This window comes from Peromyscus eremicus, chromosome 2, assembly GCF_949786415.1.
Source record: "Peromyscus eremicus chromosome 2, PerEre_H2_v1, whole genome shotgun sequence".
In the NCBI taxonomy this organism is placed as follows: Eukaryota; Metazoa; Chordata; class Mammalia; order Rodentia; family Cricetidae; genus Peromyscus; species Peromyscus eremicus.
The window spans coordinates 118542292-118614380 of NC_081417.1; positions in this window are offsets into that span (position 1 = coordinate 118542292).

Sequence of the window (72089 nt, forward strand, 5' to 3'; positions counted from 1 at the left end):
CTTGAGGACTTTTATTTTCAGTTTTGAGGAGAAAATGAATTTGATACAAGAGACACCCAGAGTTGATAAGAGAAGGCTAGGGCTAGATGGAGGGACTGTATATCTGATAAGTTCAGACCAGGGAGGCTGAACACAGAGCTAAAGCAGAGGGGAGATCTAAGTAAAGGACCAGGCATCTCAGAGTGCCCCCAGAAGCATAAGGAAGTGTTCCAGGGCCTCTGATTGGCATATGATCTGATGTTGCTTGGACAAGTAATGTCAAAGTAGGCACCTGCAGGCTAGCAAGTAAGCATCTGATAAGTAAAGAGTGCTAGCAACCCTCCTGTATAGAAATGTCTGCATCCCCTGGGGAACAGGCATAAATAATGAGACCAATAAGGGGGGCTTTGGCTATTAGTAGTCAGAGATGAAGAGGGTATGTTCTGAACACAGAATAAACAAGTAAGTCAGACCAAAGTATTACTTAGAAAGTGTGCTGGGTGGCCTGAATTACAACAAGAAAGCTATAGAGAAAGTTACAGAGAATTCATCCATGAGCACCCAGGAGCTCAGCAGGAATCAATTGTAAGATCATACTAGGTAAAGGGAGAAACTTTGTAAGTTGAGTGAAACAGAAAATGCTATAGGCTGCTGTTCAACAAGGAGTTATCCTCCACCTTGACTCCATCCTTTCTACCCCACTTTCATCCTTTCCACCCCACCTTCTTTATTTAGCCTGTATCTAGAGTGTTGTGCTATGATAGTGTCTTTATTCATCAATATCTCTTAGCCAGGGGGGGGCCCTAGTGCAGGGTTTCCCACTGAAGGTAATGTTCCCAGATGGCTCACAAATTAAGCTGAATAACATGTAAGCCATTCTTCCCTGTTAGTGATCCCTTAGTGCTGAATGCATTTAACTTCACTGAAACTGTCCTTGAGTTGTTCCATCCTAAACGTGAATTGATTGGAGCAAAGGCATAGGCTAATAGTGAGGGTGGGGTGCCTTTCGAGTAGAGAAAGCTTTGGAGATAAAGCTTGGCTTTAGGCTCCCTTTTACATTTTTGAGCTGGGTGTAGCTGGTTCTTAGGTCATCCTACCCCTACTCATTTAGTCTTGTAGACGTGGGAATAAGAGGCTGTTTTCACCATCTATGTGGAATTACTTGGTAATGAACAAATGGTTCTGAGATAAAGTGAGTATAAAGTTAGCTATACAGCACTAATAGATCTACAGTATGTCATTTGATGCTTCAGTCAGGTCATCCTAGGAGCCTAAAGATTGTCAGAAATGATGACTCTCAGCTTCCTTTGGAAGAAATCAAGTCTTCCAGGGGAGAAGTAACTTACATCACACAACAAATGGAACAAAAATGAGTCTTATGAGGCCTGCTTCTCTGTTGCCTCTTCTGCCCATAGCTTCTTCTTTCTCCCTTCCTATGCTTCTGTGCACTGTCTATTACAGCCTGTGACCAAACTTACTCAGAACAGAACCCCCAAATGGCACACGCGGGGAGATCGTCCATTCCCAGAAAGCACACTTTTCAAGTGTGTTTATGGGTCTTGTGTGTGGGGTTTTTGTTTGTTTGTTTGTTTGTTTGTTTGTTTTGGTTTTTCGAGACAGGGTTTCTCTGTGTAGCTTTGAGTCTTTCCTGGATCTCACTCTGTAGACCAGGCTGGCCTCGAACTCACAAAGATCCACCTGGCTCTGCCTCCCGAGTGCTGGGATTAAAGGCGTGCACCACCACCACCCAGCGGGGTCTTGTGTTTTAGGTTTAGACTACAATTATGAAGGTGAAGTTTTCAAATTGCAGATGGGAGAATGGCCCATGCAGTGGAGATTCTGCCAGACTCTTCATTCTGTCCTAACAGCGCATTATTTGGTGTGACTATTGATTCTCTTTCTGACGTAGACTCAAACACTTCCTTTGATCTCCCATTAGAACGGAAGTTCCTCGGAGGCAGGGGTCTTGCCTGAAACCCCTTTGTAAGCCTCCCCAGTGTTGGCAGGGTTCAAGGCTCAGAGTATGACTCACCATTAAATGAAGTAGTGAGGTTGCCTCAATTCAATGTCACATTGACTTTCTGAAGAGCCTCCTACAGGCTTTTTCTGTCATCCCACTGCTCCCAACCCTCCTTCACATTGCCCTGCAACATCGTGGTAAATCTCAGAGGCCACTCCTCTGCTTCAGGTGTTCCTTTGGCTTCCCTTTGCCTGTTGGGGCTGAAAGTGCTCCTGAAGAGACTATAACTTCTTATTAACTTTCCAAGCATTTCTACGGAATTCTCTTTTTCATCCCTACCTTTCAACACACACACACACACACACACACACACACACACACACACACACACACACACACACACACCTCTGAATTTACTTTCTAGGCACACTGGATCGGTCTCTTGTGTCTAGTTCCTGTGTATAACAGGATCTTTTCCACCATTTTTCTCACTTGAGTCCTGCCTCTTCCTCTTGTGAATACTTCCTACCTGCCCTTCAAGTGCTTGGGGTCTCACAGGCCAGTCAGTGAACAGATGTCTCAAGGCCATAAGGCCTGTCTTTGATCCTATGGATTAGGAAGTAGAAGACCCTGGGAGAATTGAGCCCCTCTACACCAGATTGCTGATCCCAAGTTAATGCTAAGCTGAGCTCTGAGGATGACAGTATTTGTACTGGATCCACCCAAAATGCCATGAGGAACAGAAAGATCAGTGTGCTAGCAGTTGAGCATCGTGTGGTTGCAGAGTAGCTTGCATGCCACCTCAAAGTGCATGCTTCTCCACAGCTCCCAGCCATGCAACCTAATGTTCCTCACCCAGCAACACCTAACACACACACTTCCTAAAAATAAATGAGTAAACACTGATTGTTATCTCCCATTTAACTCTAATAAAAATATCACACATGATTTATTGTTTTTATTAATGAAAAGGAACAAAACATGATTTTATAAGAACCATTTGGACTGTGTATTTATTCATTTTATGTTTTTAACTTTCTTTTTATTTATTCTTTGTGTCTTTCACATCATGCGTCTCTATCACATTCATTTTCTGTCCCTTTGTATCTACCCTCTGCCTTTGCAGCCCCCCCCAAATAAATTAAAATAAAATTTAAGAGAAAAAAAAAGAAAAATCAATCTTGTCATGGAAGCTATAGTGTGACACAGTGAATCATGAAGTAAACTCTTTTACCCATATATCTTTACTTGCAAGTGTTCATTGCAAAGAGTCATTGGTCTGGTTCAAGGCATCTGGTTTCTGCTACACTATCAATACTGTGCCCTCAATGAGCCTCCTCTTGGATATCCTGTTGTTGCCCTGTGTGGTGGAGATCCTGAAGTTTTGGGTCTGTGGGTCAGGCCACTTCACATGCTCCAGCAGATCACAGATGGGGTGGATGTTGGGGTGGGCCAACTCATAACTCTGGTTCTGGACCAGGATAGTCCCCAGGTTGGTCAGTCCATCAGCTCTTCCTTGTCCTCACCGTCAGGGTGAGCTCTCCTGAATTGTCCTGGCAAGTTTCCCCCTTGCAGCAATGAGCAAGGGACAGGCCCAGTTCCCCAGCTTTCACATCCTCAGGGGCAGTTTTCCCACACCTACACCTTCAGGACCAGCTCCACTGTGTTGCCCAGGTGTGGCACTGGGGCCACTCTCCTGAGTGCTGTAGCTGATGAGGGGCAGGGACAGCATTCCCACTCTTATGACCTCAGGGCCAGCTCCCCCATCTGCCTCAGGCACTGATGGGCAGGGTGCAGGAATGGGGAGAGAGCATCTCGCCCCTGCCCTTGCTGCCATATGACAGATGAGTAATGGGGACAGCTCTCCCATGCTCACAGTTTCAGGGCTGGTTCACCCACACCTCTGCCAACAGGATTGGCTCTATTGTGCTGCCTAGGCAAGGTATTCTATTTTTAAATGAAATTCTATTTTTAAATGAAACACAGTACACAGAGCTTAGAAATTAGATACAAGAGAGAAAATAACCATTACCCTTCATTTGGATGAATTTCACTCAGTCTTTAGAGTGAAATTGTGTTTTGTAGTATTTCATTTTATATTAGTGCTATCAGGTGGACATATGAATATAAGCTCTGGTTTTATTTCCCTTATAAGCATTTATCAATCTTATTGAAATACCCCAGCAATAAGCATTGTAAGTGACTGAATATTAACCTATTAAATAAATGGGCTATTGATGAGGGTTGACCCATCCTCATTTCTGGAGCTTTTTCTTTAATTTAAGATTATCTTCTTTGCCAGAGTAAACTTCTGTCAATTATGTCTGAAAATTTATATATATATATATATATATATATATATATATATATATATATATATATATATGTAGCTAGAGTTTTCTTTCCTGGCCCACAGTCAGGACAAATCTTTGTCACCCGCCAGTCCCACAGCTGCTCAGACCCAACCAAGTAAACACAGAGACTTACATTGCTTACAAACTGTATGGCCATGGCAGGCTTCTTGCTAACTGTTCTTATATCTTAAATTAATCCATTTCTATAAATCTATACCTTGCCACATGGCTTGTGACTTACCGGCGTCTTCACATGCTGCTTGTCATGGCAGTGGCTGGCAGCTCCTGACTCAGCCTTCCACTTTCCAGAATTCTCCTCTCTCCTTATCCCGCCTATACTTCCTGCCTGACCACTGGCCAATCAGTGTTTTATTTATACAGAACGATATCCACAGCATATATATATATATATATATATATATATATATATATATATATATATATTCTCATGTTGGATATTATGGCATTAAGAAAGCTTTATACTTTATAAATTTACTTTATACTTTATTTTTTACTTTATAAATACTAGCTCTAACAAGACCATTCATTGTTCCCTTCGACCTGACCCCCTCACCAAGGTAGTTCACTCCTGCTCCTCTATGATGATTTTGAATACCTATATATACCAAGGACTGGGCACTGTGGATCACATAAAAATTTTGTCCTTCCCCAAGTTCTTTACTATAATAGATTTGTTTTTTGAGTTTGTGTGTATGCGTGTGTTTATGTATGTGTGTATATGACTGTGTGTGTTTGGGTGTGTCATGTGTCTGGGTGTGTATATGTATGGTATCTATATGTGGGTACCCACAGAGATCAGAAGAGGTCTTAGTCCCAGTGTGATGTCTTTATGAATCCTATATTCCCTGTTAACCCATTAACTAGCCTATTCTATGGTCCTCGTTTACAGCTTAAGATGCCCTTTAGCTCTGTATTGGATCTCAGCTGTCTCTACACATCTCACCCACCACCACCCCACCCCTTAGAAGGAGAGAGGCATTTGCTCTTCGAAGAGTTTACTGGCTCAAGCAGGATGGATTGGGTCCCCCTTTCTGCTAGGATGCCATGATTCCATTTACATATATGTGCCTCTATCCTTATACATGCATCTCTGAAACTGGTAAATGCATCTTTTCTATTGTTTCTCCAGTCATTAAGACAGTACCCAACACATAGTAAAGTGTAGAGTATCTGTTAAGTGAACCTGTCGATAGATTTGGCAAATGGGATAGCCCTGTAATATGCCATGGAAAGAGTAAAATATACGCAAATGTTGACAGATGGTGTCTCCTCTCATTTTAAAATGGCAAAGTATATTATTAGTAAAGCACAAAGAGGAAAGAGACTATCCGTGGGAGTGCTGTAAAGAAACTGGCTGTTAAAGATATGCAAAGACCTCAGTTGATTTATTCATCTGCTTACGGATAGGCAGCTTTTTATTCCATTGAAATTTGATCATCCTGTACAATTGCTGATGACATGCCAATGAGTTCCACGTTTTTCTGTCCATCCTTGCTGAATTCAGGACTCCATCTGCATCGTCAAACGTCTCTACTGGATAATATGCTGGCAGGTCAAGTTTCAGAACTCCCAAGCCAAATTTGTGATTGTCCACTCCAGTTCTTCTTTTACAACCTCCCCGTCTTAGTGAACGGCAACTCCAGTTGTCAGAGTGCTTAGCCAGAAGCCTTGGGTGGCCCTCCTCCTGTCATACCATGTATCTGACCCCCAAGCACACTCTGTCAGCTCTACCATCAAGTTACGTTCAGAAATTCAGAATCCAGCCACTCCTCATCACTCCGCCATTGTCTCGTTTCACCACGGCCTGGCCTGTCTGGGTTATAATAATCATAATCCATGATTGCTTAGCTTTCAACATTGGCCCATGTTTTAAACACAGAAGTCTAGGTATCTTTCAAATGTTCTTCCCAGCCTCTCTTAAAGTCCGTCTTGAAGTCCTTCTGTGCACATTATACTGTCTTTTCAGGTTCTCAACCTTCCAGTGTGCCTAGCTTTGTTGTCTCTAAAACATTTCTATTACCTACCGTTATGCTTTTATTTATTAAATTATTTATTCTCTTCACTCCATTGCAAGAAGTAAGGAGCAGGGAGTTGATGCCTTTCTTGTTTATAAGTATTTTGCCACTACACAAATGCCCAACAAATCATTTTTGAGACAGTAAACATAACTTTCTTTCATTTTCATTACCCTATTTTTGCCTCAAAACTACAGAGATGTGTATTGTAATTTGACAGATGGGGGAAGCAAGACTTCTAAGGGATATATTTCATGTATGTAGTTATAAGTTCATTTGTTGGGTGCTCAGTGTCAGTAATGGATATGCAAACTTGTTTCCATTTAATCCTTAAAGTAATCCTAAAAGATTATATATTATTATCCCCATTTTAACACAATGTGACTTAGACCGGTACAGTAGCTTGGTCAAGGGAATTGTAATTGAGTGAAAGCCTAGATGTGAACTCTAATCTGACTTCAAAGAGCTCGTTTCCAATCTATGATTATAGCCTGTAGTTTTTCAGCACACTGCCATGTGCCAGGTGCTGTGACTCTGTGAAGTCATGTGGCATTCTCATCCTAATTTCAAAGATAAGATCACTGAGGCTTAGCCGGGCGGTGGTGGCACACGCCTTTAATCCCAGCACTCGGGAGGCAGAGCCAGGCGGATCTCTGTGAGTTCGAGGCCTGCCTGGGCTACCAAGTGAGTTCAGGAAAGGCGCAAAGCTACACAGAGAAACCCTGTCTCGAAAAACCAAAAAAAAAAAAAAAAAAAAAATCACTGAGGCTGAGAGGTCATTGTTTCAGGTCAGACCCAGCTGACCTAGAAGTCTGTGTGCCCCATGCTAGCCTTCTTCTCCCTTAAAGAGCCAGGTCTTGAACCTAGGACTTTCTACTTATCTACCTTTGAGCATAAACTGCCTAGGTGAAATCGAAAGTTCAGGATGCTGCATCTCTGGCACAACCTTAACTTAATATTTTGTATTCTGGGCTCAGTAGGTGCTTGTGAAACATGAAGTCTGGGCTGACAAGGCAAAGTGATATGTCCGTTGAAACAACTGACAAACATTACATGATATAATTACTTTCCAACGACTGTACAGTCCTTTCCAGGTTAAGTCAGCCTCTTTGTAACTGTTCTTTTTCTTTCAAAGTACCTAGAAAGATGTATGTGTGTTTTGCTCAGTCTGTCCCCCTACCTCTAATGGCATTGCTTAGGTTCAGGAGTGGAGAGGGATAATTGAATCTATTTTTCAGACTTTCATCAGTGGACCCTAATTCTGGGCACACATTATTAGAATTGTGGTAACTGGACATTTCTTTAAAATAGAGGCTGTTGGGCTGAGAGAGGAAGAGTATTAAAAGACTTTACAATGTCAGTGGAGAAAATATAGAGGACACATTGATTCCTCACACTGTCCCTTCCCTCAGCCCAGAGCCCATTCACACTACCTTGCCAGGTTCAGGGTCTGGAGCCTGGCCTCATTGTCTGCATCTCTGCCATACTTTAGGCTAGGGATTTTCAAGGTGTGGTCCTGGACCAGGATCAGCACCACCAACATTACCTGTGCACTTTTGACACTTCCAATGTATCTCACAATACCCTTGGCCCACTCAATCAGAAACTAGCTCTCTGTTTTTGCAAGACCCCAGAGGATTCTCATGCATGATCAAGCTTGAGAATGCTGAATCAGGAGAAGGGATAGCTGTTTCTTTCCCTCTTCTCCTCATAGACCTGCAGGTGCTAGACACCATTGAAGCTCTCAATCCTACTCTTTAGCTGCAGCCACAGTTAAAGTAAACCGAGAGCATGGCGAGGAACCCGATCTTGACACAACTTCGTGCACAGCTTTGAGTTGAGTTCAGGCAACAATATGTTTAACTGTAGAACATACAGATAAGACACATTTATGGGTAATTGCCATCTGCTTTAAGAAAAATCTCATTACTAACCTTTCCCATTTTGATCATATCTTTAGTCTTATCTAATATAGTATAATAAGAACTGCTGTTTAATTGAGTACATTCTATTTGCTTTAAAATTGTTATTAAAAAAATCTATTTACTGCATTTGAAACAAATAGTACTACAATTCTTATTGAGGAGCGTAAATCTTCAGCCCCCTTGAGTACACCTAGCTCCACATTCTCATTCTTTTAACCCTTTCTTTTGCTCTGTAACCCCACATTTCTAAAGAACACACTTGTATTGCAGGCATTATCTCCTAGTGTCCTCTTACTGGGAGTAAACATGCAGTCCTCCTGTGCTTTCCTTTTCTTCCTGACCCTCAGAGTAGTCTGCCCTCCCCCTTCCTCTCTCCTCCTCTACCTATCTCTTCCAAGTGCTAGATTCCCTGGGTGAATTGGTAAACACATAGGTGGCATCCAACTGCCCAGGCATCCCAGTCTCAGACCCTGCAGTTGAAACCCTCTCCAAGATGCTCAGTCATAGCCAGATTTCCTCCAAGGTCAAAGGGCACATGGAAATCTCTTTGACTGTGGTTAGTCCTGCTGCTGTGTTAATGGAAGGCCCACTTGAACTAGATACACACCAAGGTTCACACAAACACCCCCAAAGAGATTTTCTGTCTTTTAAGTAACATTTTGTTTTAGTAATTTATCTATCAATTTATATTAGAACAGTTAACACTTTTGTTTTAGTAATTTATCATCTATCAATTTATATTAGAGCAGTTTTATATTTTTATTAAATTTTATAAATTATCATTTACGTTGATAGTTCATATTACAGAGATAGGCTTTTGTATTTGAAATAGAAGTTCAGTTCTACAGTTTATAAATCCTACTTGTTATTCTCTCTCTGGGTGTGCTAGGAAGGTCTTCAGTTCGAAATAGTGATGCTACCAATAATATTGTTTTAGAAACATGTAGCTTTCTGAGCTCTTACCATGTCCTAGGGATTATTCCAAATGAATTCCATGCATAAATTGCTTCTTTCTCTCAACTCCATGTTGGTTCATCATGCCATTTTTTGACAACAGTATACAGATGAGGAAGTTGAGATAGTTAAATAATTTGTACTAATTCCACAGTCAGCTATGCAGCACTTCCGTAAACACCGATTGTAATAACCCTTTATGTGTCCTGTGTAGTCCTTTAGAGACTCTGTTATCCTTAAGCCTTACACACTTTGGAAGTTTAGCTATAGTAGGTCCCTAGCCTCCCTAAATCCCTTATGTCACACAATCACATGCCACTTGCTACAGGCAGCTCCCTCGGAAACCCACAATGAAATCATACTGGGCATCACTCTGTTGTACCTCTCTGACAAATAATTCACACCTCTCCTGGTGCTGATCCTGCTTAGTCTTCCAAGGCCTGGGTCCTGGCTGAGTGAAGCTGGAGAGGGAATAGCCTAGTCTTTCGGCCTTGATCCTTTGGGCTTCTGACATCCCCTCTTTGTGTCCTGGGACATTCCTTTACTCAGTGTCCTGTTCACCACTTGTAGGATTCCCTCAAAGCTACACTGAACATGTGTGTAGATATTCATATTTATACCATGGATACTTTTTGGTTCTGAGGCAGGGGTTTCTGTGGTCATTTCCATACTGTCACAATCACGGTTTTTCTCAGAGATTCTTTGTACTAGAGTGATAAGTAGTCATTCAATGGCAGTGTATGGGTTTCTGTAGAGCTGGACCTGCCTAGATGTGTAGAATATGTGTCAATTTGTCTTTCTATATCATTTAAAAATTAAATTATTAACCTAGCTCACAAACAGTAGCGCAAATTTTAGATTTTTTTTTTAAATCACAGGAGAAATCTATGAATATGACTTACTTAAATACAGCAGAGTGCATGTGACACTACAGCCTGGTCTTTACCACTCCTTCCTCACTCAGTGTGGTTTGGATTCGGAGCTCCATTGTTTTCAGGGGAAAATGGTACTAAGGTAAGTAAAACAATTGGCTTAAGAGCAGAAATCTTGCAAGGGCCAACACTGAGGTTTGATCTCAAGTCTTTGGATTCAGAAGACAGTGATTTTATTGTCTCTTACTTACAAGTTATCCTCTTCCTTTTATAGACAAACCCCAAGGTATCTACCCTGAGGTTAAATAAATGACCTTATTTTTTTCTCAGCAGAAATCACCACTTAGGTTAGCACGAAGAGACAATTTTCGTGAGGTGAGGGTTGTCAAACACCTGAATGAGCTCTTGAGGTAGGTTATAAAATTTCCTCTTCCGTCATTCTCAAAAAGAATCAAGACAAGGGCTTTTAAAATTGACACCCGTTGCCAATGACCTCTCAAGGTGTCCTTAGGCACTGCAAACCTACAGGGCTAAAACAGCTCAAGACAATTGAAATCCGGAGTCAGTCTCCCTGACATGGGCTCCCGTGGCTGCTTGTTGTCTTGTTAATGAAACATTCAGACGACAAAACTAAGTGACTTTTTTTTCCCCGTGAGCTCATGCACCTCCTGACTCTGCTGTGCCATTATCATAGCATCCAGGTGGAAGGGATAGCTTGGGAAATTGGAAATAATCTTGGTTGTCTTTCCTCTGTTTGCTTCCTTCATCTTTTTTCTGTTTAATAAGCACAAAGTAAATACAGAACTGATTTTTTTTATTCTGAAATGTTATGAACATTAAGCTCTGAGTATTATCATGGGAATGCATTTCATTTGAACTCCAAGGAGCACTAATGTAATTTTTTTCAAGAGAGAAAAAACAAATCCAAGTTTTATAATGCTGTGACACTTTCTCTGAGCTGCAGTGGATCTAAAAGGCTTCCCCTTGGGCATGACCCATGTCTGAAAATCTATTCAGGCCCTTGGGGGTACAGGGATGACCTTGAAGTATCCTGAAAGCTAAAGCCTAAAGAAGTAGGCAGCATTCCAAAAGATTTGCAGCTGATTATGGGAGTTTCTATCATGAGTCAATCATTTGCTCTATACCATACCATCTGTGGGCTCTAGACATGAGTTTCCATGTTGCATTCACATACACAGCTAAAGATGTGTTCTCAGAATCCTGCTTTGCAGATAGCCAATTGCAATTCAGAGCAGGTGAATGACTTGTCCTGAGTCACCCAACAAGTAACTGAAAAGATTGGGCTTTGAACCAGGACTGTCTGGCTCCTATACTCAGGCTCTGGCCACCAGAACATGTTTCAGTGCTGTTGCTGTGGCCAGTAACCTTGCTGGCTCATTCCCATCTTGTGAATGTGGGCACTCTCACTCAGTCTTGGCTTACATTTGGTCAATCTTTCCTTTAACTTGGTGGCCAGGATTCTGTTTGCTTGGCTCTCAGTGGTTGCTCTGGCATAGCCCATCCTGGCCTCACCAATCAGTCATCTGCTGTGTTCAGTCTACCTTCCCAGTTGAAGAGTTTTCTGTCTGAGGGACAGGGAGAGGGATGTATACAGACAGGGGGATGTGTGACAGAGGAAGAGAGAGTGTTCTATGCAAGTCTCTCAGTTAATTTTTCTTAGAAGACTTCAGGAGACCTTCCAGAAAGGATGGTCCTAGAGATGAATACTATAGATGTTTATACTGACCTGAATTGTGTTTCCTCTGAATTCATGCTGGTGACTTAATCCAATATCTACGAACATGACTGTATTTGGAGATGGGGCCTTTAAAGTGATGATTAAGTAATGAGGCATTGTGGGTGAGCTCTGATCCAGTCTGATGGGTGGACGTCTAGATGCTGCAGGAAACATTGCAGTGGGGACATGTGAGGAAAAACAGATAAGAGCACAGCAGGATGGCAGGGGCTATCTGCATGCCAAGGAGAAACTGGCCCCTCTAACAACCTGGTCTTGAGGTGGACTACCAACCTTGAGATCTGTAAGAAAATATATGTCTGTGCTGAAGCCACGCAGTCGGTGGTCTTTCTTCATGGCAGACATAGCAAACAAGTATAATGTGTCCAAAGCCTTCTCTCCCTTTCTTGCTTAGGCTGCCTAAGCCCCTGAACAGTCCTCCCTTGACACCTGTCACTCATTTCTCTATCCCCCCTACTTCTGTGGAGCATTAGAGCATGGAGACTTGTTCTTCTGTTCCTCTCCTTAATGAACGGAGTAAAGTTTTCATATGAGTGCCTCAGCCACGGGTCACATGGAATACATACCAGTTTATAAATATTGATACTGACAGGGCACAAATAGCTCCTGGCCATTTATAAGAAATGTATGTGTTTCTGGCACATTCTCTATAATCTTTCCTTAAATAAGCTCGGAATTTCTACAATATTGACAGTAAATGTGTCATTTTTGTGTGTAATGTGATATAGAGCAGAGAGCTGTTTATAAGAATTGTAAGCACATCTGAGATTAATGACTTATATAATTTTATGCATTTTTATACATTTATGCTTTTAATCAAAGATTTGAAATTTGAAAGAACTATAAGAACTCAGTGAAAGTAGAAAAATGCCAAGGAGACAAGTGAGGAGAGATCAAATAGACTGCTAATTAAGTTAATATGCGTTCAGCCCTCAGAACAGCACTGGGCCCATGCACAGTGTAAGCGGTAGACTTAATTATTGCTTTGAGACGAAACTGAAACTCTCCAAAGCACAAAGACTCTTGGAAAATATTGAACAAAGATAGTAAAAGCTGGAAATGAGAAGAATAAAACTTTGTAAGCTACTTTGATAAAAATGCCCGATAAAATAGTGAAAAAAACTGTAACGTGGAAAACAAGTAAGAAATGTAGGCTTTAAAGGTGAGAGTCAGGACAGGAGACATTTCATAGTGAGTAACACAGACTCTACAGTGCTCAGCAGGATGTACACACACACACACACACACACACACACACACATACACACACACACGCATACACACACATGTACACACACATAGATTTGAGTGGCTATTATCAACTTAATATATATGACCAAATAATGGTAGGTGTTTTATGAGTTTTGGTTTACCTGTTTCTTTTCCAGCAGACAATGAGTTTCCTAGGGCAAGAGCTTAGATCATATCTCTCCCACTCTGGTATTTTCTGAGTCCACCATTTGATACTGAGTGACCATTCAGTAAACAGGTGATAAATGGGCCAGTGAAAAGATGAAGGGCAGGATGGATGACTGCAGTCACAGGTTAAGCAGGGAAGTGGGCAGGAGCTCACTGTGATGCCTCCAGTGGCTGCCACATATCTGGCGATATCTGAGCTGCCCACTCCCTTGTGTCCACTGATTGTTGTCTCGGCCTGACCTCTAAAATTAATAGCTAACACTTGTGCATCACAGCACACTCTATAAACACTTCCCTATCTGTCGGTGTATTGACTTTGAACTTAAAACATGCCTGAAGTGGTAGGCAAAGCAAGAGCTATTTTATCTCCTTGTACAAGTGGGCAACCTGAAGCTCAGAGAGTTGGCTTCTTGCTCAAGGTCACACACAGCATACCTTAGGCAGATTCAGGACCTAGACCCAAGTTATCTCCCTCCAAATCAGGCAATCTTTTCAGATTGCCATTGGCTGCAGGACAGAGGAGATTATAAATATATGCATTCAGAGGGGAGTCATAAAAGCCTTTCCTGGGAGCTGACAGTTGAATTTGGGTCATCCCATTTCATGTCCAAAGACCCAAGAACCTTGACCTCAGAAGATATAGATTCCCAGTCAAAGCTTGAAGACCAAGAACCAGGGTGTTAAGGCCCAGGGAAGGTCTGTATTCAGCTCAAAGGATCAAGCAGTCAGAGGTGAATTCATGCCCTCTATTCCTTGTTCTATTGATGCCCTTAACAGCTTTGGGTAACTTCCATGTGCACTGGGTATAGTCACCTGCTTTACTGAGCCAAATGCTGATCTCATCTGGAAATACATTTGTTGTGGTTTGAATGTGGGCTATCCTCCATAGACCTCTGGGTTAGAATACTTGATACCTATTTGGAAGTGCTGTTTGGAAAAACTGTGGAGTAACAGTGCCTCACTGGAGAAAGTGGGTCACTGGGCATGGGTCTTGAGGTTTTATAGCTCAGCCTTACTTTCTGCTCCCTGATTATAGATGTCATGTGACCAGGTGCCTTCTGCTCCTGCTCCAGTGACTCCTTGGCCATGATAGACTGTATCTCACTTTAGCTGTAAAATAACCATCCTTCCTTCAGTTGCTTCTTGTCACATGTGTGGTCACAGCAATGAGAAAACAACTAATGCATGCAGCCTTCCAGGATCTACAGAAGGGTGTTAAACTGAGGCACCCTGTGGCCAGTTGAGGTCAAACTTACAATTATCCATCTCACAAGATATTGTGGTCTGAGGGTTTATGTTCTCTCAAAAGTTCTATGTTGGGCATAAAAAGAAGGAAAATGAGAAAATGAATATTTATGTCTTAAAATGTTAATCTCTCAAAGGCAAAGTCATTTGGAAACAGTTAGATCCTAAGCAGTTAGATCCTAAGTGTGGAGGACTCAGTGCTCTTATAGAAGATGCTTAGAGAGCTGCCTGGCCCTTCCACCCCATGAGGACACAGTTAAAAGTTGGGCACTTGTAAATAGGAATCCCATCCTTACTGGACACCCAAGCTGGTCTCACCTGCATCTTAGAGTGTCTTAAAATTGTACTACTTTACTGTCATTGATAAGCACCCACTTCGAAGGCCCTAAGGCAAAAGGAAAGTTTCATTCTGACTACTCACCACTCATGGCTCTCTGTGGGGCAGCTTCCCTCACTTCCATCCCCTGATACTAGTTAACTTGCACACAAGTCTCTGTACTTCCTAGTACCTTCATATCTACTGAATCTTTATACCTACATATTTTAACTACTACAACCCTCTTCTGTGGGGAGAATGCCAATTCATTAATAATAGGTAAAGAAATTTGGATCAACCAGCACTTATGATCCAAAAAACACAGCCAGAAGAAGGCAAATATCTCACAGTCCTATTTGAAGGCCAGCAAGAGGGTCATTTCCTTAGAAACATTCACTGGTTCCTTGCTACCCCACAAAAACAATCTCCAGAACACTGCCCCATGAAGTATTTGCCAAGAACTGACCCACCATAGAGTTCTCACTGCTTTAAAGCAAAGGGGGAGGCATAGAATACTGAACTTTACATAAACTTTGTCTATTTTCAGCTACTATTCTTTCTTCTAAATATTTAACAAACTACATTTGGTAATAAATGTCACTTCTTTCATAAGATTATAATGCCAAAAGACAGTGTTTCTGTAAGGGCCCTTATTTAGGAAAATAATCCCTGACCCAGCATTTGGGTTTGGTTGTATTTCTTAAACTGGTGAGGTGGTCTGAAAGGCAAGGTTTTGTTCTGAGTTGAACTGAGTAAAACCATGGGAACTATAAGGTCTCCTCCTGTAGAACCTACCCAATCCCTGTCTTTTCCTATAACTCCTCCAATCCAGAAGCCCTTGGCTTAATCTCTTCATAACCCCAAAGCCTCTATACTAGACGATATCTTTGTGCCTTTCCTTATAGATCACTCTGCCTGGACAACACCTATTCACTCTTCAGGTATACCTTGAAGAGTCATCTTTTCATCTCCCTCTGCTCTGCAAGGCAGGGCTGACCAACCCTGTTTCCCCTGCATGCTGACCAATCTCGGTTGACACAGCTCCATGTCATAGTGGGCTTGCTTGCTTCTCTATTTTCCTTTCCCATGAGACCTTGTTTCCATAGGAACAGAGATACCCCCATGTCTTTTCCCTCCATTCCTATCTAATGTAAACCTAGTGAATGAGATGGTGGAGATATCCTCATGTTTTTTCTTTTCTTTTTTTTTTTTAATCCATTTCTATTTAATGTAAACTTAGTGAATGAGATGGTGGAGGAAGGACATATAAAGTGGATGCGAGGAATGAGGGAAAGAGACAAAAAAGGAAAATACAGAGACATCAAATTGAGATGGAAAAATAAACACAGAGGAAAAAATGAAACACAGAGATAGAAAAAAGTGCAGAGCTATGAATAGAAAGAAAAGGGGAAAGAAGGAAAGACAAAGAGAACAGGTGATGATTTGAATGAAAATGGCCCCATGTGCTCAGAGGAGGTATGGCCTTGTTGAAATAGGTGTGATCTTGTTGGAAGAAATGTGTCACTGCGGGTAGGTTTTGAGATGTCTAGTGCTTAAGCCAGGCCCAGTGTCACTCTGTCTTCCTGCTGCCTGCTGATCAGATGTGGAACTCTTGGCTCCTTCTCCAGCATCATTCTTGCCTGTGAGTTGCCATGCTTCCCACATGATGATAATGAACTAAACCTCTGAAACTGCAAGTCAGTCCCAGTTAAATGTTTTCCTCATTTAAGAGGTGTCATGGTCATGATGTCTCTTCATAGCAATGGAAACCCTAACTAAGATGGAACATAAACAAAGGAGAGCAAGAGAAAGAAAGGAGAGAGGGAGAGGCAGAGGAGGGAGTAAGGGAATATGAGGAGCAAAGGATCCCATGAGCATACAATTCCTAGAGCTAGGATTGTTCATGGTCTGGAGTGTTTCAAACCTGCCTTCTAGAGGAAAAACTCCTCCTTCATCATCTATCGCAGGATCTTATGCCCTCTAATGGCCTCCACAAATACCTGCATTCATGTGCATACACACATACATACAAACACACAGATACACACACACACATAACACACAAATAAAACCTTTTTTAAAAGAATGCCTTTGAATGCATTTCAAGGAAAACATCATCATCTGAACATCTAGGATGCCTACGGTTCTTCTCGAGAGCATTGCACATCCCTGGAATTAGTGAGGCACCCATCCTGTTTATTTACTTTTATTAATCCCATTTCTCCTCTATGGGGTACTTAGTTCTGAGGGTTTCAGTTACTAGAAGGTCATGTGGCTGGTAAGTGACTAAGTTTCCTCCTCATTCTGATACCCATGAACCAAGGTGTTCTTTTTGGCACAATAAAGATTTATGTCCTGTTACTATAACCCAAGGATGAGGCCACTGGCTGTATGGACCTCTGGCCTTGAAAACTGAAAATATAAATGGACAGTGATAGAACAGTTTATTGAGTGCCTATTGTGCCCCAGGTACTTTCATTCAGCCTTCCAGTAATGCCTAACAAAAGCTTGTGTGCTCACAATTGTTCTTCCCATCCACTGTGGAAGAAGCTCAGTTTCAGAGAAACTGAACAGCTTGCCTTGGGTCCACAAAGAACCTCTCCAAGTATTCATATGCTATAATACACATGAAAGGCGTTGTCTGCTTTGCTAGCAGAAAGATGCCCTTGTTTCCTTGTGTTTGTTTAAAGGTCCGCTGAGTGATGGACAGCATTTGGTTTAGCACATGGCCTATGCTTTGTCATTTATACTTCACCGTAGACCTTGGAAGGAAGCATTGTCAGACCATTCCTTGATTCATATACTCTAGGGCATAGATCAGCTTGGCTTCCAGGGATAGGCAAGTATAATAAACCAATATTCTGGGGCTGGCTGGAATTGAAAAATGTAGACCCATCTTAAGGACATTCAAATTTGACCCATTTCAATACACCTCCAAGTCTATTTGCAGGTCAGGTATATCCTCCTGCCTCAATTCCTTTTCCTAGCCCTGGGAGACAGGGTGCTGACTGTACCACGTGCAAGTCATCCTGTAGGGTCTAGCAACATCCTTCATATTCTTATTTTAAGACAGTAGAGTTGATCCTCCCAGATCTGATATTCCAAGCCCATCCATCCCACTTTCCTGCAGCTTTTAAAGCAGCTACATGCAGTGCTCATGTTATTACAAGACCCTTAATTGTTATTAATTGCCATTGGAGGTGATAATAATTAATGCACTGTAAAGAAATGCTAGCCCACCTTCCCAGTGTACATATTTAACCTGTGCTTGTCTGAAGAGATCCACAGATTCAATCCATGGTGCAGAAGAGAGGGGATATCTTCACTCTGATATCCTAGAAGCCTTGGTCTGTGCCTACCTTCCTGGGGAGCTCACTGCCATGGCCTGTGCTTCCTACAACTTCCTCTCTGCTTCTCTGGCTCCCCACTGCCAAGCTGCTTTGCTTGATCGGAACAGCAGGCTCATTTGATGGCATGCCAGCACAGACTTCAAACCCCAATTACCACTCTAGCAATGACAAATATGAAGGGGGAGAAGCAGCAATGATCATTTAATAAATTAATTATGAAGACAAATGGCCCCTCCATAAATCACCTTCCCTCATCATTGAAACACCCTGCTTATTCAGATACAGAAAGAACAGGGTTAAGTTTAAAATCCTGAAAGCCCAACATGTGAGTAGTGTTCAGGAGAGTTTGAGGGATCCCCATAGCCTGAGACTGGGGTCTGTGATAAGATTCCCTAAAATAAGAAGCAGCATTGGTTAATCTCTGCGTGGCTCTCAGCATTGAAAGATGCTACAAGAAAGAAACATGTGACTTCTGTATCCTGTGGAAACTTCTCATAAGCACCCCCAAAAGTTCTCTGACAACTTTCAGCGTGGATAATGCTCAAAGAGCAAAGGAGAGAGGAGAGTGGCTAAGCTATGCACTGAGTAATCACTGCCGAAGCTAGGTGGGTGTTCTGTTTTCTGCCTCATTGAACGGCTGTCCTTTGGCCCCTTTGAAAGTACACAAGGATGGTGATTGAGCAGCAAAACATTTAACTGCATCAGCCTTGGTTTCAGATGCTCCCTGTGTAAGTCCACAATGGACTAAACCACTCTGTGATGCCGGTTAAGTGATTTATCTTCTCTGGGTCTTAGTTCCCTCACCATAAACACAGATGATAGTACAGATATGTTGTAATGATGAAGTTAAACAATACGTGGTCAACACTACTCACACAAAATACTTCGTCTTATTTTTGGCTTGTTATTTCCCCACTTCCCATGGAAGAATCCCACCTCCTAGGTTAGATCTCACCCACAGACGTACAACTAATAGTGAAGTCTGGATACAAAATGTACCATGGTCTCACTCTGCTGACCATGTCTAACTTCTAAGGTTTCCCATGTGAGTGAGCATTGTTGAAGTCTGCAGGACTTACAGGGGAAAGATGCCTTGCACAGCCTTGTCTGTTTCATCCCAAAGGAGAGCCAGGAGCCCTCTCTCCCCATTCTTTGCTGGCTGTATTCTTCCAGGTAATAGGAAAATGTAATACCCCCCAACTATATAACTGAAAATGCAGGAGTCCTGTGTTTGAAATTGGTGATAACTTACGTGTTCACTTTTTCCCCTTTTCACTTCCTGAATACTAATACCTTCCTCCCTGCTTCTCCCATCTCCTGTCCTCTGCTGCTTCCCACATCTGGATCAGGTGCAGAACTGCTAAAGGCATTTAAGATTGTGTCTCTGCCCAAGATTGCTGGTAGCCTTCAGCTGGGTCTTGTTCAGCATTTATGTCTCCATGTGCAAGTAGCTTGGAGGAAAAGCATGTATAAGGCAGACCATGGCCAAACAACTGGCCAGTACAGTGAATGTCTACCTAACGAAGTTCTTAAGAGCCAAGTATGTGCCAGGTGATGAGCTTAGGGATGAAGTCATACAGAGGAGGATACATTGTAACTCTGGAAACTGGCTGTGATTGTGTGAGGTCAGTCACAAGCCATCTGCAGTGAGAACCCACTCATGACACAGCCCCTCTTCCTTGAGTAAATATTGTGTACGAGTGCAGTCCCAGCAGGAGGCATGGGGTGGTGCTACCAAACACCATCACCCTTCCACAGTAGAGCTAGAAGAGTTTTGCCTGCCCTTCTCCCCCATCAGAGCCTCCTCAGCCAAAACCTCATGGACAACTTTCACCACCTCCTGAGCAGAAATAAAAACTCCTGAGCAAGTTCAGAAATGTGAAATTCATGGGCAGGGTGGGGCCAGATGGTGAGGAGAACTCTTAAGGGATCCCACCATCCCACCTTGTCACTCCCCATAGAGAAACAGAATGGTTGATACAAAGGAAGACTTAGTTTTTCAAGCCATGTCTTTCCCCCTTCAGGACTCACACGCAGAGATGTGCCCCATCCACCCCCAGCAAATCTGTGTTACACATTCACACACTCAAGCACAGGACATATATCTCTTCTTGTATACACAGACTGAAGATCACACATGTTCTCTCTCCTTCATACATACAAGCACATTCTTAATCTGTAGTCTACATGATCCCACCCACACACATTCACCTACACCCATCTTAGGCCCAGAGAGGTGTGTTTGAGAAAATGGAACAGTCTGCAAATTGTCCTGTTGGGGAGAAGCAAGAAGCTCTGAGAACAAGAGTGCTACCTCTGTCACTGCTGATAATGCACACAGTGGGTGTGTCTGCCCAGCCAGCTGATAATGCACACGGTAGGTGTGTCTGCCCAGCCAGCTGATAATGCACACTGTAGGTGTGTCTGCCCAGCCAGCTGATAATGCACACTGTAGGTGTGTCTGCCCAGCCAGCTGATAATGCACACAGTAGGTGTGTCTGGCCAGTTGCTGAGTTTCTAGAGGAGCACCTGGTATTGCAGCTGTGGCTTCCTCCTCCCCTCTGGGTCTGCACTATCCTTTCTGCTTCCATTGCTGGCCCCCACAGGACAGCCACAAAACTGTGTGTCTCTGCATGCCATGTGCTATTCCACAAGAAACATACACAGCCTGGACCCTGTTGTTGCATAGATGATGGAAGCAAGGAAAGGGAAAACTGCCTAAGATGTCTAAAACTTTCCTTTCTGCAGAGCCTGGCTTTTGCAGGGACAAGTGTTAGGGGGCAGGGAGGGGCTGTACTGAACCCCACCCCCTCACTTACTTTGCTTACCCTAACTGAAAATCTACTTGGATTCCTCCTCTTGCCCTCAGTCTCACTCCCTGAGTCTGCTAACCCCTGTACTCATGAGGCATGAGGCATACCCCATTTGTGTGTGTGTGTGTGTGTGTGTGTGTGTGTGTGTGTGTGTGTGTGTGTATGAAAAGTAAGGCTCACCCAACCATTAGCAATTTTAACATTTTTTCAATATTAATCCCTTCCTAAGCTGCCTATTTGTTGAGTCTTGAAGTCAAGTCTGCATGGTAGGAAGCCATGTGTCTTGCCTAACTTAGCAATAAGGGCTGAGTTAGAGCCCCCTACTGCCACCCCCACCCCCGGCAAGGACTTTAGAAGACACTGAATTGGGTCATGTCTTGCTTTTTTTGTCAGCTTCACATAAAACGAGGCATATCTAGGAAGACGAAACCTCAGTTAAGGAAATTCCTCTGTCAGGTTGCCTGTAGACAAGTCTGTGGGGGGCACTTTCGTGATGTGTGGTTGATGTGAGAAGACCCAGTCCATTGTTGACAGGATATCTACACTGTCATCTCTGGGCCCTGGGTGGAAGAAAAGGACCTGGTGGGGACAACTCATCTTCCTCCTCTCCTGTAAGACTCCACTCAGCAATCCTTGTGGGACTGGGTCAATAAAGGGGTAGCCCTTAATGTCACATCTTTTTAGCCTTGAAACCTGGATTTAAGGCACCACTGATCTATTCATCACCACAGTAGAGGGTAACAAAGTAGAAAGGAAGCAGAGACAGACGTTCGGAGACTTATCCCCTTCTAGGCATTTTCTTTATCACCAAATCTCCCACACTCTGATGCTCTTGCTCTCTGGCCCTGGCTCAGGCTGAGCTCACACATTTTTGGGCAGGCACCTTTCTACTCTTGCTTCCATGAACCCCTCTCTTTCCCAAATATGAAATTGCTGTGAGTACAGCAGGATTATCCTTCCAGGCCATGAAATGAATTATGGGAGACTCTGTCTTAGTTCCCTAGTTCCTCCAAGTCTCTGAAGCTCTGTTTTTTTGTTTTGTTTTTTTTTTCTCACAAAATGGGTAACTTACAGGCTGTGGTTAGATTGACAGGGTAGATAATGGGCCTTGTAGAGCACTGGCTCCCACAATCCCCTAATGCATTCAGGAAAAATGAATTCACCCTCTCCATCCTCACCACATAGAACTTCCCCTGGCAAGTTTCTTAACTTGTTCTGTAGGATGCTCCATGAAGAAAGAGGCTCTGGGACTGCTCTTCATCACATTCCTATTGTAAGTGGTATTATCACTTAGGTACTAGGGAAACTTGCAGTAAAAGAAATCACTTCAACTCATTTTGTCCCATTATGGTTGACAACATCAGTAAATTGATAACAGCAAGCACTTACGTAGCATCTCCTATCTGTGCCACACATGCCCAGCAGTCTTTTTATCCACCATATCAGTTGCCCATGGTAACCATGATATGAAAATATTAAGCAGAACATGCCAAAAATAAACAATTCCCAAGTTTAAAATTGTGTGCCATTCTGACTAGGATGATGAAACCTATACCCTCCTACTCTGTTTGCCCAGGACATGATGACCTGGTATATCTATCCTGTATATGCTAATTCTTCCATTAATCATGTAGTAGCCATCTCTGTTATCACACTGTCTGTTATGATGTAACAGTTCTTGCATTCATGATACCTGTACATAGTAGCCTAAGGCTAAAATAGAATGCTTACATCATTCATATCATCCCATCTCATCATGAAGATGTTGAATCATCTCACATCATTATAAAAAGAGGAGGGCAGATGCAGGGCAATAGGATGTTAAGAGAGAGAGAAACTATATTCATATAACCTTTATTGCACTGTATTGTTTCCACTGTTCTATTTTATTATTGGTTTTTTCTTCTCTCATCTCTCCCTCTCCCTCTTCTTTTCCCCTTCTCTCTCTCTCTCTCTCTCTCTCTCTCTCTCTCTCTCTCTCTCTCTCTCTCTTTCTGGATAGAAGCCAGGACTTTACCCACTCTAACTAAGCACTCTACCACTGAATTTATGAATTAAATTTTTTTATAGGTACATAAGTTTAGAATAGAAAACAGTCTACACTTGGATTCAGGCACCCACTAAAGGCCTTGGGACATAGTCCCTACAGATCAGGGGAGAACTATGGATAATTATTTACCATCAAAGACAGTCATGTTATTATTCCTATAACTGTTGATAGCTGTTTTAGTTAGGGTTCCTATTAATTTAGTGAAATACTGTGGCCTAAAGCAACTTGGAGAAGAAAGGATTTAGTTCATCTTATAGATTGTAATCCACCATTCCAGGAAGCCAGAGCAGGAACTCAAGCAGGACAAGAACCTGGAAGCAGGAACTGAAGTAGAGGCCATGGAGGAACACAGATCCTTGGCTTGCTCCTCAAAGCTTGCTCAACCTACTTCCTTATACAATCCAGAACCATTTGCCCAGAGGTGGCACCAACCTCCATGAACTGGAGCCTCCCATATCAATCATGAACCAAGAAAATGCACCACAGGTTTGCCCATGGACCTGGAGGGAATACTCTCTTAATTAATTTTCTCTCTTCTCAGATGACTCTAGCCCATGTCAAGTTGGCATAAAAACTGGATATCACAGTAATCTACCAAATATTAATTCTAGAAAATCTAGAAACACTTCAGAAACTCTAAGACTCCCCTCCTGTCATTCTTAAGGCTTAGTGACTTGGCCACATCCCAGGGACCTGTCATTATTGTGCATTACCTGGGCTTCTATGAGATCATTGGACAACTGCATCTCTTTAGGTACTCCTTCTTCACAAGTACAAAAACCAGGGGCCCCATCCTCTCCCAACTAACCCCAAAGGCAGACTTCCCAGAAAGTCACCATTTCCTTTGGTGCCATCGTCTTCCCACTTGTATGCTTTCTAAGGGTGGGTAGGTGGATCTTTTCTTCCTTTTCCAGGGGGTGGAGGGGATATTTTCCTGAAGTGCTTGCTTCCATGGGAAAATCCTTCAAGAGTTCTGCTCGACATCTTCACTATTGCCACGATCCAAATGAGTCAAAGCTCTGGAAAGTGGGTTCTAGGTCAAATGAGAAGTTGTGCTAAGATGGAAACTACCAGATGTTGAGAAAGCTTGATCATTTGTACTGAGCTCTGTGCTGGGAAATGGAATACAGGCACCTGCATCTTTTGTTGAACAGGGTATCCTTCCACAGTAGAAGCAAGCACATATGACTCTTGAAAAGCCAGATTTCCACATTTCTTCCTTTGGGCAACTGTGAATCTGCTCTTCTGCTTGAGTAACAACACAAGTTCAAGCAACCTGAAAATATCATTTTACAGAACACCTGTGGTGGTATTGTGTTCCCCAAAATATTGTGTACCCTAATAAACTTATCTGGGGTCAGAGAACAGAACAGCCACTAGATATAGAGGCCAGAAAATGGTGGCGCACACACCTTTAATCCTATCACTTGGGAGGCAGAGATCCATCCGGATCTCTGTGAGTTTAAAGCCACACTGGAAACAGCCAGGCATGGTGATGCATGCCTTTAATCCCAAGAAGTGAGCCTTTTATCCCAGGAAGTGAGGACAGAAAGCAGAAAGGTATAGAAGACGTGAAAACCAGGAACTAGCCTGGTTAAGCTTTTAGGCTTTGGAGCAGCACAGTTCAGCTGAGAGGCATCCAGTCTGAGGAAACAGGATCAGCTGAGGAATTGGCAAGGTGAGGTAGCTGTGGCTTGTTCTGTTTCTCTGATCATTCAGCGTTCACCTCAATACCTGGCTCTGGGTTTATTTTTATTAATAAGAACTTTTGAGATTCCTGCTACAAACACCCACAGAGAATGAGGCCTAAGAGACCTCAGCTCTGGCTTGGCAAGCCAGTTCTCTCCCCAGTGACAGCAACCAAGACTTGCAAGTGGTAGCATGTTAAAATTGCATGTGAGCTTATAGGGCAAGAGGATTGTGATGAACTTAGTCAGGCATGTCAAGGACCAGTCTCAGTTTGGAATCCTTAGAAGACGAGTTCGAGGCAATTCATAAGGAAGTTGTCTGTGGGGAGGCTCTCAGGCCAAGATAAGAGAGGAGAGCAGGCTGAGAGGAAGGAAACTTAACGGAGGTATGGTGTCAGGTGAGAGTCAGCCTGGGCCACTGGAGCAAGGGTTGAGGAAAGGCTTCTGACCTCTGCAAGCCTAGGGACTGTGGGGACAATGCTGCTGACATGAAAACTTCCCAGACCAGCAATAGTGGCTCTTGTTTTGCAAGAGGCTGTGCTTAGGAAAAGGCTTCATGTGTGACCCGTTAGTGTCCAACACTTACAGTAGCTGGCAGGTGGGTGCACTAGCCCAAAAAAAGGAGTCTGGGCAGAGAACCAGGAACGACCCCTGGTGACACAGAATGAGAGAATGACAGCCCCCAGGCTGCTTAGTTTGCATCCTGAGGTATAACACAGACAGTTCATTATACAGGGGAAAAGTCTGACTCAGGGATATGAACTGAAGTCAAAAGTCCTCTACACACTGTTGTGTGCTTGAGACCTCTAAGATGCTGCTCGCCTGCTTACTCAGAGGAAGGTTGTCATTGTAATGCTACCAACACCCTGTTGCCAAAGGATTTGAGCACCTTTCCTGCCCCAGCCCTTTTACCCACCATCTCCTGTTGGGAACTGTGTACAGTACTCTGCCTTTCTCTTCCAACTAGCAATTATAACCCCCTTGTCAGTAGACCTGCATCAGGACATATGGAGTGATGAGTATCACAAATCACTTGTAGGGAGTCACATGGTCCATTCATTTTTATTTATTTATGTAGTTACTTGTTGATTTATTCTCAGTACCGTGGATTGAACCTAGGACCTCATCCATGTGAAGCAAGCACTCTTCAGCAGAGTTAAACACTCAGGCTATCCTTTTACTTTTCACTTTGAGACAGTGTCTTCTTCTTTTGATTCTCCTCCTGCCTCAGCCTCCAGAGCACCTGGGGTTTCAGGCTTGTGTCACCCAGCACAGATTCATGGTCCTGTTAGAAATGGTCTGGCGGATTTGAAGTCTTGGAGCATTGACTTATAGGTGCCCATAGATTATCTATAATGCCTGCTCCGCCATTATAGATCTCTTCTAAGCACTTATGGAACACTATGGATTTCCTGTAGAATCCCACAGATTGCCAATGATAATTGTGCCTCATTAAATAGTCATTCGTTCAACTCTCTATTGAGTATTTACTCCACACCACACCATGTTGTGGAGAAATTAGATGAACAAAACTGACAAGGTCACTGCCCTTATTCTAAGCCAAAGGAAGACAATCAATACACAAGAAGGTAATACATAAATAATTTTAGATTGTGGGAAAGGGTGCTGTAAATGAGGCAAAACACACACAGATCAAGGCAGGCTTCTGTGAGGAGACAACGTATGAGACAAGTTGTGAACTGGACCACAGAGTTGTCTAGAATCATGAGAAAGGAACCTTTCTCAAGAAACAGCAAATGGAGTCACCAAAGTGGCAATGGGCATGGCACAGTTCAGGAGCAGGAAGAACCTTAGGGCACCAGGGAAAGTGAGTATGTGGAGCAGATGAATGACGGATGGAAGAAAACAGAGCAAGCACTGGGGATGAAGAAATGAATGCCACATTGCCCTCCTGTCATCTTGAGGGCTCTGTGTGTGACAGTGACAAGTTCCCTTTCAGATCCTCTGTGGATGTTTTTGGTACTGTTTCAATGCCTTCCAAAGGCTGTCACCACAATAGTGTGCCATTGTACATTTCCTGTGGGAACATGGTGGTTTCTGGAGCTATTTAGCTGGTGAAAAACCTGAAGTCACTATGGCCCCAGCAATAAAATGAGCCCTTCTCCTGAGGCTCCTTAATTGCATACATAGTATCTCTAATGATAGCTTGGAGAATATTCTAAACCCAGGAGTATCCCAAAGAACACTTCCTCACTTAATCCCCCCTTTATTGATTAACATGAGGAATTAATCTCAATGCATGTATTTACTACAAATAATGGCCCCCCAAGTAGAAATATTCTCCAGCATGTTCATTGGCCCAAAACAATAGAGATGCATATTCAAAGGTTTTTAGTAAGATAGAGGTCCATTTGTCCCTTGGGAAGAAGTGTGACATCCACAGATCCAATTTGCTAGTTCTGCATGCTGTAGACCCAGGGTCCAGCCCCACACAGCTCCCTGGTCTGCCATCCAGACAGGGGTCCAGCCACCACTCATGTCCCAAGGGTAAAGTGAACAAAAAAGAATGAAAAGATAAGGGAGCCTCCTAGTTCTGTTTTTAGGAAATTTTCAGGAAAATGCCTCAGCATGCTTCTGCTTACCCTTTACCAGGACCCAGTCACATGCTGAAGTGCAGCCAGGTGGTTGGGATATATAATCTTTGTTCTTGTGACCACTAGCCTGGGGGTTGTTCTCTTACTAAGAAAGAGCAGGGAAACAGCTCATAAGAAACTGATGTTCTAGTCCCCTTATGGACACAAAGCATGTGACAACATTCCTCTTAGGAGAAATACCTGTGGATGGTAGCCCCAGGATTTTAAGATGCTGTAGAACTAATTTGAAAGGGGGTGGGGGATCAGCATAATCAACTTAAAATTTCTCCAAATGAGGGTATGAGAAGCAAGTGAAACCTAGCACCCATTGTCATAACCATCATGTGAAGACTGTGAAAGGCCTTGCTCCATAAACACCCTTAATGGGGTAGGTAAATGTGGCTTTTGTTGGGTGGAAAACCCACTCATTTTTCTTGTTTTCACAAGGTGGTGAAAGCTTTATTACAGACCCGTGTTACTAAATAGTGCTGCCAGCAGAAGGCATTTCTTTACAAGAGTGTGTTTTCTGTCAAAAACCTTCCTCCAAATAGCAATAAGAATTCTTATTTCTTTAGTGCAAACTATTAAGTGATAGACCATGAGCCAGACTCTGTTTCTCAGATGTTAGGATTCATTGTTTGTTTGTTTCATATGCTTTTTGTTTATTGTTTTTGTTTTGATTTTAAAATTTGTGGTAAGCATCTAAAGCTTAAGAAATTTCTCATTTTAAACAAAATCAATTATTGTTTCTCTTGGAAAATGGGCAGTTCTGGCACACAGGGCCTTGGTTTCCACATGGTCACTCCCAGCTGGACGCAGCTCAGCAGCAGCTGCCCCTTCAGATGGGCATATGTGTGCCAATTCATTACAGGTCCCACCTGGCCAGCTCCTCTCCTTTATGCTTGCCTCCAGGGCCCTGTAGGAAGCTGAGCCCGCCACTCCTAATTTGGAGTCACTAATGTTGAGGTATTTCTAAACTTCCCATCAGTTGGGACATTAAGTCTGCTCACACTTTACAAGATCAGAGGTATGGAATGACCCAAGACTGAAGAGCTAGTAGCTTCCCATCTGGACTTTGAGCCCAAGGCACTGCACCACCCCACTCTCCGGTGGGCCTCAACCCACATCTCCCTCTCCCTCCCATATACACAATCTGGGTTATATAATATCCATAAATTTATCTGTGAAAACTTCCAAATTTCCTGTAGCCCCTGAAATATTATTTCAGAATCCTTTTTATATTCGTTTTTTGAGGGGGAAATCGTGGGAGAGGGATGATAGTTCAGGGGAGGGTGCTGTCATCCATCATGACGACACCGCATGCATTTAAACAGCTTTGAGCACAGAAATTGGTTTCTCAATTGGCCCTAGCTAACCCATGGAGTGAGACGCCAAACTGCACTGTGGAAACAGCCCTTGAGGTGGGTGCACCTGACAGAGCTGCCCAGTGGGGCTCAAGGCCCTCCTGACCCTCCTACCCTATTTGGGCTCTTAGTGTCTTGTGGGAAAGGGCTTTCAGGAGACAAGGGTGACTGCATCCTTTCATTAAAGCAGTTCTGAAATAGAACAAAGGTATCTTCTTTTAAAACCGCACCTTTTTATTCTCAGCTCCATGTTGAGAGCTTTGAGCCAGATGAAAACAGTCTCACTACCTCCTGGGTGCATACTACACACTGCCCGGCTTCCTTTTCAAAGGACTTTTGGGAGCATATTTAACCACGCTGTTATCAACCTTGTCTGGACCATACTTTTGGACAAATATCACAGCATTTCCTTCATTCATTCAAATTGAAGCGACTGTCATGTGTTGGGCAGAAGGGTTAATATAGGTGTGTGGACTGCATCAAGGTACAGTCCTTGCACACCAACACTCTCAGCGTGGTACGGAAGATTCTTGTGTAAACAGGTCACCCATGTATTTATTCGATGGATGCACAAAATGTTTGAATGCATCCTGCAATCTCAGCTCCATCGTGGGTATGAGTTAATGTCTGTCGATACAGTTTTCATTCTAGTGAGAGAGTCTGCTCTCTTACCTTCCTATGCCCACAAACATGTTAGCTCAAAACAATGCAAATGTTTTCTCTTAATGTCCCCCAAATCTGAAATCCAAAATCACTTTCCCTGAGCTAAAATGGAGGTATTGGCCATCCTGCATTCTTTCTGAAGGCTCTGCAACCCATTTCCCCACCTTTCCCAACTTCTGTGAATACAGGATTGGTTTATGGCCACGTACTCCAGGCCGAAGAGCCCTCCTCTTCCCTGACTCCTGCTTCTGCCCCTCTCTCTTTGAGTCCCTCTGCCTCCCTCTTACAACAGCATTGCAATTACACTGGCCCTGCTAACAATAGTAAGGAATCGTCTTCCAGTTTCAGGAGTCTTCATAGGATCACATCTGTGAAAGGTTTGTCATTTGCTTTTTTTTTCTCATAGTTAAAAGTTTTGAGGATTCAGACAAAATGTGAACATGTTTGGAATCCTTATTCAGCCCACCGCAGACAGAAGAAATGCCTGAATCAATGCACTTGTGCAGAGAGAGAGGGAGAGAGAGAGGGAGAGAGAGAGAGAGAGAGAGAGAGAGAGAGAGAGAGAGAGAGAGAGAGAGAGAGAGAGAGAGACAGAGACAGAGACAGAGATTGGGGAAAGTTGTGTGAGTATAGAATGAGGGCACTGAATGTAAGGAGGTTACATTTTAGTTGAATGAAGTGAGAAAGTGAGAGGCAGGTGTTCCTGGAAGGTAGGTTCTCAAAGCTGTAAAATCTGTAAGATAGCAAGTACACAGACTCTGCAACATGGGTGAACTTGGAGTGCTGATAAAAATAGCAAGGATGCAGATGGGGCTGGGTCAGAGCACAGCAGTGATGAACACGGCCAAGTGTGGGATTCAAGGTTCGTCATGAGTGTGACAGGAAGATCCCAGGGTGTTTGCAATGGAGGAATTGTGTGATCTGATTAACATTTTAGAACTAATCTGGCTCCCATGAGAAACGACTAAAAGGGGCAAAAGTAGGAGCAGCAAGGCCTGTTGGGAGGCTGCTCTTTGTCCAGAGTAGAGATGATGAAGCTGGGCTAGATGATAAGAGTAGAGCGTGGAGATGCTCAAAGGTGAGCTTCATGCAGGAAAGGCTCCTTGACTTACTGCTAGAGTGGCTTTGGAGGCTGAGAGGAAAAGAAAGGATCAGGGTAGATCTGAGGTTTGGGATCTGAACAGCACTATGCATTAAATGTCCCCCAATACTACTTTAAGAACTTGGGTTCTGACCATCAAGGCTTTGCTGACCTCAGGCAAGTTACTGAATGGCTCCAGGTTTCTACTCCCTTTTCTGTACTGTGAGCGGACAGCAGAACATAACAGTCTTTGTTGAATGGCTACCTAGCTTGTAGGGAGAAAGGCATCAATATGGATGTGGGACTCCCATCAGTGCCTGGCTCAAGATGAATAATAATCAATGATTATTAATATCTATCTAAGGCTTTTGATTTATAAGCACAATAATTGGAACATGCTTTTAGTAATATATAGAAGTACATGGGAGTCTGGTCCAGTTCCACTGGTGGCTGGTGGGTCATACAAGCCTACTGCATACTCAGAATGCAAAAACATCTGTCAAGACTCTGGTCACTGAGTCCTCAGTCCAGCGGGGAGGGTCAGTCAACAGCAGCCAGGTGCAGCAAGTGGATAAGGGATGCAGAACCACAGAGAGTCCCCTGGAGGTGAACATTCCAGAGGAGAATTTGGGCCCAGTGCCCAGCATTTAATGAGAAACTAATAAATATGCTTTCCTTGTATCCATCTGAAAATAGTGCCAACTTAGGACCTGTCCAGAAGAATTCTATTTGTCCAGGGTATGCTATTTTTAAAGAAATGGGACTGTATTTCAAACAAATTGATCATAAATTTGAGGTATATGCTGAAATGACTAAACAAGATGTTTTAAGATATATTTCTTATTTATTCTTTGAGAATTCATAATCCTCACTATGTACTTTGATCTCTTCCATCCCCAGTCCTCCCTCCACCTCCTCTTTTACCATCTCCCATCACTCACGCCATCCCCCGCCCAAATCCTTATTTTTTTTCTTTAAAAAAAAAAAAGTTCATTAGGTCCAATTAGTACTGCCAGCATACACATGCGTATAAGACATCCACTGGAGCAGGGGCAGCCTACCAGGAGCCACATCCTTAAAGAAAACTGATTCTCCATTCTTCAGCAGCCATCAACTCCCAGTAACTCCTAAGCTAGGGATGGAGCCTCAAGAGCCCCTCTGCTGTAGGTATTGGAATTGTGACTGGCTTGATCTTGTGCAGAGACAAGATAACATCTATAATTTTTTTAAATGCAGAGTTTGGGCTTCGAATTTTTTTTACTGTTGTTTACACAATGCTTAAGTTTTTATAAGCATGCAGTTTGTTAAAATGGTACATCTTAGTGCTGGGGAGATGGCCTTGGTTATTAAAGTACCAGCATGACAAACAGAGTTCATTCCTCAAAACCCATGTAGTGATCCAGGTACAGTGGCACTCTGTATAATTCTAATGCTGGGGCTTGCTGGCCAGCTAGTCTTGCTTAGTTGATGAGTTCCAAGTTCACTGAGAGACTTGTCTCAAAAATTAAGGTAGGAGGGGCTAGAGAGATCATTCAGCCATTAAGAGCCCTTGTTGCTCTTAAAGAGGATCCCGGTTCAGTTCTTAGCACCCACATGGTGGTTCATAACAATTCGTAACTCAAGTTCCAGGGGATCTGATTCCCTCTTTTGATCTCTGTGGGCATCAGACATGCATGTGGTGCACATATATACATGCAGGCAAAACACTCAGACATAAAAATGAAGAAAATCTAAATATGATGTTTTTAACGTTTAAGGTAGAGAGCACTTGAAGAAGGCACAGTTCATTGACCTTTGGCCTTCATACATATGTGCACACATGCGTATGCTCTTGAACACATACATACACATACCCACAAATATGTACACACACATACAACACACTAGCACAAATTCTCACACATACACATACCAGTAATACATTTTATATATTGCCTACCTCTGAGAAGTTTCAAGGGGGTTCATGTTGCTTTGTTTAATCTCTACCAAAACCTAGTGGCTATCCTGGATCTCCAGGCAGGGCACCTATGATCCATTTCTGTCACCAACAAGCCATGGGAAACTCATTGTAGGGAACCATGACTTCTTCCTTTTTAGAGAAACTTGTCATTTAAGAAAAGCTTTCAACCTTTAGTCCAGGACTTACAAAATGAAAATGCATTCAGAGTAACACAGTAGAAGCTGTGAGGAGAACAGGAGGTATAAATAAGCCTGGTATAGGTCCCAGGCTTATTTGAGACCCTGCAAATTGCAGAGTGTAAGGCACTCTGTGGACACTCATATGGTAATTTGTATTCATAACTTGCGTTTTGGTGACATATCATTTTATCAAGGGAGAATAAACATCAGTAGCTCATGTCTTCACAATAACTTGAAAGTAGAGTCAGGGATTTCTCCATTTGACAGATAAGAAAACTGAGGCACGGGTTAATTAACTTAAAGCTAAAAGAAGAGCATAAGCAGTCAGCAGTAGAATGGGAATCAAGAATCAGGCAGACTCAATCCAGAAGTTTGACTTTGCAGCATGCTTCTCTCTGTAATTTTTGTGTAATATGGGTGATGGTGTCCATTTTAAAAGGCTGTTTGAATAATATATGTGGTGTGTGTGTGTGTGTGTGTGTGTGTGTGTGTGCACTTAGCTAAACCTCTGGCATATGAGATGCATTTAATAAATAGTAGTGTGTTTAGTCACACTATTAATAAAAAGGAGAACAACCCAAGTCTATTTTAGATGTACATTTTCACCTGTGGTCTACAAAGTCATAAGTCACCCATGCTCTACCAAGACTTAAGAATTCAAAGGATTATTGGATATTACTATAGGAGCCTACCCAAACCCAAGAGGGCAATGAATTCACCTTTTAAAACATATCTGTTCAGCAGGTTGGTTTAATGATCAGAGATTAGATACAAATTTGCATATAGGGGAGAAAAATCATAAATTGTCAGAGCTTGAGGTGACCTTACTTTCCAGGTGAAGACACTGAACTAGAGAGGTTAAATTTTAACAAGCCCACACTCTGTTTCACATACTTTCTTTGTGTTGCACACATATGTGGTCATGCATACACATACACATATAATATGCAAATGCGCACACACACACACACACACACATACTTACAATCATTACTCCTTGGGGACTGATCTATGGTGTATGGGTTCCTTTTTCTGGAATGGACACGCCTAGGTATTAGGCTACTGTATATACTGCATATGGGAATAGGGAAAGAAATAGAGTCAGCTAGCAGGCAAAGTAGCCATTCTACTTTTTGTCCTTATGACATATACTTTGAAATACTTGACAACTCTGAGTTCTGACTTCCCTGTGGTTCTGCTGCCTGGTGAGTGGCCTTGTCTGCTGAATCCAGTTCCCTCAGTCATCATAACAGGACCATATGCTTGGTCTCTGTTGAGCTTGTGTTCATATCTCATGTGTGAAGGGCTTACTCTCATATATTATTTATCTCACCCTCACTCACCCCCCCCCCGTTTGTTTGGGACTCTTCAGCATAAGCTAGAAAAGCTTGATGTGTGATGCTTGTCGATGCTTTTCCTGTACAAGGCTCATTTGGGTAACTTTGTAAAATTGAAACTGGGCAAGGCTGAGCTTAAACCAGGAAGTCCTAACGCAGAATCCTGGCATTCTCAGCCTAGAAATGATGTCAGTCTGTCCTACCAGGGCTCCTGGAAGAAAGGATGGAAAGATCCAGTCTGAGCATGTACTCAAGGTCTAAGCAGATTTGGCATCTAGTTTACATGACTAAGTAGATAATAAGTCTTAACAATAGAGAAGGCAGACAAAAAAAAGAACAGATTTGAAAGGAAGACAATGAGTCAAGCTTGGCCATTAAGTCATATTAGGCCTGATAAAAATCTAACATTTACACATAAATAGGAAGCTGACATAAAGGAAAAGTGTGACCAGCTGTGGATGCAATTGGAGAAATGTCCTTAATTGTAATTTAAAAGCTTTTGGACTGTGGCCCAGTGTAAACATACATGTAGCCAAACAAGGACTCCAAAGCAAGCATGTTTTAATACTTCAGTGTCCATGATGCTTCCTGTGACTTCATGCAATTTCAACAAAATTCTAGCCCCAACCTAAAGGACTGACTTAGTGGCTCATCCATATGCCCTGAAAACACTGGCCTCCCCGGTGGAATGGAAGCTCTTCAGACTAGAATGCAAACCGAACATGGCACCAATCGCCAAGGTCAAGGTCTGTGTCAGTGACCAGATAAGTCTTTGGAAGAAAAAGCTTCAGTGCTCAATGACAAAAGAGAAGTCACCAGTACAGCGCCTGCGACTCAACCGTACTAATAAGGAAATAAACAAATGATTTCCAGTGTGACAAGGGAACAGATGATAGTTAAAATCTGTTGTTCAAAAGGATTTTAGGGGGTGTGTTGGAATGTTGGACTTAGCATTGGCATGACTTCCCATAAAAACAGGCCATGGCAAGAAGTGGGATTTGTACTTAAAGGGGGAGGGACGAAAATTGTATCAGTAATGTTTCTCCATTTGAACTAAAGCTGGTTTCTCCTCACAGGAGCCATCCTTAGCATACTGCTGCAATGGAGCACAATGGGTGGACAGGACATTTTGTCCTTCCCCGTGTAATTAACTGCATGTCTCCAAGGGGCCAAAGCCTTCCCACGGTTTCTGAGTCAAAGCTTTTCTGTTTGGTTGAGTTTTATGTAGAGATCTCCGGTCTGCTCTCAGCATCATTGCATTTTATTCTGCGCCATTTATTCTCTGCTACGTCTAAAATCATAGAAGAATGTGCAGATAAGCTAGATAAGCCCGCCCTCCAGGCCTTCGCAGTCTTGTTTCAAAGATAGAAATACCTCACCTCAGGAACAGGAGGACTGCCAGAGATGAGCATGGAAAAACAGCAGGGGGCAGCAGACAGAAAGCTCACTGAGGGAGCACTAGCTCATTGAGGGAGCACTATCTCTTTATCACCCTGTGCTTGTCCACTCCTCTCACGCCAAAGCACTGTGTATCCTGCCTCTGCACTAATTTTATCTGATTGGCCTGCTATTTCTGGAGGCCTAACTTTTGCCACACTGTAGCAAAATACTCCATAGAAACAACAGAAGGGAAGAAAGATCTGTCTGGACTCCCGGTTTCAAAAGGATTTAACCCATCATAGCAGAGAAGGTAGAGCAGCTGCGTCTGTGGGGACAGGACTATATGACAGTGACTTGTGGATATCACAGCAGACCAGGAAGCAAAGAATAAGACCAGAACGAGAGGCAGATGATACACGCAAAGCTGGCTCCTAGCAATCGGCTCCCACCAGCCAGGCTACCTTCCTTCCCTAAAGGCTCCACAGTCTTCAAAATAGCGTCTCATGCTGGGGACCAAGACTTGACGGCATAAGGCCATGGGTGGATGTGGTGGTTTGAGTGAGAATCCCCCCCCCATAGACTCATATGTTTGCATGGGTGGTCCCCGGTTAGTGGAACTGTTTGGAAAGGATTGGGAGATGTGGCCCTGATGAGGTATGTATAGCCTTGTTGGAGGAAGTGCATTCCTGAGGATGGACTTTGAGGTTTCAAAAGCCCATGCTAGGCCCATTCTCTCTCTGTGGTTCTCTCTCTGTCTCTCTCCCTCTCCCCCTTCCCCCTTCCCTCTTCCTCCATTCTCCCCACTCTGCCTGCAGATCAGAATGCAAAGCTCTCAGTTACTGGTCCAGCACCATGTCCATCTGTTTCCCACCATGATGATAAGGGACTAAACTTCGGAAACTGTAAGCAAGCTCCCCAGATAAGTGCTTTCTTTTAAAAGAGTTGCCTTGGTCGTGGTGTCTCTTCATAGCATACGGAAATAGAACAGTAATTAAGACTGGATATTTTAGACCCAAGCTGTAATATTCTTTATGGCAATTTTTTTTGTCAAGAAATATCTTTGTTCTTTATTTTGTGTGTATGTAGGGTGTGTGTGTGTGTGTGTGTGTGTGTGTGTGTGTGTGTGTGTGTGTATTTCCTGTTGGGAATTGAATCCAGGGCTTCTAGCAGCCTAGGCAAGCATTCTACTATGACTAAGCCACACATTTTACCCCTTTTCTTTATTTTTAAGCTTTTTATTACATTTCTTTGTTCATCAGGGAGCTCATGTACCACTGTACAATGTGTGTGGAAGTCAGAAGACAATGTGTGGTGGTTTGGATGAGAATGTCACTCATAGGTTCTGACATTTGAATGCTTGCTGCCAAGTTGGTGGAACTCTATGGGGAGGCTTGCGGGGTGTGGTCTTACTGGAGGTAGGCTTTGAGAATGCTAGAGACACTCACTATTTATTGCTGGCTCATTCTCTCTGCTTCCTGCTTTGGATTTGAGGTGTGAGCTCCCAGATGTTCCTGCCACTGTTCCTGCCTGCTGCCAGGCTTCCCAGCATCATCGTAATGGGCTCTTATCCCTCTGGAACCACAAGTCAAATAAACCGTTCCTTCTATAGGTTGCCTTGGTCATGGTGTTTTATCACAGCAATAGAGACGTAACGACGAGATCAAACTTAGGTCACTAGGCTTGGCAATACACACATGCACCTTCTCTGCCATCCCACCAGCCTTGTTCTTTGTGTTAGATAAACAATACCCATATATTGTTTTGAAAGGGCCAATGGAGATGATCTTCCAAGGAAATACATAAAAGTCAGTGATAAACTCATAGTTCCACCACCATGAAGAACATGAAATAGTTGTCACACAGAATCACCTTTCAACAGAGACATGCTTACTGACACAAAAGCCTTATCTAGGGTCTCCAAGTTTCACCTTTGAGCCTGAGGATGCTGCAGGTAGTTAGAGCTTTAGTATCGCAACTCACCCCAAACAGTTCTGGCTTGAGACAACTTATTGTGGTCCTGCTTGTCTGTGGGTCACTCAGACAAGGCACACTGGGAAAGGCTCACTTCATCTACAGAATGATATTGGTGGATTCAGCTGGGATAGTGTAAACAGCTGCCATTTGCGGGACATGTCTGTCTTTCCTCAATATAGTTAGCATGGGCCTCCTCTCCTTTTAGTTTCTTTTATAATAAAACAATAATACTTATAAAAACAAGGTGCTGTTCTTCATAACAGACAGAGAGGTTGGCCCTGTATAATCTCATGGGTCAAAACAGCAGCCCAGGGAATTTCCTCTCCACTTCAGCATGTGGACTCTGAGCTCAGGAGCTGGAAGCCACTAGTGTTGGGTTTTGTACTGGAACCCAGTCTCGAATCAGCTCCTTGATTTCCACCCCAGTGCTTACTCCATGCCTGTCTACCTTTGTGTAGGTGTTTCACAAGCCCCTCCCCCTTCACAAGGGTGCACATGGCATCACAAGAGCTGACAGAAAAAGAAAGTAGCAGCCCTTGGTTTGTTCAGGGCAGTGGAGTTGCCCAGATGTATGGGGGAAAGCCAGCATCAATGACCTTGAGACAAGGGCTCCAGCCAGAGGAAGGGTATCAGCATTCATAGACGGATGTGGGAATGAGGAGCACAGTGAATGGTCGGGCTTAATACTGTGCACACACTTCTGATGAATATGCAAATGTGGCTGGTACCCGAAGCAGGAGGCGAATAACATTTACTAAACAGCAGTGTTAAGCCACTTTGAAAGGGGGTGTGTCTGCAGCATGGTAATGAAATTAATCCTCTTCACCTGTGAATTATCAGGGGCTTTGGGCTCTGTCCAAAAACCATCTGACTTGAGTTTGCTTTTCTCAGAGCCTCTTGTGTAAACTTGATGGGGATGGGAAATGAAGCTTCAGAAACTAATACAAAATGGGAGGTTGTAAAAGACACTACTAGAAATCTGACCCCGTTAAAGGACCTGTTGGTAAAATTCTTCCCCACGGGGAGACACAATGTCTACCTGTCCTCAGAAAGTCCCAATGACAAACTGAGGTAAGATTCTACCAAAGTTCATTCTGGGGGACCAGTGAGTTTCTTGGGCTTCCTCACTGAGCACAGGTGAGGGGTTGCTTACAGGGTGTGGTTGCTCCTCCCCAAAGGCTACATCAAACAGTCCTTAAGGCTTTCCCATAGCCAAAGAGATGGAGCCCCTCCTCTAGCCTTTTCCAGGCCTATACATGCTAGCCCTTCCCTGAGGCCATATGCAAGTACTGCAGAGTTGCAAGCAGGAAGCGGGAAGCTGTTGGACATGCAAGTAAGGCTCACGTGACCCTGCACCCCTCCTATGAGGTTATGTAAACAGCCAACCAAACCAGTTGGGAAAATGGTTTGCAAGCAAGCAGCTGAACACTGCAAGATGGCCCTTGTTTCGGTTTGAGGATAGTCCTGTATAACAGGACCACAGGCAAAAAGCACTTGAGCTGAGCCTGTTCTGTGCTGTCTGAACTCATCTATCAAAGATGAGTGAGGTTCGTGAAGATGAGCATGAAGGTTACAGCAGTCTTGCTTCTGAGAGGCACTGAGTCTGAGCATTCCAGGAAGAATCTATCTCTTCAACGGCAAAGCAGGCTACAGGCTGACTTGGAAAAGGATTCCACACCAGATCTAAAACTAAGATAGGACAAAAAAGGTCACCTGTTGGCATGCGCCATGCCATTTGTGGGAACACAGAAACCATGACTGACAGAATTCTTTTCAAGAACTGACCAAATTCTAGTTGGGAAGTCACTCATAATCGCATAGTCTGCCATGGTCAGTGGTCAGGTAGGTTCACTCAATACTTTGACCCCCTTCTCTAGGAAATAGCATCTAAAATCCTGTTGGAGGTCCACTATTCCCCTTCAGAAGCAGTCTGAAGGTGCTCTGCTTTTGAGTCCATTAGCTCAGTCTGGAGCCCCAGTTAAACCGACTAGACTCTCTCATCAATCCAGAATTGTGTGCAGTGATCACAGAGCAATACAGGATTAGATCCTCTTACTGTGGCCCACCAATTCTTGCTTGTTAGGTCTCTAAATCCGCCCTTGTCTCCATCTTCCTATGAACCTGATCCTGAAGTCCCCCTTGCCAACTTTTAAACGGTCTCATATCCTCCCAAGTATTTCATGTTTCCCTCAAAGGAACCCAAAAACCAGTCCTGCGGCTTGTGGGCAAGCAGCCTGAGCTTGTGCATGCTCTTCCTTTCCTTAGCTGTCCTTATCACCTAATCTTGCTCCAGGCATGGGATCAAGAGGTGAGCAGGGCTGTCTTTGAGGAAGTTACCTTCTAGGGATCTATATCTTCACCATAAAGCAGGATCTGGGCTGAAATCAGGACTTCAGTTGAATCCACAGAGCCCATGTAAAACCCTGACGTGGGAGCAAGAGTCTGCCATCCCACCACTGAGAAACAGAGACAGGGGGATTGCTGGCTAGCCAGCTAGCTGGCTATTTCAGTGAGATCTAGGTTCATTGAGAAATCATTTCTTAAAAAAAACAAGGCGGAAGGTGATAGGGAAAGACACTTGGCATCCACCTATGGCCTCCATAAGAATGCACATGTGTGCATATGAACTACCGCACACATGTGCACACCACACATGAACACACACACACACACACACACACACACACACACACACACACACACACACACACACTGATCATTCCATCAGTTCCTTGGTCCCATGGTGAGTTGAGTTCATGCAGAAGAATGTGGGAGTTTCTTCCTTTCCCAGGGTATCTACCCTGGATACATAAGTTAGGTTTTATTATTAACAACCCTGTTTTTCAAAGAAACAACCTGAAGCTAAAAGACTTAGGCAATTGAATCTTTGTTTTAATTATGAAGATCTGGAAGGACCACCTGTGCAGCGTACGGTGGCTGTCAGGAAGCATGGGGACCTTGGAATGGATGAACAGACAGGCTCTAATCAAAACAGAGCTCGGTCATATGCATGCAGTGGTTTCCATCTTGCAGGATTGGCAGAGAACTGAAGCTCTGCGCATGGGGGAAGGAATGAAAAATAGCACAGGTAACCAGGCATCAGTTGAAAGAAAAAAAGAGAAGAAAAGGAAAAAAAAAAAAAAAAAAAAAACACCTCCTTTTTAATTAAAATTAAATGTCCACTGTAAAGAGGGAGAAATGCGGTAAGCAACAAATACCCAGAGCCTTGTTTAATCACCTGTGATGAATTATAATTAGGATTTGAAAATTATTGAACTTTTTCCCCCTGTTCACCTTGGCTCTCTGAAGGTGAATTTCAAAGAGTGCGGGAAGATGAATATTAAAAAGTTTGTTTTATACTTGAGCGCCAGGGCTCCCATCTCATTTTTCCATTAAAGCTTAACTTTTGAAATTTTTCTCCGCTTTGCAATAATTACATCTTCCGCCTGACAACTCATTACATGACAATGCTTATGCTAATGCGATTCTATAGGCGCCAGAAGGGAAAGCACGGGGTTTTCAGGGATGGCCTTGGAGGGGCTTTTTCTCCTCCTGTTCAAAGAGGCCCGGCTTCTACCCAGCCCTCCTGTGCTCCAGGCACTGAGTATTGACAAGGCTAGCAACTTTCACCTGTGGCTGACAGACACCCAGCACTGGCTTTGGGACCCTTGCCCCCAGGCACCTGGAAGCTAGTTTATTTCCTTTTAATTTAAATCCTGCTTTGTTCTAGAAAGGCAGGGAGTGGGATGACTGTAAAGCTCTCTATTTTAACCGTGGGGCAAGCCCATTTGTCTTATTTGCCCTGCAGTGAGGACGTTTTCTGTTTTCCACAGCATCATGGTCATGTGATCATTACTCGGATTGTGTCTGTGTGAAGTCCCTACTGTGTGTCAGCCTTCTCCAATGCTGCACTGAGCTTACATTTTTGTGGGGAATGCAGAGCGGGGAAACCGGTAGACAATCACACAACACTGCAGCTTGCTCCCCAATACAGTAGGACAGCTAAGGAGTCAGAGATCACCCAGGCATGGCAACAAGGTGGGGCACCATAGGTGGGGTGAGCCTCACCCACAAAGGTATCACATGTAAGTTTTCATTTGAAAATTTGAAGGACCAGCCTTAGTGGGCCTGAGGATGTGAGATAGTAGGAGGGATAGAGTTGACTTCATGAAAACTTCTGGCAGTACCCATCCACAGAGAGGCCAGTAGAGTGCCCAGAGCTGGAAGTATTGTCCAGTTTGCATAGATAGATGGTCAGAGGGTTGAAAGTTGCTAGGAAAAGCCCAGATGGTAGTTTCCAAAGAGCCATGAGAACCCGGGAAAGGACCTGGGGCTCTTTCTACCCTGGGGCTATGTGGGGCGTGCTGCCAAGGCTGGTGAGTATGCTGATCGTGCTTAAAATCTTTGGCATGTACCGCCTGCTGAGCAGGTGTTCTGTGCGAGTTACACACATTGCCATCTGACTCCCCACACCCAGAGTCAGCAAGTGTTGTCTCTATTTTGCCTAAAAGAAAACTGAGGCAAGGCAGTACTAGGATGGTACAAAGGTAGCAGCAGAGGTTTCTGCATTGTGGAAATCTGGCCCTCTGTTATTGGAATACATTCTTGAATAGATGTGGTCCTGTTTCATACCATTTTAATGCAAATTACTTGCTTTATTTATTTATTTGTTTGCTAATGACTTCATTACTTGCTGTTTTATTTATGCTGTGGAAATGATGCTATCAAAAGGCATTTTGGAGTGATGTTCTCAATCTAGTTCAGAATGGGTTATAAAGCAGTGGACACAACTCTGCGACATCATCTGCTGCTGCCTGTCATCCACAGAGCTGAGATGTCCTGGGTAAGGAGAGCTAGGCACTTCCAAGGTCGGAACCCCGAACTACCCCAAATGATCTTCAGTGTTCCTGAAGAGGTATCCAGTATATTCATCAGCCTTCTAGAATCTATTATGGCTGACAGAGCAGCAGGCTACCATCTTGAAAAGTCACCCCTCCAAGCAAGGGGCCTTGCTGGTCGTCAGGACACAGTCCAGACTCTCCCACTAACTCACAGTTCATTTCACCTCAGTCTATCTTCTCAGCTATAGAAATAATTGTTAAACTTTATCTTCAGAAAAAAACCCAAGCCAACAAGGAAGAGTCACCAGGGAAGCTCCATCCATAATAACCAACAAAAGCTTTAAATTACAAAGCGTCCTCTTCTGCTTTTTGAGGGATGAACAATATAGTGGGGTCTTGGGAGCTGGAAGCTGTAGGGGGAGAGGACAGAAGAAAACCCCTCCCTGGAGAAACAAGGGATCTGTGTTAGTAAATGAGGGAGTTAACGGAGAGCCTGGTGCAACCATGTGGCTTGCTTTAGGCTGTAGCTGAGGAGACCTAGAGTACCTTGGGAGCCTTTCATGGACTCTTTCAGAAGCCTTTGGTGAGGCTGGCTTCCAGCCCTATCAGTTCCCACAGGCTGGGTATCTGGCCCCCCTGGATGAGAAACTGCCTGTCACCTTGTCCTACAATGACCATACACCAATTAATTCCTTCAAAGTACTGTATCCCTCTTCTATTGTCCCTGAAGAAGCCTGGCTGATCCCCAGGCATTGGCTAGGAGGCTGCCTCTGAGCCCGCACGGTCCTCCCACTGACCGACCGTCCCACCCTGCATTTCCCGGAGCCCTTTCTTCGGTTCTATACCTAACACAGCACTGGTCTGGACTATGACTGATACAGAATCTGATGTCTGCTGCATGCTTTCTGCCTTGCCATGTAATCCAGAGACTTATGAAGAGCAGGCCACTAAACCAGGACATGCAATTACGGGGAAGATGCCAGGTTGGGGTTTTTGTCTGTTTTCATTGTTGCTGTTGTTTTGTTTTGTTTGGTGTGGTTTGGGTTTTTGTTTTTGTTCTTTGTTTGTTTGTTTGTTTGTCCATGTCTCTTGTATAGCTGGAGAAACAGAGGCTTGGAGAAATTAAGAGATTCGCTGAAGGATACCCAGCAAGACAGTGATGGGATGACCTTCTGGGAGCTTATTTAAAATGTAGAATCTCATTCCAGTCCTACTCAATCAGAAAATACATTAAAAAAACTTTTTTTCAGGTAACTTACTTACACATTTTAAACTTTAAGTTGGCTTCATCTGAAAAAAAAAAAGGTGCTAATGAAATAAGGATCTAAGTTAGCATCCTGGCTTTCCTGCTTATGATTCTAAGAAAATTCCATTGTTCATCGTTTTCCTTATCTGTACTATGAGAAAATAAGAGAATCCACAAAACACTAGATGTGAGTACACAATGAGATCACGCTTGCAAGAGCCCAGCCTCTTCCAACAGTACAGTGGATGTTTCTTAGTGCTAACTATTCTCTATGTACCACCTTAGCTCACAAAATGTGGGATGAAGGTGTTAGGCTAAAGGATCCCCGATCTTTTACCTCTGAAGGCTCAGGGGTCTAGGAAGCTGCAGGTGGAGATGCAATGCACCCTACACACTAGAAATGTTTTCTGGTGCGCATTAGTCTTTCCTCCCACACCCAGGACCGTATCAAACAGCACACAAAGCCACTCGCCTCTTCACTCCTTTCCCGGTGCTGTGTAGTATCCAGGGAGGGGGATCTCCCCCCCAACCTCCCCAAGCTGGGACTGACTGTTGCTGTCCTTGTTCACAGTTCTGACTCCTGCTTTCCCATTTTCCTGCGAAAGAATTCTGAAAGAAGCGCATGTTGATTCGCTGTATGGCTTCTTGATTAGATGGCAGATTTGTAACGGGGGTGGATGTGACAATCAGGCAGGCTTTGATTAGACCTTTCTGATATGTAAATCCAGGTGGATAAGATAAGTGGCGTTAGGCTGGGGCTGGCAACAAAGGTAGGAAGAAATCCCAGGTGACTGGAATTAAAGAAGCGGCTGAGCAGTGTTTGGTGGGAATGACGTGAATTTCAAAGAGCCCGGGATAAACACTCACTTTCAGATGGGCTAATTTATGCAGGAAGTCATTTGAGAAGCCAATTCTCTCAGCCCAGAGAGTTCATAGAAGCTAGCAAAAAAATGGTTACACACTGGAGTGTAAACATTGGTAATTGGTAATTAATGGGCACACCTACGAGGAAGGCATATGCCAAATTAAATTGATTGCTGGAATCACTCATTGATTCATTAAGCGGTGTGTGCATTTGTTTGGAGCTCCAGTTTCATCCGGGTACTATGCTTGGTGCTGCAGAGTCACAGATAAATGGGGCTGGTTCCTGCTTTACAAGAGAACACAGAGGACAGGGATGGACAGTGATAGCTGAGCACGGCACTGTTTTCTCCTTCCTTCATTCATTCTTTTTTCTGCTCTTGCTGTGGAGACTGTTTGGGGTAGAAGACAGTACTAAATCCTAGTCCGTCCATCCTGGACTCATCTCACACAGACATAGTGCCTTCCTGGGACAGTAAACACCTAGCAGACATGCAGTAGGCTCTCAAAAAGAACATCTGTAAATGGGTGCATGAATACTCACAGCCGTCACACAAATAATATACGTAGTGGTAGTGTAGTTCTCAGTGCTAGAGAAGAGACTCTTGTCACAGGGTACTCCCAGAAAACAAAACAGGGTGACCTACATCTCCAAAACAGTGGCAATTAAAATGATGATTGAGTTGGGCAGCAGTTAGCAGCCATGAAAGAAGCGGGAGGAGACAGGAAGCATTGTGAAGGAGAAGTAACTTGGCCACATTGGGATGGGACGATACCTCCAGGATGGTGGGCCGTGAGTAAGGGAGGGTGCATGTGAAGTCAGAGGTCAGGAGGCCAGTGTATATCCAGTGTATATCAGGTTAGATTATGTTGGGCCTCCTAACAGTAAGTATGTGTGGCAGGGCACCACCATAGGCCAGCCTGGGGACCTTTCAGAAGAATGTGTACTGTAAATTATAAGACGTTTATACCATGAGAAGACCCATGCCTTCTAACAAAGGCAGGACTACACCTGGTACAGTGCGGTGAAGGATTTGCAAAGGAAACAGCAAAACAGAACACCAAGGCTTAGCACCAGGGAGACCCTCATTTGAATTTTAGACCTGCCAGCAGCATAGCTCCTGCCCCTGGCCCTGACAAACCTCAACTGTCCCCAAGGCTCACATAGCAGGTGGACCTGCTGACCTGCCCCTGCTGCTGGTAGTGACAGGAAAACATGGCGTTTGGAGAAGTGAAGTCACAAAAGAGCACATGCCCTGTGATTTCACTTCCATGAGGCACCTAGGGCTGCCAAGTTCGGAGACAAAGAGCAGAATGGTGATTGTCAGGGCCAAGAGGAGGGAGGAAGGGGGAGCTCCCGTTCAATCCATAGTTTCAGATTTGCAAGGTGAAAGCATTGGTGATGGCTGGCCAATAGTGTGCCACTGAGCTGTGACTTTGCAATGATCGGGACTGTGTTCTAGACAACACATCTCCCCAAATTCACGAACCTCGAGCGCCAGCTCGCCTCAAATGACTGTATCTAGAGAAAGGACCTGTACGGAAGCAATTAAATGAGACCAGAAGGGTGGGGCCCTGATACCATTTAACTGACATCTTTATGAAGAAGAGGAACAGATGCTGGAGTACTCTCTCCTGCATGCAGAGCAAGGGCCAGGAGAGGATAAGCAGAAGGGGGAACAGCCAGAGGTCCTTGCAAAAGCCAGCCAGGAAGGAGCCCTTCCCAGAAGCCAGTGGGCCTAACATCTTGATCCCCAAGGCTTAAGTCACTGAGTCTATTTTATTGTGACAGTCAAGGCTGACTAGTTCAAATGGCAATTTTTATATTATGTATATTCTATCACATTTTTAAACTTGGAGAAGTGAGGTGAGGTGCACACTTGTAATCCCAGCATTCAAGAGGTGGAGGCAGAAGTCTCACTAGCTCAAGGCCAGCCTGGGCTACATAAGGAGGCCCTGTTTCAGGGGAAAAAGCAAACAAACAAATAAACAAAATACCAGGTCTTCTTTGCAGCCTTTGCTAGGTAAGCCAAGGTCCTAGATGCCATCCCCAGCACCAAGCAGCCACCCCAACACACAGTAGTTTGAGTCTGCTTTCTTTTATTAGTGACCTAAAAAGTCCCTACTAATGACAATGAATTTGATTTCATTGGTCATGTAACGCGTCTCATGCATCCTATGTGTTAACTGGAATAAAGTTTCTATCCTGCCAACCCCACGCAAGTCTTTGGCACTCTCTGCTTCACTGCCAGGTAGCACGTGTGCTGGCCAGCCTTTCCACCACCACCACCCCCCGCCCCCCACCCCCCCAGACATCTTCAGGACAGAGGACACCCAGGGTGGTCCAGAAACAGCCCAGTGGCTTCATGTATTAAATATTGGTGGTTATCCCTCAAATCCAAAATCCCTATATTCAGAAATAGCCACTCCCCACCCCCAGAAGATTCAGTCTTGAGAAAAGAGGGCAACTTCTCCTCAGAGCCCTTGTCTGCATTCCACAGCCAGATGTGCCCCTTTGCAAGGCTTTTCTTATCTGGCTCTTTAAGGGCAGACACTCAGGAAGGGCCAGGCCTTGCTGACAGCCGGGTTTGCTGCTAAAGGGATTTCACACTATCAGGACTAACACCCTAGCCTATTAGATTGCAGAAATCCTTTCAAGGCAAGTCTGGGCACATTTGTAACTTATCTGAGGAAAACATCACAGAGAATATTTGTAGCCAGGGATCCTTCAGCAGAAAGGGAACAGATTAAACCTTGCCTGCACTCTTTTCCTACCCGCCTACTTCTGAAGGCTACAAGACTCTACTCACCAGCTTGCTGGTTTTCACTCCCCACAGTCTCTGACACTGTTGATACCTACACACCTGCTTCGGGCAGATGTACAATGATCACAGCCAGAAAAGAGGTCCACCTGTACGTGTTCTGCATGTGGACACTATGTTGAGTGGATTATAACGTTATGGAGTGACTCTCAGCACCCATTTTATAGACCAAGAAACTGAGGCTGAGAAACTGCAGGTTGACTGGATTTATATGCCTTGTTGGTTGGCAGAGTTAGGATTTGAATCCAGATCTATTTGCTTTCTGCCCACTAAGATAAACTGTGCCCAACTCAGAGCTTCAGTTTCTCTAAAAGAAATTTAGTTGTGGTATGTCTGTACCTACTGAGTACTGTCTTAAGGAATCTGACTAAACCTTCACTCTTGAGTGTGCTGGTCATGGTCAAGATGGCATGCCTCAAGTCACAAAGAATCAGAAATGACCTCTAACCTGTGGCCTCTTTATAAGCTGGTCTTATTCCTCCCATTATACTGACAGTTGTTACTGAAGCTGCGAGAAGATTGAGAATTTCTATGGTCACACAGCCAATAATGAGGGGATTTGCAACTGGGTCCCTCTGATCCCAAAGCTCAGGAGCTTTATTCTGGGAATGCTGCCCCTTTCCCAGAGTCCTCTGCAGGTTCAGTAGCATCTTGATGTTTCTATTGCCATGTACAAAGTGATTTTGCCATCACCGAGCTGTGTATCAGAAGCATATAGGAAGTTTAATTTAAAAAAGAAATTAGATCCTATCTCAAAACATTCCATTCCAGTGTCCCATCTCCAGTTTTACCTAAATGGCAAAATGAGGTTAGAGGTCAGGATGCATGGTGAAAGGTATCCATGCTTCAGTCTCAGCACCTCTCTGGGGGTTGGGTGTTGTTTTGTTGTTTCTATCTTCTGTCTTTTCTATATGAAATTTTAGAATTAGCTGGGCTAGAATTAGCTGGGCGGTGGTGGCGCACGCCTTTAATCCCAGCACTCCGGAGGCAGAGGCAGGTGGATCTCTGTGAGTTTGAGGCCAGCCTGGGCTACAGAGTGAGTTCCAGGACAGGCTCCAAAGCTACACAGAGAAACCCTGTCTTGAAAAAAACAAAAAACAAAAACAAAAACAAAAAAAATTAAGGGAAAGAATGTCTCTGTCATGCCTCTGTGTGTGTGTGTGTGTGTGTGTGTGTGTGTGTGTGTGTGTAACAAAATTGTGTCCTTTTCACCCCTAGATGCACTTCTTTGGTGGTTTGATGGTAGGGCTTTTAAAGAAGGAATTCGATTGAATGAACTTGTAAAGATGGGTCTGCTATCCTTTCAGAATGGTTGGCCCAGAGTGTTGTTACTAGAGGTGACAGGGACCTATGATAGTAAGGTCTAATAGGAGGCCCTTAAGACCATGTGACCAAATACTTGACAAGAAGCAACTTAAGTGGGGAAGAATTTAGTTTGCCTTACAATTTAAGAAGGGATCTAGCCTATTATGGTGGGCATGTTGGCAGAAATGTGAGCTGGCTGGTCACATTGCTTCCACAATCAGGAAGCAAAGAGCTAACAGGAAATGGAACCTGGCTATCAAACGTCAGAGCTGCCCCCCAGTGACTCATGACCTCCAGCAACCCTCCAACTTCCTAAAGGCTCTACAGTTTTCTGAATCACCAGCTAGGGGCCAAGTATTCAGACTCAGGAGCCTGTTGAAGGCATTCTCCATTGACAAGTACAGGCCAGAGGTCTCTGTTCCCTGGTAGGCACCTCTATTGCACACTCCTGCCTGTGCTTCCCATGTCACCAGAGGCCAAACAAATCAGGCCAATCTAATCTTGGACTTTGAACTTCCAAGATATAGCTAAATTGTAGCTAGAGTTTTTTTTGCCTTTCCTACAGTCAGGACAAATCTCTGTCACCCACCAGTCCCACAGCTGCTCAGACCCAACCAAGTAAACACAGAGACTTATATTGCTTATAAATTGTATGGCCATGGCAGGCTTCTTGCTAACTGTTCTTATAGCTTAAATTAATCCATTTCCATAAATCTATACCTTGCCATGTGGCTGGTGGCTTACTGGCATCTTCACATGCTGCTTGTCATGGCAGCAGCTGGCAGTGACTCTCTTTGCCTTCCTGTTCTCTCAATTCTCCTCTCTGTTAGTCCCATCTATACTTCCTGCCTGGCCACTGGCCAATCAGTGTTTTATTTATTGACCAATCAGAGCAACAGATTTGACATACAGACCATCCCACAGCACTAAATAAGTGTTTTCTTTGTAGGCAGCACACATTGGGCCTTTTGCTATAGTAACAGAAAGTAGCCCCAACCCAAGATGAATGGCACCATGATAGGAGAAGGGAAAGACAGCTGAAAGGCAAGGATACCGAGGAGAACCCATGCAGAGGAGGGAAAAGGACAGCCAATGCCACCAACAAAAAACTAAGAAAGGCACCCATGCTTACCCCTTGGTTTTCAACCTCTGCACTTTAGAACTGTAACACAACAAACCTGTGTTATTTAAGCCACGCAGGCAAGTATTTTCTTGTGGTTCTAGCCAGCAAATATAGCACATAGTGTTTTTCCTTCCAACTGCCTTTTGTAGACTTCATATGAATGCTTATTCATCCAGAAGAGTATGAGCATGTCTTTCTACTTCCCTGGATCCATATAGCACTATTTACTGTGGGGCTTTTTAAGTCATTGAAACTGAAAAGCATGTTGTTGTTGTAACTTGTATTATTTCTTCCCTACCAAGAAGGAACTGTTTTCATGGCTCTGCTGGCTGCTTGTGTGTCATCTTTCAAGTCTTTCTTTGTGCTCTCTGTCAGAGCTTGGGCTTTTTCTTTATAGAAGTTCTTAAAATTCCAAAGATATCCTTTATATCTTAAAGATAACAAAAACATTATTGTTTTGAGTATATCATAAATATTTCCCCCAGGGTATTGTATATCCCTTGGTTTTGCTTATATTTTATCAAATCTGTTGCTTTCCTTAGTTCTAATTTCTTTTTTTAGAATGGTACCCTCAATGTCTTGCCTTCTGTGATACTAGAGAAATAGAAAAAGAAACATATGTATTTCGACCTAGTTGTTTTGTTTGTTATCTATTTGGGAATAAAAAGAGAGGTACTTATCTGCTCTCAATCAAAGATGAAATAATTGTCACAATATCTCTATTAACAATCAATCGTTCCTCCCAGTTTTAACAAGTCCTATTTATTATAGCCTAACACGTTATAGGGTCTGGCCTCTCAGTTCTTGTTTGCTGGTATGTCTTTATGTTCTATGTTAGCTATTGTTTTTCCCCCTGGGCAGTATCCATTGCTTGGAAAAGTTACATAAATAAGAAGATGAGGCTGTAGGCTGTAGTAATTGTAAGCTAGAAAGGACCTCCTGAATCTGCACCGTCTCATTCCCTAATGCAAGCAGATAAGCAGTGCTCACTTTCTCTTGATGTACCTTAATGACAAGAAGACTTTCATCTCCTTTGTATTCATGATTCTAATTCTCCAGTATTTACTGGAATGCCATTAATCATTTTAATCACAATAAACTCATGCTCGTAATGTGAATGTCCTAAGAGTTTAGATAGCAGTTCCATTTTAATTTCTCAATAATTAACTTTACCATATTTTTATAGTGTTATCAGGGCTGAGAATAAAAACTTGCAGAGCAACCTGAAGAACACAGGATTCCTTTGCAAGGAGAGGCCTGTGGGTAGAGGAGCAGAATGGTGGGATACAGATGTTTCCTATTGTTCTGATGCAGCTGTGGGCTGCTGCCCACAGACAGGGAAATTAAAATAACTTGAATGCCTCACATATGCGCAGTTTTTCTTCTCTCTCACCAGCAAATATCAACAAAATTTTACAACATGGCTAATGGAGTGACATGGGGAGGGGCTTAGAAGATGACTTTGGGATAGGGAAGAGAAAAGCTAAGTGGCCCCAGAAGTAACAGGGACAGAGGTCAGAGGAGACTGTTGACCTGGCTGAGGCCCTGGAACTAAAAGCACAGTTGGTGGAATCTGTGGTTCCAGGCCAGGCAATGCACATAAGCACAGAGGACCCATCACCTAGGATGCTGGTGTCTGTGTTCTGTAGTTGGGCTTATGGATCCATCTTAGTATATATTACCAGTGACCTTTGGCAAACCTTGTCATTGTGCTGAACCTGATTTTCTCTAACTTGAAACAGATATAATCATGCATCTCTTATAAGATGCTATTCTGCATCTAGAGGCTGAAGCAGGGGCTCCCTCTTCAATCCCATCTTCATCCTGAGACCACTCTGTAGGCATGTGGTGCGATGCTCATGGTGTGACTGAGGCATGGAGAGAATTAAGCCATGAAGTTTAGACAGCAAGTCTCACCCCTTTCCTTTATTAGCAGTGTGACCTGCAAAAAAAAAATTTTTTTTGTAATCTTTCTAGAACAGTCCCCTGATATGTAATATCGAGAGTAGTAATCCCACAGCAATTTGGGGCTCAGAGTTTTTGTGAGAATAAATTACCTAATGGTTAGGAAAGAGCGTTGAAACCCCTCTAGGTGTTATTTGCCTTTCAAATGTGAGATGTTGTTATTCCACAGAGACATCTTAGCAAGCCCTAAAACCCTATGGATGTAGCTATCCTTGACTCTGAATTATCTCATGGAAGACTCTTCATGGGCCAGCAAAGAACAAGAATGTTTGGGCTGGGGGAATTAATAGGGATAAGATTTTAACTCAATTAGGAAGAGCTGTCTGCCAAGCAGGACTGTATATTCCTCTGGGACAATGTTCCAAATGCCCACAGCTGTCTAGTGAGACAGTTCTTCCCTGCCTGTCCTGTTCTAATATAGAGAAGAGACAAGCCAATAACCCTCCAGGAATGCTGTAGGATGGCTGTGAACACTGGTAGGGAATTTATTCACTTTAGAAACATTTTATATTTCGTCTCATGAGTTTGCCGTATGTTAAACTCTGTGATAGACACCAACACTGGTAAAAGTTTGGTTCTAGCCTCAGGATCCTTGGTTGTAATCAACAGAGAGAAATGGTGCCATTTAACTTTGGGAGGGCAGTGAGTTGAGACAGGGTTTCCCTATGTAGCCCTGGCTGTCCTGGAACTCGCTATGAAGATCTGACTGGTCTCAAACTCAAAGAGATCCACCTGCCTCTGCCTCTAGACTACTAGGATCAAAGGTATGCACAGTCATGCAGGGCCCTCCATCTAACTTTTAAATAATATGAAGGGAGGAGCTGACAGAATTGGGAAAGGACTGGATACCCAAAAGAAGAGAGAACTGTACAGGTAGTAGGATAGACTCCAGGAGGAATGATTCCAATTCAACCCCCTTCTCCTTTGTTTGTTTGTTGGTTGGTTGGTTGGTTTTTGAGATAGTCTCATGTATCCCAAACCGGTCTCTAATGCCCTGTGTATACAGTATGACCTTGAACATCCTCTTGCCTCTACCTCTGAAGTTCTGGGATTTGGGGGTGTGCTGTCCCAGGGCTTTGCTTGTGCTGGGGAAGCACTCTACCAAGTAAGCCACATCTCAAGCCCTGATTTCAAACTCTTTTCATTGCGTGTGTGTGTGTGTGTGTGTGTGTGTGTGTGTGTGTGTGTGTGTGTAACTTAAGATTCAAATTCTCTAAAGAAAAGGTATGGCCTAATTTTACATGCCACCAGAAGGAGGATGTATGTGATTAAAATCTTTATCAGCCACCTCACCAGGATCCCATGGAAGGGGGTGTTAGCCTGGTTCCTTCAAGGAGAAGTCAAGTTTTAGAATAAATTAGAGGACATGGTGAAAAATGGAAATGACAGATGTACATTACACTCCCTGCCTTGTAGGTGTCCTAAAGTGGCCCAGAAAAGACAACATGAAATTGTGGGAATATATGTGGAGGGCACCAGTTCACCCAGACTCAGCCGTAAGACAGGACAACAAGAATGAATTGAATGCCAAGGGAAGAAGAGGCAGACGTTTAATAGGGAGAAAAGAGGTCCCTTGTCTCTGTATTAGTTACTTTTCTGTTACTAATAAAATGAAATACTGATACATACAATGATAAACTAGTGTGAGCAAAAGCAATGTGTGGAAGAAAGAGCCTGTTTCCTATAGTTCCAGAGGGATATAGTCCATCGTGGTGGGGACAGCATGGCACTGTGGCAGGAGCAGGGAGCAGTGAGATCACATTTCTTCTGTACGTGGAAACAGACAGCAGGAACAGGACTGTCAATCCTCAAAGCCCAGTGTTGTACTCCTCAACAAGGCTCTGCCTCCTAAAGGTTCTGTAATCTCTTCTAACCGTTCCACCAACTGGGGACCAAGTGTTCAAATATGGGAACCTATGGGACACTTCTCCCTCAAACCACTATATTCAGCCTCTAGATCCTTTAAGTTCATGGCCATATTATAAAGCTAAAAGTATTTAGTCCAACTTCAAAAGTTGCCATAGTCTTTAAGTCTCAACACTGTTTAAAAATCCAAAGTCTCTTCTGAGACTCAAAGTAATCTCTTAGCTATGACTCACAGCAAAAAACAAAAATTAAGTTACATGGTTATAACATATGACACATGGAATATATACTACTGTTCCAAAAGGGAGAAATATGGGCAGCATGGAGAAAGGCTGGGCCAAAGCGAGACCCAAATCCTGCAGGGCAAACATCAAATACTGTAGCTCTATGTCTAGTACCCGATGCTTCAATTTCAAAAGTCTTAGAGGGCTTGGCCTCTCTAGCTTTGCTGTCTGCAAGGTACATCTGACTCAGACTGGTTCAACTCCCTGTATGTACCTCTCCTTGGGAGATGTCCCCTGGTATGGGCATCTCCAACATCATGCCGTCTCCACCACAACCCAGGTCACCACCATAGCTTAACTTAGTAATCTCTCAGGGACTCCAGGCCTGCCACACATTGCCTGGCCTAAGTGGCCCTCTGAAACCACAGAGGAAGAAGCCATGAAACACCTCAGTCTTGCATCTTCCTCGTTTCCAAAGCCAGTAGCAAGTGAATGAGACTACCAAGCTTAGCTGCCCACCTGGGATGTACCCTCACCACTGTTACCACAGTTACACCAGTTTTTATATGCAGATGCCATCTAGGAGCAGGGAACCCTTTGGGCTCTTTCTTTTTCACAACTTGTAGCTCTAGCTTGGTAGGGTCTTGTCCTGTGGGCCCCTTTCCTGTCTTTTCTCTTTAGTGGCCTTAATCTCCTTCACAATTGCAACCCCTCTTCAGCACATGACATGCTACAACACCATGCTTCCTAGTGCTCTTTCCCTCTCAAACTACACATTTTCATTTCTTTTTGCCCACCTTGTTGTTCTTTTCCATTGAAGGCATGCTTAAGATTAATCAGAAACAACCATTCCATAATCTCAGTTTTATGCTGTCTTGAAATTTCCTCTGCCAAAGAAATTGTATCATTATTATATTTAAATTTGGATTAATGCAAATTTTCAGCACATGGACAGAATTCAGCCAGATTCTTGCCAAAATATCATACAAATGGCCTCTCTGCCAGTTGCTAATACAATCATTGTTCCCCTCTGAAATTTTATGAACCAGACATCCACTGTCCACATTAGTGTCAGAACTGCTGTCTTCCAGGTTCCTGCTAGGATGGCCCATCAAGCTCTGCTTATAGCGTTCAACTGCTTTTCCAGTCCAAACTTCCAAAGCCTTCCCCAGAAAAACCAAAACCCAAACAGACCAAACCGCAGTCAAATTATTAACATCAATAGCCCCACTTCTTAGTACCAGCTACCACGACTTCAAGCAACTTATAGCAGATTTGGCTTAAGATTCCAGAGAGGGTCCATAATAGCAGGGACAAGCATGGTATGGCAGCAGGAACAGGGATCAGAGAGATCATAGTTTGTTCATACACAGGACAGAGACACAAAGAGAAGGAAGTGAAGCAAGGCTCTAAACCCTCAAAGCTCATCCCCAGTAATGTACTTCCTGCAGAAAGAAGGCTTCTAGAAGATTCCATAGCCTCCCCAACAGCACTACCAACTAGTGACCAAATGTACAAATTATAGAGCCTATCGGAACATTTCCCATTCAAGCCATATTGTTGTGGACTGTTCCTTTTCAACCCTAAAAATCACATGATTTGGAGCATCGAGTCACCTTTGCTATGGAAATGCTTTCCTCACTTTTGTATGCTTGTACTTTGCAACCTCATTCTCATCCCTGGCCAGATCATTAACTCTCCAAATTTGATCAGCCCCCATAAAGCCAGCACATACGGTTGTTGGACTAAACCCATGTAGCTCCAGTGCCTGGGAACTAGTCCCTCAGTCAAGGACATGGGAATCTAGCAGATCTAAATAACTTGGCCTCAAAGCTAGTCCAAAGACATGAAGTGAAATGAATTCTTGGAAAACACTTAGAAGGTCCTATGAACCTTCCTTCCATTTAAGTCAGTGTTAGGTACACTTGACCGGGCTGTATACTTACCTGCAGCATGTTCTGCATTCTTGCGCTAAACATGCTTACATCAGAATTCACATGCTATACTCCTACATTGTGTTTAGTGTGGTGTTAGATTTGCTCCCAGGGGCCTAGAACTATGTAGCTGGAATGGATCCTACAGGTTTGTACATGTCTCAGGGGCTTGAAAGATTCTCAGGGTGTGAATCAGATGCATCCGTGGTCCAAGACAAGGAGAGTGATCAAGTTGTAGGACAAGACAGCCCAGTGCCATCTAAGAGAGGCCACTGTGCTCGGCAGGATCCAGTTATTAGGCCATGAAGGAAAGTGAGCTCAATGCTGCATATGATTTTCAAAAGAAGACTAAAAGCTGAACCTGTGTGTAGAATTTTATGAGGGTTTTTTTTTTTTAATGTTGGTAGTATTGTAATGATTTTAAGCCAAGCACAATAGTATCATTTTACAAATCCCCCAATGCATCTTACCTCTTAGGTTTAGAGGGTTTCTCCTACCTATAAGCCATTCAGCCATGCGCAGGGAAGGATTTGGTGTAGAGGAAATTCCTCCAAACAGAAAAAAAGAAAGAAACTGCTGGAGCCTTTGGTTCTAGAAGAGCATGAGCAGGAGGAGTATGGGGGAACAGATGAGGACATACAGTGTGTGTGTGGGGGTTCTTATTAATATCTTGACCCCCACCTCTGGCCACATATACATGAATATCTAGACAAGCAGAAAAGAATATGTGTGGGTGATATCCAGAAGCAAGGGAAGCTGAGGTCCAGTTTGAGAGAGAGACTTCAGGGCTCTAATGTTCTCCTCTGGAGTTGGCACCATGTCCCGTGAGAAGCCCGATAGAATTTGTATAGAAATATCTGCCCACACTGTGGGTATCCCATAAGGGAACAGATGTACTGAGCACATGCGGTTGGAAGAAACCTGGTACCCATGGTTGCTAGGCATCCAGACTGTCTGAGACTGAAGATTGCAGTGGTGGGAACAGCACACTAGTGGAGACACCAGGGGGACTGGCTCTGCGTTGGCAAACACCAATCAAAGTCAGGACTACAGCTAGCCCTGTGGTGGGTGACAGTTCTGCAGAAAACTAGCCAGCTCAGGACACACGGAGGTACCAAAGCCCTAGACCAGTGGCTCTCAACTTGTGAGTCATGGCCCCCACGACAAACCTCTGTCTCCAGAAACATTTACATTACATTCCAAACCAGTAGCAAAATTACAGTAGTGAAGTAGCAGCGAACTAATTTTATGGTTGGGGGTCACCACAACATAAGGAACTGTCTTAAATGGTCAAAGCGTTAAGATGATTGAGAACCACTGCCCTAGACCTTCACTTTAGCCATGAGCATTTACATAGGAAGTCCAACATATCAGAGATTCAAGGTATCTTCCAAACTGAAGAGGTGGGTGTTCCTGGCTGGTGCTCTCCCATGGTGCTTGAGGCTCCCGAGGGGCAGTTAGGAGACATTTTGAAAATCCTAGAGTCAGATTTCCCCAGTGTGCTTGATTTATTTGAGGTGCAACCAAACCAGCTAAGTAAGTTGAATCTGGCTGTGGGTTACCCATGTGCCAGTACAAACCCAATCCAGACCTCTCATTTAGCAATAGAGAAGACTGAGGCCCAGAAAGAGCAAGTGTCTGAGGTCACAGACTAGGTATGTAGTAACATTCCTTGGGCTGCTGGTAACAGATGGCGTAGATAAATGTCACTGGGAGTGTGTTTGTCGTATCACATGGATGTAATTACAGGGCACTTAGTTCCAACTCTCTGAACCTGACAGCTACATAATTTCAGTGCTCTGAGTTCAAAGCTTCAATTTTCTTGGTACTTGGCCTCATAGTTTCAAGAAGGCTGCCTTCCTTCAAGCATCACATATCCACATTCCAGCACACAGGGAGCACAGTCTTTTCTGGGCTCCTCCCCATTGTCACAATGTCAGAATTAGGCCATAGGGCCACTGATTAAACTCATCACCTCCCAAAAGGAAGGAACTTAATCTGTCAGGCTTGACCAAATTATGGCTCACCCTGTGGGACAGAGCCACCTTCTCTGAACAAATGGCTCTTGGTTATCTAAACAAAGTCAGAGCCTTGTGAAATCAGTTGGGACTGTCATGGTTATGAGAAGGAGGCTTTGTCGCTGAGCTAAAGACAGAAACAGAATGCAGATCCCCTGATACCCCACACCCAGAAACCCTGAAAGGAACCCTAACATTCATAGTCTCTTATGGACTTGATATTTTCACATGGCATATTCAATTGACCTGAAAAATGTAGAAATCCTAATCCCCTAAGTGTCCACGTTCAGAATCGTTTGGTTGGGCTTTAGAATTAGAAGTACTTATTAAGACGAAGTTTCCATGGTGGACAAGAGGCTAGGGTTCCCTGTCTGGATACCATATGAAAACAAGAATAGACAGCAATGTTCATGTCAAAACAAGTCCACAGGAATCTTCAGCTGAGATTCATGAGCCCCAGAAATATGGGAAGGATATTCCTGCTGGAGCCACCCAGCCTACTGCTTATTGTAGGTGACTGCTGTAACCAAGACAGCCAGCTTGCCTCTCGGGAGCTCAGCATGGGCAGAGGAAAATATTTTCAGGGCCATTTGTCCAAGTTTCCAATAAAAGCAATATGTCACTCCAGCAATGCCTTTGAAAGAAGGCATTCCTATTCTCCTTTGGTATATGCCTATCACCTATCATGGTTTCCATTCATTTGCATAAATGTGAGTTTAATATCAATATTAAACAACTTAATATAATAAAATATATTCATATATTCAATTTTACATAGCAGATATTACATGGTAAATATTTAATATGAATTGATTTCATATAAAAGTGAGCCCAGTGAAGTCAGTACCAGCATTCATATTTCACAGATTGGAATACTGAGTTGCAGAGAGGTTTAGTATTTTGCCTATAATCACTCAGCTCAAAGGCAATCCATCAGTCCTGCATTCAAGCACACATGGTGTACCAGGCTGAAGCAGATGCCCCACCCAGTAGACTTTCCATTGTATTCAAATGTTTCAGATTTGGGACACTCAGAGATCCAGCACAGCCCACTCCTTTGAAGCTCATAGTATTAAAAAAATAGAAAAGGAAAAGAACCATATTTAGGTCGTTCATTTTATTTTTTGTTTCCCTAGAGTTTTCTCTGAAGTGTTATACTAAAAATATGTCATTCTATTAATGTCTTTTTTTTCTCTTTCCCAATCCTCTGAAGCTTTAAAAGATTCTACCTTTGTCAAGTGTAGAAATTGCCTTGATTTCTTAAAGTGACAAAAACATGCCTGGATGTTTGACAAGGAGCTCTACGAGCCCGCAGGCAGAACCAGCAGGTGTTTGGTTCTGAGAGACGTCTGCAGAGGATCCTATGGGGAGGGAGTCCACCCCTTGCTTTGTCTTGGAAGCTCGTTTTCTCAGTTCTGTCCCCTAGGTGCTCAGTGGGGCTGGGTCAGGAAATAGAAAGCACCCTGATCTAGACTCAGTCAGGAAGCCCCGTGATCTACTGCCTGCTCCTGGATACTAGCTGAGAGATTTTGAATAAATGTCTTTAACTCTCTGGATCTCCATAAACCCACTTATGAACTGGGATATAATAACACCTCCGAAGTGGGTTTATCCCACTTATGAACTGGGATATGGTAGCATCTACATCACAGGGTTGACCAGAAGGTGGGATGGATTGGTGGAAAAGCACCAGTGTGATATTCGGGTGTTACACTCTGGGCTTGGACTGTGGCATCAAGCACTGGTCCAACTCTGTAGCTTAGTCCCTGTGAAGACATAGCACCTTCACAAGGCACTCCCTTCCTGCTCAGTGCTCACAGAGGTGATCAAGCAGAGTTAAAGGAGAGAAGACTTGAACCTCTATTGGACAAAGACCAGTTGGAAGTCCTGAGGGTTGGGGATACTGGCTCCAGATATTGGAAGGATCAGCACCATGTGGCAGAAGAGTGAGGCTTGGGCCATGCGTCCTGCGGGAACCAAGAGTAGAGGCTGCATAAGAACAGGAGCATGGGCAATGTTGGGATGTGAGGTCTCTCCATCAAGTGACAGGCATGAGATGGCTTCTGGGAAGGTGATGAGCTATGTCTTCCTAGAGCTGAACAACAGAGGTGGCTGACTATGTATAATAGTATTAGTGCTAGTGAGAGGCCATGGGATATTGTTACCCAGTTAAGACACATTGGCTGGAGGCTGGTCTATTTCCTTCCTTCGGCAACCCACCTACTTGCCTAACCCGACTCTGACACTCTGGACCACTGTCCATTCCACAGTAGTGAGAGGGTGTGCTGAGCCAGCCCTTATGCTTAGAGCATGCTGGGAGTATTGAGATTAGTCAGTCTGAAGCCTGCCTTATATAACACCACAGTGACAACTCTTCCCCCTGACTTCTCCCCATTCCTCAATCAACACTGGTACTTCCAAGAGGCCTCTCCTGGCAGACTGTGCTCCTTTACACTCTTCCAGTCTCTCATGCTCCACATCTGGCCTTACTATACCTCTTCCAACCACCTCATCAAGATGCTTCAGAGGAGGCACATGGCAAGTGACAAGATTGGCGTGTCTCAGGCCAGGGGCATATGAGCCACAAACTGCTGGTCCCCATACCTTCCTGCCTGGTTCATCCAGTCAGAATGGAGTGGCTTCCAAAGGGTTTGATCTGACAGGCTTCCCATTTGATGTGCTGACAAGGGAGACCATGAACCTGCTCTCCTCCACACCAAATTCTGTCATTATTAAGAAGAAAGGAAAAATAGAGATCAAGTAGGGAATGAAAACAGTCACATTAATGAGATCCACGCAGACATACCAAGCAATTTCAGTCTCCCTTCAGTTAACCTTCCCAGCAGTCTTCAGGTCAGATGTTTTTCTTACCTGATTTACAGAGGCAAAGTAAGGGTCTCAGTCTGAGCAGGGTCTGAGGTGAGTTAAAAAAAAAAAAAAAAAGGCAAGATATGAACTCCACTGATTTGTCTCCACAGCTTGCTGTCATTGTCCCCAGAACAAAGAAGCCAAGATTTAGGGAGCCTTTGTCACCATGGAAAAGAATAAGAGAGCAAGAACATACCTGCTAAAAATAGAACATGTCCTTCAATCTTAGCTCTCCTGTGGTGGGCTGGCTTGGACTCAGCAAACACTTGCTGATTTCTTGCTTGGACTCAGTAAACACTGGCTCACAGGTGGGCCCCACCTCAAGTGTTTCTAGAACACTACATGGGGGAGGCTCTGTACAGGATGGTGACCATAGCTAACCATCTGTACCCTGGGAGTGTAGAATTTTCCTCATTTGGTAAGTCCAATCCATCAAAAGAAGCTGGAGCTCTGAAGGAGGCCCAGCTCCTGTTGTGGCAAATTATTCATGTATTCGGGCAGTGATTCAGCAGCAGGTAGCAAATGCTGACTGTGTGCAAACGCTTGACTGTCGTGCTCCAGGGAGCTAGAAAAAGAGTCAGAAACACAGGCCAGACTCAGGGGAAAGGTAAATGCAAACACAGACACGCGCACGTGCGCACACACACTCGGCAGCAGCGGATGCATGTGTAACTAAATTAATAAATTAATCATTACACGTCATCCCTTTGACTATCCAACTATATCCCTAGCACACCTTCCCACTGGCAAATACCTGGAGGTTGATTGGCGGAGGAGTTTGTGCTCCTGGCTGTGCACCTGGGATGTTTCAGCCAAACTTACAAGGCCCAAAGAAAGGTGAACTGGGACTCAGAGAGGGTGAAAGGTTTGCACAATGTCTCTCCTGTTATAAGTGATGATACCCAGGCTCTGATGAGAGCCTTGGAAAATAAGCCCCAGGCAAAAAGCCATCTGGCCTAAAATAATGCTCTCTGCTGAAGAAGCTAGATCCAGTCCAGGAAGGATGCTGATTCCCCAGGGACACAACTTGTATCATATAACTCACTGGGCCAGCGCTCCACATGTGGTACTACCCTGTCTGACCCAGCAGAGCCAGAAGCTGCACCTGGCTATGCTTCAAGCCATAGAGGCATGGAACCAGAAACTCCTTGATTTGAAAGGAAATTCAAAAATAGACACCTTGGAAGATCCCTGCGCAAGGCCCCATTGTGGCCAGGGAAGTGCCCTCTGGCAGGATTTTGATTTGCAATCCCCGGCTTGACCTAATTTTACTTCTTTCATTTGCATGATAAATGAAAATGCCAAAGTGGGGTCCCAAAGGGCTTCCTCCCTCATTGACAGGCACCTGGGGCCCCTGGCTGCCTAAGGGCAGTTGTGGAATATGGGTACCTCTGTGCAAACCAGATGGGGACATATTTCACACTTCAGGAGAAGTGGCTTTAGGGACAACTGGTGTGCGTAATCTCTGCAGTCTGGCTGAACATTTTTGGAGCTGTGTCTTGAAACTCAAGGAAAGGAAGTGGAGGGACCATAATCTGGACTAAGGAAGACACAACATGGCATTCTTAGGCATGAGAGCATCAGAATGCACGGCAGTCTGCCTACCAGTGTCTCCTTTGGAATTCCGGCTCTGCCCATCTGTGGAGTCTAGGAGCTTCTTTTAGGCCATCCTCTCCTGGTGGCACACATGAAGATGTGAATGGATGAAAATCCAGCTTAGGCTTCCAACAGCTCCTCCTACCACACCTACTATGTGATCTTTAAAACTCACAGACACTCTCCAAGCCTTCTTTCTGGATGTGAATTATATCTACTCCCAAGACCAGGGTAAAAATTAAATGATAGACTATCTTTAATATCAAATTATGTTAGGTATCATTAAAAGGCTTATAAACAATGACATTTTAGAAATTTTTTTTGTTTCATTTTGTTTTGTTTTTCAAGAAGTTTCCAGTCACAAAACAAGTCACGATACAGAAGCTCAGGGTTAATGATCTCCATTGGCATTTCCCTAATCTGTTAATAGTTTCCAAACCTCTTAAGGCTACAGTTGCCTCATCGTTTGAAACTGAGCCTGGCTAACAGCCATCTCCCCAGGCCCAAATGAGGAGGACGTGGTACGAGCAACAGCCCAGAAGCGACAAAGCACTCCTCACATTCTTCCATAATAGCAAAGATGAGCAGTGTGGGTACCAAAGCATCCCCATCAGCAGCCCTGATGGCCTGCTTCCCTGACCGTCATTTTCAGCTGTGGCATCCATTTGTATGCAAACAATTACTGTGCAATAGGCCTTCACTGCTTCTCCTGCTCGGAAGTTGCTAGCTGCAATCTCGTTTACGTTATTAATTTCTGTGGTAAACCATTACAGTCAAGGTGAGTGAAGAAGCAGCCGCAGTCCAGGAGCCTGTGGGGAAGATGAGAGCCTGCGAGGCAAGAGGGCCTAGGCAGGCACAGCATGCCTTGCTCCTCTGGAACTTAAGAGCAACCAAGTACTAGTGGTTTGGGGAGTCTCTGCCCTGTAATAAAACTAAGCTTGATTTACTCTGTGTGTGTTAGTGTGTGTGTGTGTGTGTGTGTGTGTGTGTGTGTGTGTCTATGTGAAAAATTCTTGTAAATAACTTATCTCACTACCTGATTTAGGGCTGCTTTAAGTAAGCACTACAAACCAGGTGCCTCAAAGACAAAGAGATCTGATGTCTAACAGTTCTGGAGTTCTAAAAGTCTGGTGCAGGCAGGGCCACACTCCTTCTTGAACCTATAGAATATATATGTGTGTGTGTATGCATATATATGTGTGTATATATATATGTATGTATGTGTATATATATATGTATGTATGTATATATATATATATATATATATTATGTGTGCAAATTATAAAGACTCCCTCCCTGTCCCTTCTCATCTTCTAGTGAGTGTAGTTCATTGTTAGAATTCTTTCTCTAGTAAATATGTCACTCCAGCCTCACGTACGCTAGTGATTTGGTGTCACCTTAGCAAAACACCTGGCATGAACAACTTCAAGGGGAAAGGTTTATTTTGGCTCATGGATTTCAGAGGGTTCAGTCCATGGTAGGGAAGGTGTGGAGAACAGCTCACAGTGGCAGAGAAGAAACCAAGAATGAGACTCAGAAGCAATCTGGGATAATATGGTCCTAGAACTCCCCCTCACCTCCCCAAGCTGGTGACCTATTTCCTTCAGCCAGGCCCCACTTCCCTAAGTTTCTACTACCTTCCAAAATCATACCACCATCTGGGGACTAAACATTCAGAATATGAGCCCCGCGGAGAGGCGTTCATATTCAATCCAGAGTGCTGCTCCTTCCTGGGTGTATCTTTGCTCCTTCCGGTAAGGACAGTGGCCCTATGGGATCAGGGAACCAACCCACTCCCCTGTAACTTCATTTGAATATAAGGGACTACAGCCCATATCACCAAGTAGGATCACATTCTAAGGTAATGGGAGTTAAGATCTCACAGTGTTTTCTTAGAGACACAACTTGACCTTACCACCCAGCATGCAATGATTTTGTGTCCTTAATTATTAGTGATCATAATATGAACCTTGAGCGATCAGGGACTTAGCTCATGTTTCTATGGTTTCTATATCAACACTTGGCATGAATGAACTGAATTATGACTTTTTAAACCAAAACCTGACTCAGAAGCTGCAGCCAGGGCAGGGGAATGAATCTAAGGTTTCTGGGATCTACATACTTGGTCCCAGTATCCTATGCTGGAAACTCCTTTACTTCTTTTCTCTATTTCTTCTTCCCAGGGCTGGGCATGGAACTCAGGCCTTGCACATACTAAGCAGATACTCATCAACTATGCTCTTCTGCCCTTCCCAGTATTCTGGTTTCCAGGTTATTTTAACCTTTCTGCAACTGTGTCTTCATTTCTCCAACACACTCTGTAACTTTTCACAGCTTTGCTACTGTAATTAAATGGCTCTTCAGCTGTAACTCTGCCTTGTACTATATGTATTTTCTATGTCACTAGGTATCAATTCTTTTATTATGCAGTTCTGTCTTTTCCTCCTTCTTTCCATATTTTGACTTTCATCTATCCTCTCAGAGGCTCTGTTTCTCAATCTGCACTATGGTCTGAAAATAGTTCTTCCAGCCTAAGTCATAGAGTTGATAGGAGATGAAGCTATGGCAACTGTAATGATAAATTTTGCTTATTGATTTGACACAATGTAAACTCCTGGGAAAGGGAGTCTTAAATGAGAGTTGTCAGGATCAGGTTGGCCTGTGGTAGATTATCTTGATTGTTATTAATTGTGGTAGACAGTCCACTGTGGGTGGCACTGTTCTCTAGACAGGGAATCCTAACTTACATAAGACTGGAGAAAGCAAAGGGAGTGTAAGCATGCATACATTTATTCTCTGCTCTCTGTGGATGTGATTAGCTGCTTCAGGTTCCCACCACTTTGATTTCCCAGAAGTGATTAACTGTAACCTGAAATTGTAAGGCTAATAAACTACCCCCTCAATTGCTTTTGTTAGGATATTTTATCACAGCAATGGGGAAAGAAACTAAGACAGAAACCTAGGGGGGAGTATTTTGGAGACTAAACAGAGTCAGCATTCCTAGTATCAGTTTAAAGGTGCTATTAACATTATCCAACATTTATGCTGTTTCTTCATAGGGCTCAAAGAGATTTATCTCCATTGATGTCAGTGATTCCTTTATAGACTATTTCACTAAAGCCCAGAGAGGTTAAGAAATTTGCATAAGATCACAGAGCCATTTGCAAGGCCAACAGTGAAAGCTATTCAGTTCCCAGAGCATCCTTCACCCTGCTCTCTGTTCCCTGCCTGCCTTGTGATGATAGGGGTAACACAGTAATGACTCCAGAACTTTTGGCCATTTATGTAAATTTTGGAAGGTTCCTAGTAATCTCTAATTAGTTCCTTTCACCCTCTGCCCTTTCCTGGAAGGAATCGTTTTCATGAATGAGGAAGTAAAAGTTGAATTGAGCAGTCAGTCAGAAAATAAGAGGAGAAGGTCCTGCTTACCAGCCTTGAAGATTAGGGCTGTGTGACCTGACTCCAAGTGTCATTTGTAAGTCCTTGACCTCTGCTACCTGTACAACCACTGGGGCACAGGCCCTGAGCCATGCTGATTCCTGGGCCAGGACAAGTGGTACCCAGGAAGAAGTCACCAATCAACATGTCACACCTAGCATCTGACGTGTCATTTGGGACTGGGGTCTAGCTGTCAGACTGCCCACTCAAATGCAGGTCTCCTCCAGATCTCTGCCACCCTGCTCACGTAGGACACAAGGCTTGAAAAGAGGAAGGATGCTGAAAAGGGGCTTTCACAGAAAATGAACCTGAACTTGAATTTTAATTTTGTCACGGTCAGTTTGAAACTGCGTGATCTAGAAGAAATGGGTTTATATCCCTCATTTACAGTATGGCAATTGAAGAGGTATGAGAATTAAATTATATATATATATATATATATATATATATATATATATATATATATATCATCTTTCTTGTCATACAATTAGAATCCGGGAAATGCTTCTTCCTGGGTTTCCATTCTGCACCTAGCAGAGGCCCTGCTCTCGCCTTCAGCCAGTTTGACAGCAGTGTGAGTATTTTTAAGAAATGTGCCTTACCAGTTCTATGCCATTCTTATGTGTTTTTAAGCTGAAATGCAAGACTGTCCTTTGTACAAATTCCTTGGGAGCTGGGTGAGGACTGGTGCACAGGACCTTGGTTTTCCCACCTGTGAAATGGATGGTAGGGATGGGACTGGAGGTGGAGCCCAGGCAAGGAAAAGCTTGATGACACCACTGAGATCTTCCTCATCTTGCCGGGTTCCTCTAAGGCTTAGCGTCTAAGCCATCTTGCTTCTGGGCAAAATCACACCATGTTCTACATCATCCATTCTTGATTTTCACAGAAAGCACAACCTCTACCCACCTCCCACTCAAGTGTAGGATCTATAACAAGGCATTATGACCCAAATTATACAGTTAAGTAGCAGGTGGAATCAAGTCAATAGAATATCTGGGAGTGTGAATGAGGAAAGGCCCATTTCTATGTAGAAGAAGGAAAAAAAGAGAACATTCTTAGCTGGGATAAAGGATTTTATACCATGCTTGGCAGGATTTATAAATTTCACCACCATAACAATCAATAGTGGGATGTAGACATGGACTGAATTTGAACTCAGAAATCTTCCAGTTGGGTTTCATACCTCACATTACTATTGAAATGACACAGATAAATATAGTTTAAATCTAAGTTTTTCTGTCTAAGGGGAGTGTGTGTGTGTGTGTGTGTGTGTGTGTGTGTGTGTGTGCGCGCGCGCGCGCACGCATTTGTGTTTGCCCATACATGTAGAGGCCAGACAAGGAGGTTCAGTGTCCTGTTCCATTATGCTCTGTCTTATTTCCTTCAGACATGGCCCCTCTGAACTAGAGCTAGGGTAGATGGCTAGCAAAGCCCCAGATATCCTCCTGTCTCTGCCTTCCCCGTGCTGATCACAGGTGTATGTACAGCCCTGCATGAATTTCTTATTTATTTTATTTTTTACATGAGTCCTGGGAATTCAAATTCAAGTCTTCCAGCTTTCATGGGAAACACTCTTATGCACTCAGAAATTCCCCAGCCTCCCTGTGGGGAGTTTTTAAGCTTGAGAGTTATATCCTTCCCTCTCTCTGAGCCCAGAGCAACCATAGCACCTAACCAAAAATGATCACTGTAATGCTGACCAGTAAACAGCAGTGTGTGTGTGTGTGTGTGTGTGTGTGTGTGTGTGTGTGTGTGTATGATTTCTGTAGACTCTAAAACTCAGAGGTCATGATTTCTATGTTTATATTGTTTATTTTCCAAAAACAGAATTATGTTACCTTCTTCTCTCTCTTGAAAGAAAGGTAAAGTCAGACAGAAAGAGGAAGAAGCAGACAGAGAGCAAATTTAAAAGACGCTCAAGATTGCAGGCTCCCAATGAGTCTTATGTGAATGTGCCCACCAGGGCCCACCTGAGCCACAGCTGTTCTGACACTGAGGTAAAAACCAAAGTACCACCTGGCCACACAACCCCAGCACACAGTTCCCACACTCCACCATTTTCCCCTTTAAAAAGTCTGTTGCACACTAATTGTTTGCACACATACTAGAAGTTTTTCAAAATCAATTTTCAAACAAATTCCAGAGGAACGGTCAAAATCTTCTTAAGGTGATGTTTCATTAAAAACCCAGTTTATTCAATGGAACCAGCTAGGATGTCTACAGGTAAAAAGAGGAGGAAAAGACTTCCCCTAATACATGTATATGTTACACAAGACATGCCTTAATTAAGAAAACAAGGTTGTACCCCCAAAGGTGTTGGTACGAAGGTTGTAGAGAACTTAAAACACAGTTTGCACAAAAGCTGTAAAGATTAAGTCTCCTGATTTGGAGGTCACCAAAGGTCATTGAATTATACTTGAAACTGCAATGGCAATATCACAGACAAGAGCAATACAAAACAATTGGCTTATGGGCACCTAGTACAGGGCTTCTCAACCTATGGGTCATGACCCCCTTGGATCACATATTAGATACTTACATTACAATTCACAACAGTAGCAAAATTACAGTTTTGAGGTAGCGACAAAATAATTTTATGGCTGGGGTCACCACAACATGAGGAACTGTATTAAAGGGTCACAGCATTAGGTTGTGAACCACTGATCTAGTATGTCCCAGGACTGTGCTAAGTACTTGGTATTTCTGAACTCAAGGATTCACCATAGTAACCTGTAAGGCAACACTTTCATCCCACTCTCTGCATGAGGGATGCAAAGTTTATGGACTTCATGTGTCTCTGTCAGCTTACAAAGCCACTCGGTAGCAGAGTGCAGCACACTGCCTGCCTGTGGACTCCTGGCTTGAACTCTTCTTCTTCTTTCTGAGATGACTTGTCCTGTGGGATTCCCACCTGCTTGCCTAAGCTCAGAAGAGCTCAGTCCCTTTTTCAGTGGTACCCGTGGAGTCTGTGGCATCAAATATCTCTTTGCTTGGTTCTCTTTCATTCCTTCCATTGATGGCTGTGTCCTTGCAGTTTATGAACCTACTCAGATTTGTCTAATTTTAAACAACGGTTTAAATTGCCCTGAGCATTTACCATATTGAGTGATACTCTCATATTCTTTTTCTCCCTCCCTCCTTCCCCTCTCTCCCTCCCTCTGTCTTTCTCCCTCCCTCCATTCCCTTCCTCTCCCTCCTTCCCTCTTCCTCTCCCTCTCCCTCCCTCTTTTCCTCCCTCTCTCTTTCCTTTTCTCTCTCTCCCTCCTTCCCCCTCTCTCTCTTTTTCTTCTCTCCCTCCCTCCCTTCTCCTCTCTCTTTCTCCCTCCCTCCCCTTCTTCTCTCTCTCCCTTCCCCTTCTCATTTAAGATCTTACAATCCCCTCTTATTAGCCTCTTTCTGCTCCTCTCATCCTTGGTCTGCTTTCCAGCTGCAAGGACTCTGGGACCAGCTCCAGCCACAATTGCAAATGGCTATCCTTCAACATCCTGCTGTTCCACAATCTCCTTTCTAGAAGGCTTTGGCATCTAGCTTCTTCTGAGGGCCTTGGCTTAGTTTTCTTCCCACAGCCTGGCTTCCATGTGAGGTGCCTCTTGTTTTCTTTCAATTAAATCAGTTCTAAATCCCCCTGCTCTGCTCAGGATGGATATTTCCTTGGGATAACCTCATTTATGACCATTCCTTGAACACTGTATTTTTTGGCTAAAAATTCAAAAATAGATATTCCTAGTGCAAAGTCATAGGAACAGTTTGCTGGGCAGCACCAGGTAGGTGATGCAGAGGCATTTCAGACCCAGAAAAATAGTCTTGACTCCTTGCCCCCCGTCCTTTTCCCACCCTACTCTTGCCATTGTCTCTGCTACAGTGATCATTGACCTCAGCAGCCAGCCATGTAAATGACCTGGAAGCCGGATTTACTCCAAAGTCCTCCTCCTCCTTCCCAGGGGCCATGTCTTAACTCCCACATGCTTACTCTTCCAGTCCTCTTCATCCCAGATGCATCAGCCTTCATGTTCTACTTCCCAGGTTACTGCTGGTTTTTACTGGCTGCTTTACCATCTCCTGTCCTGTACTTCTCTCTTGCCTGTAAGTAGGAGGCAGAAATTACAACACTCCAAGTCCCTATGCAGCATCCTTCAGCGTCCTAAACTCTTCATACTTAGTTAAGAATGCCCACCTGTTGTTTTCCTGTACCAAAGCCTCTAGCCTTATCCCTCACCAAATGGCTACTTTAAAATTATTCTTTCTTAACCATGAACTGGTTGAAGACTCATACACACAAAACTCCAACTCACTCGGCCTGGCTTTCACTCACATTTTTTCCTCTATCTGGAGTGCTGCCCTCCCCCCCACACACACACATTAGACACTGTCTCTAGTGCTTTGCTGCATAACCTGTCTTCTAGAACTACCCCTACACTTCTTCAAGTGAGAGATAGAAGCCCTTCCCTTGTGCTCAGATACCAATAGATGGTTAGACAACTGATCTGTGATAGGTGGATAGAGAGACTGATGCAGGCACGTAAGACGTCTGCTTGTGTCAAGCCTGCTCTTATTGACTATTAATGACTAAAGAAGGGAGATGGTAAATGTTTTGTCAAAAGACCTGAAGGCATGAATGAGTGGAGGGAAGACATGTACACAGAGGGTCTGTGGGAAATACAGTTAAAAGAGTAATTAAGCAGCATACAGTCAAAGGAACTCATACTCTACGGTCACCTAACCCAAATCCCAATCCATGCAAGAACCCTGTTGATAACTCCCCAGTTCTAGTGGCCAAGCCTCGGGAGAGCAGAGAATGGACCACTTCCTACCAACTGCTCTGTGGACAGTGTCTAATACTAACAGCTCCTGTTTATCGGCAGTCTGCTTGTTCCATACATTATCTCAAATCCTCTCAAGAGCCCTGAGGTGTTATTATCCTCATTTTACAAAACAACAATTTGAGATGCAGGGATCTTGCAGCTAATTAAGGAACCTGGACTCTGCACTGGGTCTTTAGGGTTCTGTCTCCCACCAAGTTACATCTGTCTACAGAATACATTCCTGGGTGTCCATCTTGTCCAGCCTTGGGACTCCCCCTCTCAAAGGTCCTTCCTGCAGTAAAGGATAATTCTTCACTCATCCAATGCCTGCACAGCCCTCCCTGTTTCTTTTTTATTCTTTTTAATGTGGTACTTAGAACCACCCCTTGTAAATCTCATTTCTGTTTCATAAATTCATTCCTTATTCTTTCTTTAAATTCGAGTTATCCAAAGCTAATCGCTTTGGATATTTTAATGACTTTCTCTTGATTTCATCCAGGATGACCTGAAAGAGGTCTATTATCTGTCCCATTGCACAGTTCAGCGTCTCCTCTCCAAAAGATGTATTAGGGACTTGAGCTATTCAAGGGATTCAACTGACTATGCATGCTTGGGTCACTGTAATTTGATTTATCAGACTCTTAAAGAGTGTCCTTGATGAACTCAGTGCCTGTCTGGTGGCTGACTAGGGATGCCCGCCGAAAGCCATGCCATCCGACCTTCAGGACTCAGAGGCAGTGGATGATGTCATCACCATGCAAGCAGAGCTGACTCCAGACAGAAAGTGCTTGTCTGTCACAGGAAGGGCTTCCAGAATAAGAACCGCTCTTCTTGTCTTCACAAACCCTAGATGTTGAGATTTAGGGTTTCAATTGAGTTTTAGTGCAGGCCTACTGTGTGTCAGACACCGTGAAAAGCACTGAAGACGACAAGCTAAGATACACTTTCTGTGCTGGAGAATCTTACAAGTAGAGACAACAGAGAGGATCTCAGGGAAGAAACCTACCCAGGGCAGAAATGTTCTGGGCTTTCTGTCTCTGCTCCAGCCTGAGAGTGTTTAACACCCACAAGCAGCCCATTCCTTTGAGAGGCAATATGAAATACTGGCTGGGAGTTTTGTCTCTAGAGTTATATCATTCAGACACTTTATTTAAGGTCTTCGTGCCTCAGTTTCTTGGTGGTAAAATCAGGACAATGATAGAATTAAATAACTTGATGTACATGAGATATTGAAAACAGAGCCCAGCACATGTTAAAAACATGGCTGTTGATACTAGTGATGACTGCTTCAAAGAAGAAACACCCCAGTGTAGTAAGCTTCAAGTTATTTCCATCTACTAAGTACCGTTCTATCCCCATGAGCCTCAAGTTACATCAGGCTCAAACACTGTTTGAAACATTCAAAGCTGCTTGGTTACATTTATGGTTGTTTTTTTTTTTTTTTAAGCTGTGGGTGTGAGGGGCAGGGGGCAGGCCTGTCTGGGCTATTCTTTTCAGAAGTGCTACTGAACCTTTATCACAGAAGGTAGTGATTGCCACCTGTCCTAGGGCAAGACTGGAAACCCAATGATAACTGCCTGGCTATTCAGAGGGATGAGAATGCATAGCTATATATGTAGATGTTTATTAAACAGGTACAGTATGCAAAAATTTCTGGGTTTGTGTAGTGGGAGCTAAAAAGTTGAGCACAAAGCTATTTCTTGGCATAGTGGCTTAGGAAGTCAGCTCTGAGACAGGATATCAGCTTAAATCCCAACTGTGTTACCTGTTAGATTTTCCAATGCACTGTATAGGGATTTCCACAACCAAGACTAGCTCTGTCCAATATATGATGCTTCTGAGTCTAAGAAACCCCTACTAAGGAGGGACGAGGAAACAGGTTAGAGTGAGGTAATGGCAATTCCATGTGGTTCCTCTGAAGCATTCAA